Raw genomic sequence first — 72,089 nt, forward strand, 5'->3', positions numbered from 1 at the left:
AAAATGTGTTTTCGAGCACCCTTGGCCCCTCCTGTACCTGTAGGAGGTGAGTCTTTGGACTGCTGGCTAGACAGCCCTGCTCTTTATTCCTTATCACATGGTGGCACATTATGAGCCCAACTTGTACCCAGAAATACCCCCAGAGACCTGAGATCAACATCCCCACACCCACAACCAGCCCCCACCACATAAGAGAACACTAAAATATTACAATATAAAAAAGAATCATCTTCAACAAACGGTACTGCCATAACTGGAAGCTGATATGTAGAAGAATGCAAATAGATCTTTATCTATCCCCATGCACAACACTCAAGTCCAAATGGTTAACGATCTCAACATATATTGAGCCATACTGGACCTCATAGAAGAGAAACTGGGAAGTAGCCTTAACACATTGGCCTAGAATACTATTTCCTACATATAACACCAGGAGCACAGACACTGAGAGAATCCACTAATAAATGGGACCTTGCGAACATGAGAACTTTCTGTAAGGCAATGGGCAGCTTGAATAAGACAAAATGACAGCCTACACAATGGGAAAAGAACATTTACCCCACATCTCTCTGAGGGCTGATCTCCTGTATATACAAAGAATTCAAGAAACTAGACATCAAAAGGCAAAATAATCTAATTAAAAATGGTGTACAGATCTAAACAGAGAATTCTTAACATAGGAATCTCAAATGATGGAAGGGCACTTATGGAATTGCTCAACTTCCTTAGCCATCAGGGAAATGCAAATCCAAACAATTCTGAGATACCATCTTACACCTGTCAGAATGGCTAACATCAAAAATTCTGATGACAGCATATACTGGAGAAGACATGAAGTAAAAGGAACACTCCTCCATTGATGGCGGGAGTGCAAATTTGTACAGCTGCTTTGAAAATCAGTATGGTGGTTTCTCAGAAAATTTGGAATCAATCTACCTCAAGACCCAGCAATTCCACTTTTGGTCATATACTCAAAGGATGCACAGGGAGAGCAAGGAAAGGTATCTTGATAGAAGTAGCCATCGTGGGCTTACTTGGAAACTTGGCTCTAGGTAAATTCCCAGGAATCCACCAGGATGACCCCAGGTCAGACTCTAAGCAATAGTGGAGAGGGTGCCTGCACCTGGTACTTCACTGTAGACAGATTGGTTACTATCTTAATTGTCATCATAGAACCTCCATCCAGTAACTGCTAGAAGCAGATGCAGATATCCATAGCTAAGCACTGTGCCAAGATCATGGAGTCCAGTTGAAGAGAGAGGCCAAGACCCTGATGGGGATACCCACAGAAATAGCTGATCCAAGCTGGTGCTAGTTTTCTGACTCCAGACTGATATCTGGGGAGCATTCATGGGACTAAACCAGGCCCTCTGAATGTGGGATACAGTTGTGTACTTTGGACAGTTTGTGTGGCCACTGTCAGTGGGACCAGGACTTATCCCTTGTGCATTAACTGGCTTTTTGGAGTGCATTCCCTATAGAGGGATACCTTTCTCAGCCCAGATACAGGGGGGCATGACTTAGTCCTGCCTCAAGTGATGTGACAGACTTTTTGATTCCCAATGGGAGTCCTTTCACTTTCTGAGGATTGGATGGAGGGTTGGGTGGGGGAAAGATGGAACGAGTGGGAGAAGGGAAGGGGGGGACCTGGGATTGGTATGTAAAACAAAAGATATTGTTTTAATAAAAAAATAAACTAAAGAACACTTCCCTTACATGGTTAAACAGTTTACTGAATACAGTGGAAAACAATTTGTCCCAAGAACCCACATGCATTTATATCCAATTAACTTGTTATAGATTAACAGAGTGGAAGCAAGCAGAGCATTTTCTCAGCCAGTTCTTCTATATCCAGTGTGCATATCGTAGTTAAAGGAAAGTGCTAATCATTTTATTATTTATCTCACTAGATAATCTTATAGACATCTTAGAAGAATGACACAGATATATATATATATAATATATATATATATATATATATATATAAATATATATATATATATATATTCAGTCATCTCTATTTTAAATCCTCAGGGTACATAGTAACTTATTAGCAGTTTGTTTTTTTAATATCAAGAATCTGAGGGAAGAAATGGACACAAGGAATTAATCATTCGTGTTGGTCACCAAGCCATCACACAAAGAAAGGCACAGCAGCTAATAATAATTGGGTGGGTTCCTTCTTGTCTCTTGACCTTACCGAGTTCCTCGTGCCTTTCTAAAACTTTAGATACAGTTCGTGGGTTTTTCCACCTCAAAGCTATTAACAAAAACATCTCAGCATATATTTAACTTATCTTCAAAACTTTTAACTAAAGAGTCAAATAAACTGTGGCTTAGATTAATGATTAAAAAATTCACACCCTGTAAGCCAGCTAGGTTAAATTCTTTTAATCTAAATGTTGGGAGATGTGTTCACAGATTTCAGAGTGAATCGTAGCTGAGACAAATTCATGTGTTCTAGTTGTGTGACACCCCTGCAGCCTCTACTTTATCAGAAACAAGGGAAACTTTTTTTTTTTGGATTTTTTAAAATAATTTTTTATTTAAATTAAAAAGAATCTTATTTTACATACCAATTCCAGTTCCCTCTCCCCTTGTCCTCCTGTGACCCCCACCCCCACATCCCACTCCCCAGGAAGGGTGAGGACTCCCATGAAGCATCATCAAAGTCTGTCACATCATTTGGGGCAGGACCTAGGTCCTTCCCCATGTATCTAGGCTGAGAGAGTATCCCTCATTAGGGAAAGGGCTCCCAAAATCCATTTGTGCACTAGAGATAAATACTGGGTCCACTGCCAGAGGCCCCATAGACTGCCCAGGTCTTCCAACTGACATCCATGTTCAAGGGGGCCTGGTTCAGCCTTATGCTGGTTCCCCAGCTCTCAGAGTGGGATCCACAAACTTCCCTTGATCAGGTCAGATGGGGGGACATTTTATCCTACCATCAACAATGTTCATTTTTCCAATAAATTAACCTCTCATAATTATATGTGTGTGTGTACCCCTCAATCATCAAAATTCTATTTAAATTAATGCTATTATTGTATAAAATCATCGTGCCAGTTAAACAATATAGCTTAGGAGGAAGTCATCTTCAACATAATCCACAATTTAAAATCCCCAGTAGACAGGGATATTTCCAATAGATGATCATACTGCATTAAGGGCAGTGGGGATCTCCCCAGGCCCATTATCACCATGCCAGATACCAGAGAAAAATGACAGTTGCAAACCTGAAAAGTCACATCAAGCAAGAAACACTCTAGGGACAAGGCTCTTAGGACCTTGCTTATTCTAGATTCACCCATCAGTGTGGAAGCCCACAGTGACTTCCATTCCATCTTGGCCAATAGCAGGATGTTTAAAGGCATGGTGACTAGACGTTTTGAGAATTAAGGAGGGGATTATGCTTGTTTGTTCCTTGAACCATGGTAAGGAAGTCTTTTCCATCCCCCACCTTCTTGCTTTGAGTACAGCGTGCTATGAGAGGTAAATTAAGGACCGATGCAGTATTGCTGAGAGTCCTCTGCATTCTACAGTCTGTCTTTTATCACTTTTTAAATTAATCCTCACAATCCATTTCAGGTACTGTTTGAGAGGTTGGCTGGCTCTGACACATCAGGGTTTTCTTTCCTGGTGGGATAGTCTCCTCAAGTCAGTTGCCAGCTGCTGCTCCTCCGACAGGGACGCCGGCAGACTCTCTTTTAATCTGGCCACACTTTCTGCTGGAAATCTATATAAGGACAATGGAAGAAGGAAAGCCTGCAACATATTTGCCTGCTTGCCCTGGACTTGCCAGCACACCTATCCCTTCATTGGTATTGCATCCTAAGGCTTCAGGATCCCGGCATGTGCAGAAGACCAGCTAAGACACATAATCCTCATGGGACTGAGAAACTACTGGAATCTTGTCTTTCCATTCACAGCTAGCCATTGTTAGATCAGTTGTACTGCAGCTTGAAAGTCATTCCAATAAACTAGAGGGGTGCCCATTCCATAAGTTCTCACTCTAGAGAACCTCAACTAATAATATACCACATAAATGCCAGGCTGTAATTCCACCCTCAGAAAGTGGAGTCAGGAGATGCCCTGAGTATGCTGGTTACCAAGAAGAGTCTTGCTAGTGAAGTGTGTTTGATTGAGAGAGCCTGCCTCAGGAAGAATGAGGTAAGAACTGGTGAAGTTGCCACCAAGCCTGATGAACAAAGCTAACTATCTGGACCCACACTGTGGATAGTCACACACACACACACACACACACACACACACACACACACACACACACACACACACAGAGAGAGAGAGAGAGAGAGAGAGAGAGAGAGAGAGAGAGAGAGAGAGAACACACACAGAGAGAGAGAACACAGAGAGAGAGAGAACAGAGCGGGAGCGAGAACACACACACACACACACACACACAGAGAGAGAGAGAGAGAGAGAGAGAGAGAGAGAGAAAGAGAGAGAAAGAGAGAGATAGAGAGAGAACACACAGAGAGAGAGAGAACACAGAGAGAGAGAGAACAGAGCGGGAGCGAGAACACACACACACACACACACACACACACAGAGAGAGAGAGAGAGAGAGAACACACACAGAGAACAGAGCGAGAGCGAGAACACACACACAGAGAACACAGAGAGAGACAGAGAGAGAGAACATAGAGAGAGCAAGAACACACACACACAGAGAGAGAACACACAGAACACAGAGAGAGACACAGAGAGAGAACATAGAGAGAGCAAGAACACACACACACACACACAGAGAACACACAGAACACAGAGAGAGACACAGAGAGAGAACATAGAGAGAGTAAGAACACACACACACACAGAGAGAGAGAGAGAGAGAGAGAGAGAGAGAGAGAACACAGAGAGAGAACAGAGATTTTAAAAGAATAAGGTAATTGAGAATGGTTCCGTACACCTTCAGCCTCCACAGGCATCCATCCACAGCTGCACATGCACCCCCTAACTCCTTTGCCCACACATATGCACACGCCACTTACAAACATGGAAAAGAAAAAAAAAACAAAGTTGAAAGCTGTCTTCTGAGTTAACAAGAATTCTGTCGATTCATTCATAAGTTAATGACGCACTGCCATTTGAATTGTGTGTCCTTACATGAGAGTTTTAGGAAGATGGGTGTCGAGGCCCCGGTTTTGAATATGACCAGATTTGTGCCAGGTTAGCTAATGAAGTGGATCTCTGTGAGTTCGAGACCAGCCTGGTCTACAAGAGCTAGTTCCAGGACGGCCTCCAAAGCCACAGAGAAACCCTGTCTCGAAAACAAACAAATAAAACCAGGGTCCTGTTAGATTCCATCACAGAGGCAAGCATCCACTCACCTTAGCCCTCGATGTGAAGCAAGACTTGGGAAACAGATGTATGGGAAGATGGGTCGCCAGGAGACGTGGTCGATCCGGGCCCTTCAGTAGTTTCTGTGAATCTTTATCTTCAATCCATAGAAACCTGGTGTGACTGTTGACAGTTTGAACCCAAGTAGGGTCCCCTTTGGAGAGAATGAGACTGACTATCTCAATCATCCAGTGTGTTCCTGGTTGGGGGACAATGGCAACAGTCAAAGTTTGTGTTCCGTTAGCACAGTAAATAAATATTTCCTACGTTCAATGAGGAAGGCATTTTATTTGGTTGTATTCCTAGATTTATCTTTGGTGTTTCTGTGTATATACAAGCAGCTGACCTCCAAGTGATTTCATTATACTTTTTAATCCTGGAAAATCCTTCCGCCCTACCTATACGGGCATCGGTCTAACAACCCAATTCCTCACACCCACAACTCTGCTTAAAATTATTCACCCACAGTATCGCCCCTCTCTGCTTTGCTTTTGCTTTTGTTCTACTATGTCCTCCACCTTTAACACCCTCCAATGTCAGTTTTTTGTATGTTGTTTGTTTGTTTGTTTGTTTTTGTCAGCTTGACACAAGCTAGAGTCATCTGAGAAATGGGAACCCCAATGGAGAAAATCCCACCATCAAACTGGCCTTTAGGGAACCCTTCGGGGAATAGTCTTGATGAATGATGGGTGTAGGGGGGACCAGGGCACTGTGGGCAGTGTCACACTGAGTGAATTGTCCTAGAATGAATAAAAGGGAAAGCAGGATGAGCAAGCCAGGAGAAGAAGCCAGTAAGCAGCACGACTCCATGGCCTCTGCTTCAGTTCCTGCCTCCAGGTTCCTACTCTGTCTGAGTTCCTCCCTTGGCCCCAAAGTCTAGGACTTACGTAGGATTCACAGATGGTTGTGAGCCACCATATGTAGACACTGAAGTCTCTGCAACTGCTCTTAACAGCATTTCCATCTCTCCAGCCATGCCCCTCTTTGGTTCTTATTTTTTCCATTCAAATTATGTTGAGCAGGCTTATTAAAATGCATAAATACTGTGACAGAAGGTGATGCAGATACTGCACAATTTTATATCATTTTAAACATATCGACCTCCTCGAATTAAGATCATATCTTCGTGTTGACCTTTGTGTGAACATAATTTTTTTCTGCATTTTTGAAACAGCAATCTATAGCTGCCCCTCATGTCCTCCTTATCCCTCCTCTTCTCCCCTTCTCATTCTCCTGGCTCCTTCTCCCCTCCCCCTATGCTCCAAATTTGCTCAGGAGATCTTGTCACTTTCCCATTCTCCAGGGGATCTTGTATGTCTCTCTTAGAGTCCTCCTTGTTTCCTAGCTTCTCTGGCCGTGTGGATTGTAGGCTGGTAATCCTTTGCTTTATGTCAAAAATAGTAAAAATGTCAATATTTCCAAAAGCAATCTACAGATTCAATGTGATCCCCATCAAAGTCCCAGCAAAATTCTTCACAGACCTTGAAAGAACAATTCTCAACTTTATATGGAAAAGAAAAGACCCAAGATAGCCAAAACAACCCTGTACAATAAAGAAATTTCTGAAGGCATCACCATCTTTGACTTCAAGCTCTATTATAGAGCTATAGTCCTAAAAACAGCTTGGTATTGGCACAAAAACAGACAGGTAGACCAATGGAATCGAGTTGAAAACCCTGATATTAACCCACACATCTAAGAACACCTGATTTTTGGCAAAGAAGTTAAAGTTATACAATGGAATAAAGAAAGCATCGTCAAAAATGGTGAAGGCATAACTGGATGCTGGCATGTAGAAGACTGCAGATAGATCCATGTTTAGCACCATAAACAAAACTCAAGTCCAAATGAATCAAAGGCCTCAACATGAATCCAGCCACACTGAACTTATTAGAGGAGAAAGTAGGATAAGAGATACCTTAATAGAGGGAGCCATTATAGGTTTAAAGAGAAATCAGGCACTAGGGAAATGTCTGTAGATCTACAAAGATGACACCAACTAATCATCTAAGCAACAGATGAGAGGCTACCTTAAATGCCCCCCATAATGAGATTGATGAGTAATTTATATGCCATCCTATAGCCCTCATCCAGCAGTTGGTAGAAGTAGAAGCAGACACCCACAGCTAAACACCGAGCAGAATGGAAATCCAGTTGCAGAGAAGGAGGAGTGATGAGCAAAGGGGTCCAGACCAGGCTGGTGAAACCCACAGAAACAGCTGACCTGAACAAGGGAGAACTCTTTATTCCCAGACTGATAGCTGGGAAACCAGCATAGGACTGATCCAGACTCCCTGAATGTGGGCGTCAGTGAGGAGACCTCGCAAATCTATGGGGCCTCTTGTCACATATCATTACTAATGCCTAGCATAGGAATGGACTTTGGGATCCCATCCCACATAGAGGGATACTCCCTGAGCCTAGACACATGGGATAGGCCTCGACCCTATCCCAAAGGATATGGCAGACACAGAAGACCCCCTATGGAAGGCCTCACCCTCACTGGGGAGCAGAAAGAGTATGGGATAGGTAGGGTGTTAGTTGGGGGGGCAGTGGAGGGGGATGGAGAGGGAACTGGGATTGACATGTAAAACAACCTTGTTTGTAATTCAAATTAAAAAATAAAAATGAAAATGAAAAAGAGAAACTAGGAAATACCCTTGAACGAATTGGTACAGGAGACTGGCTGCTTCGTGAACATAACACCAGGAACACAGACACTGAGATCCACAATTAAGAAATGGGATACCCTGAAACTGAGAAGCTTCTGTAAAGCAAAGGGCACAGTCAGCAAGACAAAATGGCAGCCCACAGATTTGGAAAAGATATTCACCAACCCCACATCCAACAGAGGGCTGATCTCCAAAATATACAAAGAACTCAAGAAGCTACTCTCCAAAACACCGAATAATCCAATTAAAAAGTGGGGTACATAACTGAATAGACAACTCTCAATAGAGGAATCTAAAGTGGCTGAAAGACACATAAGAAAGTGCTCAATATCCTTGGCCATCAGGGAATTGCAAATCAAAACAACTCTGAGATACCATCTTACTCCTGTCAGAATGGCCAAAATCAAAAACACCAATGACAGCTTATGCTGGAGAGGATGTGGAGAAAGAGGAACACTCCTCCACTGCTGGTGGGAGTGCTAACTTGTACTGACAATGTGGAAATCTGTATGGCAACTCCTCAAGAAAATGGGAATGAGTCTACCACAAGATCCAGCAATTCCACTCTTAGGCATATACCCAAAAGAAGCACATTCATACAACAAGGACATCCATTCAACAATGTTCATTGCAGCATTATTTGTAATAGGTAAAATCTGGAAACAATCTAGATGTCCCTTAACTGAAGAATGGATGGAGAAAATGTGGTACATTTACACAATGAAGTACTACTCAGTGGAGAAAACAATGGAAGCTTGAAATTTGCAGGCAAACAGATAAAACTAGAAAAAGCCATTCTAAGTGAGGCAACCCAGTCACAAAAAGACAAACATGGTATGTACTCACTCATATATGGATTTTAGACATAGAGCAAAGTATTACAAGCCTAAAATCCACAGCACCAGTGAAGCTAAGAAACAAGGAGGACTCTAAGAGCAAATTTGGAACATAGGAGGGAGGGGAGAAGGAGCTAGGAGAATGAGAAGGGGAGAAGGGGAGAAGAGGAGGGGTAAGAAGGACATGAGGGAACAGGAAGGTTTAGTTGGGAGAAGAATAGAGGACAGCAAGATAAAAGACAACATAATAGAGGGAGCCATTATAGGTTTAAAGAGAAATCAGGCACTAGGTAAATGAGATCTACAAAGATGACACCAACTAACAATCTAAGCACAGAGGAGAGGCTACCTTAAATGCCCTCCCCTGATAATGAGATTGATGACTGACTTATATGCCATCCTAGAGCCTTCATCCAGCAGCTGGTGGAAGTAGAAGCAGACCCCCAGGCTGGTGAAACCCACAGAAACAGCTGACCTGAACAAGGGAGAGCTCTTGGTCCCCAGACTGATAGCTGGGAAACCAGCATGGGACTGATCCAGACTCCATGAACGTGGTGTCAGTGTCGGAAATCTATGGGGCCTCTTGTAGTAGATGAGTACTTATCCCTAGCATAGGAATGGACTTTGGGAGCCCATCGCACATAGAGGGATACTCCCTGAGCCAAGACACACATGGGATGGGCCCAGGCCCTATCCCAAAGGATACAACAGACTCTGAAGACTCCCTGTGAAAGGCCTCACCCTCCCTGGGGAGCAGAAAGGGTGTGGGATAGGTAGGTGTTAGTTGGGGTGGGGGCAGAGAAGGAAGGGAGGTAGAGGGAACTGGGATTGACAGCTAAAATAATCTTGTTTCTACTTCAAATTTAAAAAATGGAGGAAAAAAGAAAGAAAATGGTGGAACTGACCTGAGAAAATATATAGATATTGGTAATTTGGGTGTGCATGCCCCCATAGGCTCATAAGTTTGAATGCTTGATATCTAGTTAGTGGAGCTGTTTGGGATGAATTAGGAATGGTCCTGTTGGAGGAGATGTGGGTTTTTTTTGGAGGAATTATGTCACTGGATATGGACTTGAGATTTCAAAAGCCTACAAAAGCCCAAGTCCCGTCTCTCTGCCTGCATTTGTAAATCAGATGTAATCTCTAAGATACTACTACAGGGACATTCCTGCAGGTCTGCCGCTCTGCCCCTGCCATGAAGATTATGTGATAACACTCAGAAACTGTAGGCAGGAACCCAAATATGTATTTTCCGTTATAAGTTGCTTAGTCATGGTGTCTGTTCACAGCAATAGAAAAGTAGCTAAGACATGGTTTAACCACAAAACCACCACAAGTAACGCACACACACTTTTCTTACCTGATCTAGGATAGGTCACTAAGATGACGTCATCATCTTTCATCAAAAAATTCTGAGCAAAAGACAAATTCTCCACAGTAAACAATCCAGGCACAATCTGAATCCCACTAAACCAGGTGATATTGTCAGTCATCTTGACAGAGTTGTGAGCTTCGGTGAGGCTCCCCGAGATGCCTGGCTCACTCAAGTGTTGAATGGAAATGGCCCTTATATGCTTCAGAGGAGGCTGCTAGGAGCCCTTCTGCTCATGCCAAGCAAAGTGCAATCCACAGTCCTCTAGGCTTCCCAGAAGAACAGAACTCACCCAAGTATGAGAGGTCAGATGGGTGGGATTTGGCAGGGGGACAGAAGTAAATGTGACAGCCCCCTTCAGAGTTTTGAAACAGTGTTGAGAAATCTTTTGGGGATAAGTAGACACTTCAACAACAGTGATTGTGCAACAGAGGCCTGAAGCCACTGGTGGACTGAAGCCAGGGTCTAACTCCTGAAAGACATAGGTTCCAGTCAAGTCTGCATTCCCATTTTATACTTTAAAACCACAAGCTGGGGCAGTCAAGCTAGCAAGATTTCAAGGATGCTTCCTGGCAGTCAGCGGGTCATCAAGGGCAATGACTCATTTTTTTCAGTTGCATTTCCTGGGTTTTTTTTTTCACCACTTGAAGTCATTCTTGGGAAATAGGCAATACAAACGGAGCTTTAAGTAATTAACAAAATCTGCCAATAGATCAATATTTAATAATTGGTCTTTTGTACCTTATTCTGCTTCATTCCCTCCTGTTTATCCTTCCTAACATCTTAGGAATCTTTCTCGAACATATGGGTTGACACCACCTGGTGTGTCATATACAGCTTTATTGTTTTTATTCTAGTTCCGGTAAAACTGGACAGAGTGTTTAAGGCGTATGCTCCTAAAAGAAGTCTTAGCATGATCATCATAAGAGGTCCGGTTAGCAGAGCCAGCCAGGGTCCCCATGGCGTCCATAACGTGCTTCATGGCTTCTTAGTTGTACCTCTACCCCTAACCTTTTCTAGAATTTCTTAGCATTTTCTCCTATTATTTCTGACTGGTCAGCGTAAAAATGGTATTCTTTAATTAAAACCATGGATACGTCTCCCTGTCAGCAGTCATCAAATCCCCTATGGATTTGGAGGAGCATTGCTGCCAGTGAATTCATCTGATTCTGAAGAGTGACTGTGCTTTGTTGTAAGTTCAGTTCCTCCAAAAGTTGTAATGCTTTCCTCTGGCCGTATGTCCTTAAACTGTCACTAGCTGAGGCCATCTGCAAAATGAATAGCATTCTGTTGTATTGGTGTGGGCAGTTCCATCACAGCAGGATGTAGAAGAAGGCTGTTGTATTCTGGAGTAGCCCTTCCTGGAGGAGATAAGAGAAAACCCCTCTAAGGAGTAGTAAGTTATACTGAGGAATGTCAAGGAATTGGCCATGCCCTGTGTCAAGGTTGCTCTCCAGACTAATTGATGTAACAGGCTCAGAGACACTGAGTGGGGTCTATAGCAAACTTGGTGTGGGTTTCGTGTGTCCATGGCTTGATACTTGAAACTTAAGAGCTAAGGGAATGCTGAGGGTTGGGCAATATTTTTGCACTGTCAGCTAAGTCTCTCAAGATCTGCTGGAGGTGAGTGTGTCCATACATTCATGGGTCTTCTGAGGTGTTTAAGAGCAGTGGACCTGGGTGGCCAGACACGATCTCAAAAGGAGACTAACCACATTTACAGGGCATGCAATACACCCTAAACAGTAAAAGTGGCAGAATTTCTGCCCAAGAGAGATCTGCTTCTTGATAATGTTTGATTGGTGTCATTTCCAAACTCTAATTAATCTCTCAACCCAAATTAATGATGGTAGCCATGAGCTCAAGCTCCAAGTTAATCCTCTCTGTGGGGAAAAAGGGCTTCTACTCAAAAGTGCATACCAAAACCAGCAAGTATTGGTCCACTCTGCTAGGTGGAATGTCATTGAAGATCACTTCTAAATGTTTAAATGGGTAGGAAAGATCCCTGTTTTTGTACCAGCTTGGGGGGCTTGGGTCTCTACTTGAGATTGTTTCACGAACACTGCAGACAGATTTCCAAACTTGTTTGGTTAATGTAACCCCCGGACCACCTAAAATTGTTGCAGCTATCCTTGTAGGGTAGTTTTTCCATATGGGTTGTTACAAAAGCTTGCCAGACTAGTCTTGGAGTAATCAACTCAGTAATTACTATTTTCCTGTCTGTGGTAACCAGTCATCCCCACCCTGGTTTTCAGTAACACCTTCTTCACTTGTTCTTATTCTTCCTTCTGGCTTTTTTTCTGGTGTATAATGAAGGCAACTGAGGTGATATGTCTTCATGGACTCTGACTTGGCTCTTTGTGTGACCCTAATGGTGAACTGGTGCCATAGTTCAAGGAGTTTGGGCGTGGGTAGACAGCATGAAGGAGCTGTAGGACTTTTTCTCTGTTTTAAATGTCATTGTCCTCTGAAGAAAGAAGTCCCTTTTCTCAACATGTTGCAGTTTAAATTATTTAGTTTTAAATGGCTATTCCTCCTCTTGGTCCATAAGTAAAATGTTCCATGCATGAATTTGAGAGCAGTTTGTCATTCACATCCAACCATGAGGACAAATCTCTTCTATAATTTATCCACAGTCATGGAAGAGCTCTCACTCTCTTCAGGCAAGCATATGGCTAGTCAACATAGTTGACATCCTCTGGAATGAAGAAAGGACCCAGATTTTCCCACAGTGTCAGGGAAGATGTCTGTGTTATTAGGTGGTCTTTTGCTGTCTTGTAACCCCATGATCGTAACAATAAATCTTTACTCCATCCGCCCGAGCCCCGGCGCCATGTAGGCACCCAGAATAACACTCAGAGTCTTATATCAGTTCACAATGCTTCTGGCCAATTGACTAGGATTTCTTATATGTAAGCGCAGTCTTAATTATCATATATATATATCATATCATATATATCTTATCAAGGATGCCTTCATGGCAGATCCATAGAGAAGAGAGATCAGGAGGACTGGCTACTTGGGAAAAGATTTCTTGCTTGTGTTTCCACAGAAAATGGAAAGCTATGGATTCCTTCCAAACTAATATGGTTTGATCAAGCAGGACCCCCTGAAGCAGTGACCCAACTGATCCTACATCCAAAACAGCTGAGATGATGCAGCCTTGCAGACTACAAAAACAAGGATTATGGCCAGATTTCTGTGTTTTATCATGATCCCCATGGTATGGACATTGTCCCTAACCAGCAGGAATCAATTTGGAATTAACAACACCCAAATTCCCAAATATTGTTTATAAGTATTTGTTTTCATTTAAATGGGGTTGGTTACAAATGGTAATGATCACAGTCAATCTGTTTTTAAAGGAAAAAAAGAGGAATAGGATATGGAGATGAATACATTGGTATGGATTTTCATTTATTCATACAAATTTAAGGTCAATTTTATGATATGCATAATTAAATACAGATTATATAGTCACCTATAATAGTCAGAACTTATAATTAAGTTAGTTAGGTTTTCTAGATAGACTGAGATGTATTTGAGATGGATAGATATTCTTCAAACCTTTCAAAGACCTACAGAATATGTGGCATTTAAATGTTTTAGGATTTTTCTTGACAGTGAGATACAACTGCTCCTGGCACACAAATTATGTCAGAAAGGAGGATGGGCAATGAAGAAATTTGTTACGTAGTTTGCCTTCAACATGGCAAGATTAGACATTTGGGCGAGAAACTGCTCTTGCCTGGACTGTTTGGTGCTGTATAAACTGGACATGCAGGACCCACAAGAAAGTGACTCTTGATCTTACAAAACAAGATGAACAGTCCTGAAGTGTTCCTGTTGAAATGGAGAAGTGTGCCAGACACACTGTGGCCTATGGACTGAAGATGGATGCCCCAATGTTACAGAGGAATTTTGGGTGACTGTCCAGGTAGAGAGATGTCTCTGTCAATTCTAGAGTTTATATATTATCCTTCTGTGGTCTTTGATGGAGTTGAAGATAGATAGTTATGGTTATAGTTTTCTTCAGTTATTATAAAAGATTAGTTACCCTTCTTTTTACTTAGACAGAAAAGATGAGATGATGGGGGAGGTCCTTCTGTGTATATATCTGTCTAATTGGTTGATAAAGTACTGTTGACCAATAGGAAAGCAAGATGGGTAGGACTAAGAGTTGAGGAGGATTCTGGAAAATGTAGTAAAAAGAAGTCTTGTGATCCAGGCAGGAAGTGGCATAGCAGGCAGACTCATATATAAGCAGGAACAAACAGGAAGTCGCCCCTTTTCTCTTGCTCTCCCTCTTTCTCCTGCTCTCTGCTCTGGAGCCACCATGTGATCCCTGCAAGAGAAGACGACTGCAGCTTGCATCTGATAAGTCTTTATGGTTGATACTTAAGACTAGCAAGCATATAAGAAATCCTAGTCAATTGGCCAGCAGCATTGTGAACTAATATAAGATTCTGTGTATTATTCTGGGCATCCACGTGGTGGCGGGGCTCAAGCAGATGGAGTAAAGACTTACCATTACACACGGTAAGGCAATTGTAACTGTAATTCCTGTGTTACAGATTCCCCCACAAGACCTCAAGAAACCACAGTCAAATGCAGTTACAAAAGAGTCTCTAACTCCAGTCCACAGCCCCACACTCTGACTCAGCAGATGAAGGGAACACTCCCCTGAACTCAAGAGAGGGTGAGTCTTTAAAGGAATGGAGACCATAAGAAGGGGTTCCATACCTTGTGGGGTGGGTCAGGGGGTAAGAGGGCAAGTCAATTTTTAAAATTATTAGTCAGACCACTGATGGCAAAATCTTAAACAGCTAACAGCATATCCGTAAGTCCATTTGGAAATCATTAACTACTGACAGGATGCCTGTTGTACATGTATAATTTGTACCATTCATAGTCCTGTGTTGTGATATCTTGCTTGTTGTACAAAAAAGCTTGTCTGAAGGTCAGAGAATGGAGCATGCACTACCTAACCACAAATGTCTGGAGTTTCTGATTGATTGAATCTAGGGTGCTTGCTCAAAACAAATCCACACAAATCCCTAACACAAAATATCCAGGAAATATGGGACACAGTGAAAAGACCAAACCTAAGAATAATTGGTATAGATGATGGTGAAGAAATACAGCTCAAAGGTGCAGAAAACATATTCAACAAAATCAAAGAAGAAAACTTTCCCAATGTAAAAAAAGACATATCAATGAAAGTACAAGACGCCTACAAAACATCAAATAGAGTGAACCACAAAAAGTCCCCTCAACACATAATAATTAAAATACCAAACATATAGAATAAAGAAAGAATGTTAAGAGCAGCAAAGGAAAAGGTCAAGTAACATAAAGGCAAACCTATCAGAATTACACCTGACTTTTCCATGGAAACTCTGAAAGCCAAAAGGTCCTGAATAAATATTCTACATACATGTAGAGACCACGGATGCCAGCCCAGACTACTATATCCAGCAAATCTTTCAATCAACATAGATGGAGAAAACAAGATATTCCATGACAAAACCAGATTTTAAAAACACATAACCACCAATCCAGCCCTACAGAAAGTTCTGAAAGGAAAACTTCAACCCAAGGAAGTTAACTACAACCAGAAAAAAACATAGGCAATAGATAATCCCACTTTACCAACAGCCAAAAGAAAAATAGGATGAAAATCCATACACAATTCCACCACCATCACCAAATCTAATACAAACAAGGATGAACAATCAATGGTCATTAATATCCCTCAGTATTAATAGTCTTAACCTGCCTATAAAAAAGACAAAGGCTAACAGAATGGATATGAAGATAGAATCCATCCTTCTGCTGCATACAAGAATCAAACCTCAACTTCAAAGACAGATGTTGCCTCAGAGTAAAGGGTTGGGAAAAGATTTTCCAATCAAATGGACCCAAGAAACAAGTTGAGGTAGCATTCTTAATATCTAACAAAATAGACTTAAAACTGAAATCAATCAAAAGAGATGAAGGAGGTCACTTCCTACTCATCACAGGAGAAATCCATCAATATTAAGTCTCAATTCTGAAAATCTATTCACCAAAACCAAAGTCACCCATGTTCCTAAAAGCTCAAATCACACATAAAACATCACACACCTATAGTGGGAGACTTCAACACCCCACTTTCACCACAAGACAGAAACACCAGACAGAAACTTAACAAAGAAACAAAGGACCAGTTGGGCTTAACAGACATTTATAGAACATTCTACCAAAACACAAAAGACTATACCTTCTTTTCAGCACCACATGGAACCTTCTCTAAAATCGACCACATACTCGGCAACATAACAAACCTCAACAGGTACAAAAAAAAATACCCCCCTGTATCTTATCAGACCACCATGCTTTAAAGTTAGAATTCAACAACATGTATTCCAGAAAACCTACAAACTCATTGAAATTAAGTAACACCCAATTGCACAATTCCTGGGTCGAGGAAAAGATTAAAAAAAGAAATTAAAGATTTCTTAGAATTCAATGAGGATGCGGACATAGCATACCCAAACTTATGGGACACTTTGAAAGCAGTGCTAAGAGGAAAGTTTATAGCATTAAGTGCCACATGAAGAAACTGGAGAATAGTCACACCAGAGACTTGACAGAACAACTGAAAGCTCTAGAACAAAAAAAAAGCCAAAACACCCTGGAGGAACAGACACCAGAAAATAATCAAATTGAAGGCTAAAATCAATAATGTTGAAACTAGAAAAACAATACCAAGAATTAATATGACAAAGATTGGTTTTTTTGAGAAAAATCAACAAGATAGACAAACCTTTATCCAAACTTACCAAAGAGCAGAGAATGAACATGCAACTTAACAAAATCAGAAATAAAAAGGGGGACACAACAGACACTGAGTAAATCCAGAGAATCGAAAGGTCGTACTTTGAAAACATGTATTCCTCAAAATTCAAAATTTAAAGGAAATGGACAATTTTCTGCATAGATTTCACTTACCAAATTAAATCAAAAACAGATAAGCAATTTAAATAGACCTATAACCCCTAATAAAATAGAAACAATCATCAAAAGTCTCCCAAGCAAAAAAAGCCTGGGGCCAGATGGCTTCAGTGCAGAATTCTGCCAGAAATTCAAGGAACAGCTAATACCAATTTTCCTCAAAGTATTCCAAATGTTAGAAGCATAATGGTTACTGCCAAACTCATTTTTACGAGACTTCAATTACCTTGGTACCCAAGACACAAAGACACAGCTAAGAAAGAGAACTACAGATGAATATCCCTCATAAGCATTGATGCAAAAATACTCAATAATAACACTGGCAAATCAAATCTAAGAACACATCAAAGAAATCATCCACCATGATCAAGTAGGCTTCATCCCAGGGATGCAAGGATCGTTCAAAATATGAAAATCTATCAATGTAATCCACCATATAAACAGACTGAGAAAGAAAAACCACATGATCATCTCACTATCAAAGGCTGAAAAGCCTTTGATAAAATCCAACACCCATTCATGATAAATGTCTTGGAGAAATCCGGGCTAACAGAACATACCTAAACATACTAAAAGCAATACACAGTAAACCAACAGCCAACATCAAACTAAATGGAGAGAAACTGAATGTGATTTCGCTAAAATCAGGAACAAGACAAGGCTGTCCACTCTCTCCATACCTCTTCAATATTGTCCTGAAGTTCTAGCTAGAGCAGTAAGACAACAAAAGGAGATCAAGGAAATACAAATTGGAAAGGAAGAAGTCAAACTCTCACTATTTGCAGATAATATGATAGTCTACATAAATGACCAAAAAAAAACCCTGCCAGGGAACTCCTACAGCTGAAAAACACATTCAGAAAAGTAGCAGGATACAAGATTAACTCAAAAACTCAGTAGCCATACTATATATGGATGATAAATGCACTGATAAAGAAATCAGAGAAACAACACCCTTTACAATTGCCACAAACAACATAAAATACCTTGGGATAACACTAACCAAAAAATGAAAGACCTATATTACAAGAATTTTGAGTCTTTAAAGAAGGCAGTAAAGAAGATACCAGAAAATGGAAGGATCTCCCATGCTCTTGGATAGGTAGTATCAACATAGTAAAAATGACAATCTTGCCAAAAGCAATCTGCAAATTCAATGCAATCCCCATCAAAATCCCAGCACAATTCCTCACAGACATTGAAACAACAATACTCAACTTTATATTAAAACAAAAGACCCAGGATAGCCAAAACACTCTGTACAATAAAGGAACTTCTGGGGCATCATCATTCCTGACTTCAAGCTCCACTATAGAGCTATTGTCCTGAAAACAGCTTGGTATTGGCACAAAAATAAACAGGTCGACCAATGAAATTGAGTTGAAAACCCTGGTATTAACCCACATACCTATGAACACCTGATTTTTGACAAAGAAGCTAAAGCTATACAATGGAATAAAGAAAGTATCTTCAACAAATGGTGCTGCCATACTGGATGCTGGCATGTAGAGGATTACAGATGGATCCATATCTATCACCATGCACAAAACTTATGTCCAGTTGGATCAAAGACCTCAACATAAATCCAGCCAAACTGAACCAATTAGAAGAGAAAGTGGAAAATACCCTTGAACAAATTGGTACAGGAGACAGCTTCCTGAATATTACACCAGTAGCACAGACACTGAGATTGACAATTAATAAATGGGATCTCCTGAAACTGAGAAGCTTCTGTAAGGCAAAGGGCACAGTCAGCAAGACAAAACAGCAGCCCACAGACTGGGAAAAGATATTCACCAACCCCACATCTGACAGAGGGCTGATCTCCAAAATTTACAAAGAACTCAAGAAGCTAGTCTCCAAAACACCAAATAATACAACTAAAAAGTGGGGTGCAGAATTAAATAGAGAATTCTCAATAGAGGAATCTAAAATGACTGTAAGACACATAAGAAAGTGTTCAACATCCTTAGCCATCAGGGAAATGCAAATCAAAACAACTCTGAGATACCATCTTACTCCTGTCAGAATGGCTAAAATCAAAAACACCAGTGACAGTTTATGCTGGAGAGGATGTGGAGAAAGGGGAACACTCCTCCACTGCTGGGGGGAGTGCCAACTTGTACAGCCACTTTGGAAATCTGTAAGGCGATTCCTCAGGAAAATGGGAATCAGTCTACCACAAGATCCAGCAATTCCACTCTTTGGCATATACCCAAAAGAAGGACATTCATACAATAAGGACATATCTTCAACTATGTTCATAGCAGCATTATTTGTAATAGCCAGAACCTGGAAGCAACCTAGATGTCCCTCAACTGAAGAATGGATAGAGAAAATGTGGTACATTTACACAATGGAGTACTACTCAGTAGAAAAAAAAAACCACAATGGAATCTTGAAATTCAAAGGCAAATGGGTGGAACTAGAAGAAACCATTCTGAGCGAAGTAACCCAGTCACAGAAAAGCAAACAGGGTATGTACTCATTCATATATGGATTTTCGATATAGAGGAAAGGATTAGCAGCCTACAACCCACACCTCCAGAGAAGCTAGGAAACAAGGAGGACCCTAAGAGAGACACACATGGTCCCCTGGAGAAGGGGAAAGGGACAAGATCTCCTGAGCAAATTGGGAGCATGACGGGAGGGGAGAGGGAGCTAGCAGAATGAGAAGGGGGGAGGGGAGAGGGAGCTAGGAGAATGAGAAGGGGACAAGAGGAGGACTGAGGAGGACATAAAGGAGCAGAAAGTTTGCATTGAGGGAAGAATAGAGGAAAGCAAGATAAGAGATACCATAACAGAGGGAGACATTACAGGATTAAAGAGAAATCAGGCGCTAGGAAAATGTCTGTAGATCCACAACTACAACACCAACTAACAATCTAAGCAAAAGAGGAGAGGCTACCTTAAATGCCCTCCCCTGATAATGAGATTGATGACTGACTTATATGCCATCCTAGAGCCTTCATCCAGCAGCTGATGGAAGTAGAAGCAGACACCCACAGCTAAACAACGAACTGAACTGGAATCCAGTTGCAGAGAAGGACGAGTGATGAGCAAAGGGGTCCACTCCAGGCTGGTGGAACCCACAGAAACAGCCGACCTGAACAAGGGGAAACTCTTGGTTCCCAGACTGATCCAGACCCCACAAATGCTGGTGTCAGTGAGGAGACCTCAGAAATCTATGGGACCTTTTGTAGTAGCTCAGTACTTATGTCTAACATAGGAATAGACTTTGGGAGCCCACTCCACATACAGGGATACTCCCTGAGCCTGGACACACGGGGGCTGGGGGTTATGCCCAATCCCAAAGGATATGACAGAATCAGAAGACCCACCAGTGGAAGGTCTCAACCTCCCTGGGGAGCAGAAAGGGTATTGAATAGGTAGGGTGTTATTTGGGGCGGGCAGAGTAGGAGGGGAGGCGGGGGGAACTGGGATTGACATGTAAAACCATCTTGTTTCTAATTTAAATAAAAAATGGAGAGAAAGCGGAAAAAAACGAAAGACCAGTTAGTGTTCTTAACCACTGAGCCATCTCTCCAGGCCCAGATTTGCTGGATATTTTAGGAGCTCTCTATGCACTGGTGGACATGGAAGCATACAGCAGAACCTGGGAGATGGAAACTAGAGTAGCTCCACAATCCACAGGTTTTACTCATCATGGATTACCAGCATTAGCAAAGGTGTTCCAGACTCCCGAGGCAGCAGGGTTGACCACTAGTGCCTCATCTTTCTCTCTACCTGTCATTCTGTTTTCTGAGTCTCTAAGTTTTCTAAACAGTGTAATAAACATCCAAACAACTCCTGTGTTAATACAAGACCGACAGCCCAGGATGACAGGCAATGAGAGGGAGCTCATAGAGAGTGTACAAGTCCCAGGTGCTCTGTTCATTTTCTGCTGACTCTGACTCCAACTAAGGACTGAAGGGAACCTGGGGTAGGCAATCTGAGATGTCCCCACCTAAGCCTCACCATTAACACGGGATCCTCGTGGTCAATTCACACTGGGTGGCATCCGGCTCTCCCATCTTGACCAGATCGCTCCTGGTTTGAAACTCTACAATTAATGACATGTAATGTCTTCTTCCATGACCCTCTCAGCCTCTCTACACCATATGGCCTCACATCCAGAAGAAACTCACACAGTGGGGCTGCAACACTTTGGGTCCAATATTTGACAACTCTATTTTTTTAATTCATTTTTATTTGAATTTAAAACCATCTGATTTACATGTCAATCCCAGTTCCCTCTCCCTCCCATCCTCCTATTGCCCCTTGTAATCCCTCCATCCATTTCTCAGGGAGGCTGAGGGCATCCCAGGGGGTTCATCAAAGTCTTTTCCATCATGGGTGTCAGGAGCGAGGCCCTCTCCTGAGAGAGTATCCCTCTGTGGGGAATGGGCTCCCAAAGTCCATTCGAGCACTAGGGATAGATACCGATTAAACTGCCAAAGACCCCATACGTTCTCTCTTATACTGGTTCTCCAGCTCTCAGAATGGGGTCCTTGAGCTCCCACTTGCTCAGGTCAGCTATTTCTGTGTGTTACCACAGCAATGTCTTGACCCTTTTGCTAATCACTCCTCACTCTCCACAACTGGATTCCAGGAGTTTGGCTTGGTGTTTATCTGTGGGTCTCTGCTTCTGCTTCCATCAGCTACTGGATGAAGGCTCTAGGATGGTATATAAGGAAGTCATCAATCTCATTATAGGGGAAGGGCATTTAAGGGAGCCTCTCTACTATTACTTACATTCTTGGGTGGGGTGATCCTTGTGGATTCCTGGAGATTTCCCTAGTACCAGGATTCTAGTTAAGCCCATAAAGATTCCCTCTATTAAGGTATCTCTGTGCTTGCTCTAATTCACTGTTCTTCCCCCAGTTCAACCTTCCTGATCCCTTGTTTTCCTGCCCCCTCCTTCTCCAATCGTCTTTCTCTTGACTCCCTCAGCCTCCATTTGTGCTCCCAATTTACTCAGGACATCTTGACCCTTTCCCCTTCTTGGTGGAGTCCATGTATTTCTCTCTTAGTGTCCTGATTGCTTCCTAGCTTCTCTGGAGTTATGGATTTTAGGCTGGGTATCCTTTGCTCAATATCTAATATCCACTTATGAGTGAGTACTTACCATGTTTTACTGTCTGGGTCTGGGTTACCTCACTCAGGATTGTTTCTTCTAGTTCCATCCATTTGCCTACAAATTTCAAGATGTCATTGTTTTTCGACTGCTGAGTTGAACTGCAATGTGTAAATTTACCACATTTTTTAAAATCCATTCTTTGGTGTAGGGGCGTCTAGATTGCTTCCAGGTTCTGACCATTACAAATAATGCTGCTAGGAACATACTTGACCAGATGTCCTTGTGGAATGAATGTGCATACTTTGGGTATATGCCTAAGAGTAGGGTTGCTGGATCTTGAAGTAGACTGGTTCTCATTTTACTGAGAAATTGCCATAGTGACTTCCAAAGTGGCTGTGCCAGTTTGCATTCCCACCAGCAATGGAGGAGTGTTCCCTATTCTCCACACCGTCTATAGCACAACCTGTCATTGCTGTTTTTAATTTTAGCCATTCTGCCTGGCTGTGGTGGTGCACACCTTTAGTCCCAGGACTCGGGAGGTAGAGGCAGGCGGATCTCTGTGAGTTCAAGACCAGCCAGGTCTATAAGAGCTAATTCCAGGACAGCCTCCAAAGCCACAGAGAAACCCTGTCTCAAAACACCAAAAAAAAATTCAATTAAGATTTAAAAACAACCTGGCAGGAACCCAAAATATTCATGCTTCACAAAATTGAACTTTGGTGTTATCTGTGCTTTCTCTGTTACTGATTATCTAGGATGAAAAAAAAATTATTATGTCATGAACCTCTACCAGAAAAGTTTTGCCGCACAGCAAGATCTGACAGTCAGGTAATACTTAGAATACACAATAAAATCATTTGAAATGAACTGCAGGAACAAGCAATCCTGACAGGGCGTGGAGACACACAGCTTTAATGATAGCACTAGGCAGCTAGAGGCAGTTGAATCTCTGTGAGTCCTGGACCAGCCTATTCTACATAAAGAGTTTACAGAAAGACACAAACACCAAAAGAAACATGGTGTAAATAATGAATAAAAGAAAGAGAAAACTAGATTTTCATTTTGAATATTTAAAATTGGAGTATATAAATAAAGATAGATTCCCAAAAGATGGGACATGGATGCTGGAACAACTGTTTTTGAACAATGTTAAACAGCCATGTGTATTGGCTCGCTCCTTTAACCCCAGGACTCTAGTGGCAGAGACAGGAGGATCTGTGTAAAGGTCAACTCAGCCTGATCTACACAGAGACCTCCAGGACATCCAGGTCTTTTTTTAGAGAGAGATTTTCTGAAACAAACATCAAACAAAAAACGGGCTTGGCAGTGGTGGCTCACACGGTTAATCCCAGCACACAATGGGCAGAGGCATGCAGGTCTTGCAATTCAAGTCAAGTCGGGTCTACCTGGTTTTAAATAAAAAAAAAAAAGCCAAGGCTAGACACATTTCCCCCAAGGTGCATCATTAGATCAATGCAATTAAAACTATTTTGAGATTTGTATGTTACCTACTCAGAGTAGTGAAGATTAATTTTAAAAAAGCCATCTTATGTTGAAGAAACTGAGCAAAGGGAAATACTTATTGCTGGTGGGCATGGATACTTGCACAGCTACTAGAGAAACAGTGTGGCTATTTCTCAAAAGCTGGCAAAAACAGGGCTGGGGTTACAGGTCTTAGTATGCCAGACTCTCAGGTCTAAGGCAGGCGGACTGCAAATCAGAGCTTTCTGGCTGTGTTAGTGAGACCCTGTATCAAACTAAAAAGTAGAAGTGGAGAGCTGGCCACAGGAGGGAGCCTTTCTACTAAAGCAGTATGACATGGGCTGGTAGACTCTGTTTAATCACAGTGTCTAAGACTTAAGAGCAAAAGAAACCCCAAATCCTACAAGTTTCTCTTGACGTCTATATGCCTACAGTGAGCTATGAGTTCGTGTGTGCACACAAACCTATTTTATAGAAGGAAGCTAGGATATGCTTCTGTTGTGCGGTGCGTCATAGCATTTTATTGAGTAGATACATGGTTTTATAATACGTGATTGTGTGTTGGGCTTGCATATTAAGTACACCAGGTTTACGTAGCTTCCCTAGAACTAAAATTATCCCTTGTAGTGAGCCACCATGTGGCCTGAATCTAGTCACTTCAAATATATAATAACCAAAGGGAGCATTTTATTCCAATAGACTCTGTGTATTATGCACTGTGACAGGGATTCCCACAGATGATTTAAAATCATTACTGCTCTATGGAACTGGAGAGAGAGCTCAGTGAGGAAGAGCATTTGCTATTCTTAAAGAGAACCTGAGTTCAGATCCAAACCCACACCAGTGGGATCTTAACTGTCTGTATTTTTACTCCCAGGAGATCCTCAGCCGTCTTCTGTCCTTTAATGCCCTAGTTAGTGTGCACAGGCCTGCAGGCATTCACACTTACAAGTGTTTGCAAAATCATGGAAATCATACCAAGAACTATTCTAACAAGAATAAATGTTAAAAAGTGCTTGCAGAAAATATTTTCTACTTTTTTACTTAGAAACAATCATTTTACATATCAATCCCCCTGTTCCCTTTCCCTCCCATCCTCCCATGCCCCCTACCTGTCCTTCCCAGACCACACCCCCACCCGATCCCCAAGGACTGTGGAGCCTTCCATGGGGGATCATCAAAGTCTGTCACGACTTTGGGGAATGGCCTAAGCCCTCCTCTGTGTATCTAGGCTTTAATAGATATCCCTCCATAGACAGTGGACTCCCAAAGTCCATTTGTGCACTAGGGATAAATACTGGTTCCCCTGTTAGAGGTTCCATAGCCTACGCAGGCCTCCTAATTGGCACCCACATTCAGAGGGTGCTGGTTCCCCAGCTTTACAACTGAGGCCCCTGTGCTCTTACTAGGTCAGGTCATCTGGTTCCGTAGGTTTCTCCAGCAAGGTCTTGACTGCTTTGCTCATCCCTTCTCCCTCTCTACAACTGGATTCCAGGAGTATGCCTCAGTGCTTAGCTGGGGGTGACTGCATCTGCTTCCCTCGGCTACTGTATGAAGGCTGCTCAGGGGCCTGGTTTGGTCTGATGTTGGTTCTCCAGCTGTCAGACTGGGGACCATGACTTCCCACTTTCTCAGGCCAGCCGTTTCTGCAGCTTTACCCAGCATGGTCTTGGTCCCTTTGTCGGTCAATCTTCCCTCTCTGAAACTGGATTCCTGGAGTTGGCCTCAGTGTTTAGCTGTGGGTGTCCGTTTCTGCTTCCATCAGCTACTGGATGACGGCTCTGGGATGGCATTTAGGGTAGTCATCATTCTCAGTATAGGGGAAGGACACTAAGGTAGCCTCTCCACTATTGCTTAGGTTCCTGGTGGGGGTCATCCTTGTGGATCTCTGTACAATCCCCTAGGGCCAGATTTCTCTTTAAATCTATAATGGCTCCCACTATTGAGGTATCTCTTCTCTTCTCTATTCCTCTCCCCACTCAATATTCCTGACCCCTCATGTTTTCTTCCCCCCTCATCTTCTCCCTACCACTTTCTCCTATGTCCCTCTTGTCTCCCCTCATGCTCTGTTATCCTAGCTACCCCAATCTCTATCGTCATCATGTTCTCAGTGTTGATATTTACAGGGTAAACTTGCAAACAGCTCCTGAATGCTCACTGAACCTTCTGCCCATCAAGCTGGAAATATGGTGAATTTCAAACTCCAAACACACATCCAGTCTCCAAAGGGTTATCAAGGCTCTTCCTCTAGCACCGTTTCTCCTCATCAAGGAAGCCCCCCCCACCCGCCACTATTACCTCCCTACTGAACACACCTTCGGGTCTTAAGTCACCAGGAAATCAATGGCTATTACACTTGGCTCAGATCCCTGTGTGTGTATGAGGGCTACTACATGGACCAGTGCTGAATTATCATCCAAAAACTCCAAAAGCTTCACCCACCCACTCTTTAGAACTTTCCTCCTCACTGAGCCTCAAATCCATTACCCACGACCACCCTTTGGTGCCTGCCCTCAGATTTCAGTCCCACCCCCAAGAATCCACACTGATTCCATCACAATGGTTTCGTTTTATTTTCGGTCGATTCAAGATTTCTCGTTTAGCCTAGGCTAATCTGAAATGCACTATGTTGACCAGGCACTTCTCATTCTCACAGAGATTACCTTGGTTTGTACTATGGAGCTGCAGTATTAAAGGTGTGGATACCGATGGTCTATGGAAGATTTAATCAACGTTTTCCAAAATATTATGAAGTCACAGTATAGGGTGCAAAATGGAAACTAAGAATATTGGCCCTGACCTCTTGGTGCTAAAGTATAGATGTTATTGTGGCTTGACATGTTGCCCTGTTTCACATTTAAATGCCAGTCCTTTAAAAGGTTGTGGAAGTTAGGACCCTTTATTGCTTCTACATGCTAGCTAGGATGCCAGGCCTGTTTGATCTAGGAGGTGGATTAAGAGGGATCAGGAGTTGAATGCTAGCCAAGATTAATTATATAGTAGCTCCAAAATACTGCCTGGGCTACACGAGACCCTGTCTGAGAAGGAAAAACCACCAAGGAACTGCAGAGAAAACTTTTCCATGACTCTCTAGCTGTGGCACCAGCAGCTAAGAATCTCCAATTTGAACAGGATTTCAAGGCTCAGGTGAATGTATGATACTTGTGGTTTATGGATAACAATGAATGATAAATCCCTATGAATTAATCTCTTTTTTGGTTTTTCGAGACAGGGTTTCTCTGTGTAGCTTTGAAGCCTATCCTGGCACTCGCTCTGGAGATCAAGCTGGCCTCAAACTCACAGAGATCGGCCTGCCTCTGACTCCCAAGTGCTGGGATTAAAGGCGTGGGCCACCAACGCCCGGCTATGAGTTAATCTTAATCCCTACAAAATAATCCCATACTGAGTTTGTGTGAGCTTCCCAGCACACATTTCCAGAACACAAGATGCAGACAGGCAGTGGTGGTGCACACCTTTAATCCAAGCACGTGGGAGGCAGAGAAAAGCGGATCATTTTGAGTTCAAAGCTATTATGGTCTACAGAGTAAGTTTGAGTACAGCCAATCTACACAGAGAAACCCTGTCTCAAAAAACAAAAACAAACACACACAAACAAAACAAAAGATGTTTTCCTGACCCTCAGAGAGTCATGTCTTTGAGATCTAATACCTATCACACCAGGAAATGCAGGAGAAGACACGACATAGATTGCAGGTTAAAAGTAAATGCGTTCATATTAAACTGAGTGAACTTGTCTAGGAAATGCAATCGTGCAAAGATATTGATATGTCATTAAATTGTAGGCACCACAGCACAGAAGTTATGAGTAGATCTGCAAGTCTGAGTCACCTGGTGTGTCTCTGAAGCGGGTGTGGTGACCTCAGCTTCCCTCTTGAATGTTTAATTCTTTCGAGGAAGAGGCCTGGATAGCTATAGAAAGCAGGCAATGTCATCAAACCAAGATAATCTCTAAGCCTGTGTCTCTGCCTGAAACAACAGGATTACCCTGGAAATTTGTCAACTTGTAGGTGAGCTGGTAATGTGGGGATGATGTAAGTTCACATCCCACCAGGAGGCCAGATAGGGCTCCTTGTCTGCAATGGGAGGCCTGGGAAAGTTGAGCCAGCAAGGGGTGAAGGTGTGGTCCCAGTGGCCAGAGCAGGGGACCCAGGGCTCTGAGCACACACCAAGGAGAAGCTCAGTGCCTGGGAAACTCCAAGGCCACAGGGTGTGGTCAGGCATCAAGGCCAGAGGGTGGAGCCTCTGTAGAGTCTTAGTCCTGCCCCCTTGCAGTCTACTACTCTCTCATTGGACCAGGAGGGCGTGGTAACCTTCTGTTTATAGGGCTGCTACTTCTCAGATCTGTGCATAGTTGGCTCTGCCTGCTGCGGTGTTAGACGCTTCTGCTGGAAAATCGCTGAATACTTCGCTCCATCTTCTGCACCGAGAAATACCTCGTGAGTAGGGGCGGCCTACCTGCATTTGGGACGGGGTTGCTTTGGGCAAAGGGTTCCAGTCAAGGGAAGATTAGTGGCTTCCAAGCATGGGTGGCAGGGAGGACCTGGTGGCCTTATGAGTCTGCTTCCTATGGCCACTGTGCCAAGGCCGGGCGACCTGGTGGGATGTGCGGTAAGAGCCTCCAGCTCCAGGGCACCAGGTCCCACTTGGGACTCCACGCCGACCTCCCTCTGATGCCCTGACTTCTGAGGATTTTTTATTTTTTATTTTTATTTTTTGCAGTTTTTGGAGTTGGGGTGTCAGGGCAAAAGTGCGGTCACATCATCCTCGCTAAAACTCAGTCTCTGGGGCTGATCACTCAGAGCAGCGAGTGTCAACCGGCCTTGAACTCAGTGACCAACCTGCCTATGCCTTCCTAATGCAGGGCTAAAGGTGTGTGCCACCACTGCCAAGAACAGGTATATGACTTAAAAACAAACCTTTAAAGTCAGATGTGGCGGTCCCAGTGCTCTGGAAACAGAAGCATGCAGACTGGTGCGAGTTTGAGGTCAGCCTGGTTTATGTAGAGGGTTACAGGAGAGCCAGAACTGCAAGGAGACCCGTCTCAACAAATAAGCAGGCACAAAATTGTTTGTTGCTGTGGAAGAATGCCTTTTCTGAATGCTGAGGTCACAGAGATGATGGCCTGGAATGTGATGAATTATGTATGCTAGTTCTGACACGAGAGAGGCTTCCTTTCATAAATGCCTAAATGCTGGGACTTTTTTTGGGGGGGGGGAGTCAAGTCAGGGTTTCCCTGTGGCTTTGGAGGCTGTCCTGGCACTCGCTTTGTAGACCAGGCTAGTCTTGAACTCACAGAGATCTGCCAGCCTCTGCCTCCCGACCCTGCCTACCAGTGCTGGATTAAAGGAGTGTGCCGCCACCACCAGGCTTAAATGCTGGGACTTAAACCTACGTTTTTCCCTGAATTCACGCCTGTGTAGTGAAGTGGTATGTCAGCGGAATAAAAAAAATCAGTTTTATTTTAAATCTGGGTTACTTATGTTACTTCAGCAGAAAAAAATTCATCTGTTACAGGAACATAGGGTGTCTGTTCACTTTTGGGGTTTTGCTTTGTTTTGTTTTGAGACAGGGTTTCTTGGTGGATTGGAGCCTGTCCTGGAACTTGCTCTGTAGACCAGGCTGGTCATGAAATCAGAGATCCACCTGCCTCTGCCTCCCGAGTGCTGGGATTAAAGGCGTGTGCCACCACCGCCCAGTTTAAATGTTGGGATTTGAACCTAGTCGTTTTTGCCTTACATTCATACCCGTGGAGTGAAGTGGTATCTCAGAGAAAAAAAATCACAAGTTTTATTTTAAATATGGATTACTTATGTTACTTCAGGAGACAAAAACTTCATCTGTCACAGGAACATAGGGTGCCTATTGACTTTTGTGGTTTGGTTTTTGGTTCCCCCCACCCCCCACCCCTGAGACGGGGTTTCTTTGTAGCCTTGGAGGCTGTCCTGGCACTACTTCTTGCAGACCAGGCTGGCCTCAAACTCAGAGATCCGCCTGCCTCTGCCTCCCAAGTACTGAGATTAAAGGAGTGTGCCACCAACGCCCGGCTCACTTTAGGGTTTTTTAAAGAAGTAAAATGTGGGTCTTTTCCAATTAAATATTTAACGGTCATATTACAAATTGTGATGTTTTTCTAGGTCCAGCTTGAACATAGAAATCACTCTTCTTGGCGTGGAGGAGACTGTTCCAAGATGGTTTTGGGTTGCTTTGGGGTGAAGAATCAGAACCTGTCCAGTTCGCCCCGCTCCGGATCTGGCAGCGATGATGCCTCTGCCTCCTCCCACTGTAGCAGGGCGAGCGAGTGCCCAGCCAGGGAGCTGGCACTAGGTTGCTCCTGGATGCTCAATGGGCTGGGCAGCCTGAGCAGCAGCAGCAGCAGAGGTGGGCGCATGTCGCTGTCTCCACCTCTGAGCTGCCCAGTAGGAACCCTGCTTTCTACTCCAGCCTCCTCCACCGCCATCCTCCTTTTCGTCATCCCCAAGATCCAGGAAGATGCTGGTGTCAGCCGAGATGTGCTGTTTTTGCTTCGATGTGCTCTCCTGTCACCTGTATGGACACCAGCAGCCCCGGTCCCCCGGCTTCGCCAACGAGCCCTACCCACTGTTTGTGACATGGAAGTTTGGTCAAGACGAAAGATTGCGCGGATGCCTAGGGACTCTTTCTGCCGTGACTTTGCATTCCCGACGGAGGGAGAACACACTTATCAGCGCCCTTAAAGACCCCCGTTTTCCACCAATGACAAGGGACGAGCTGCCGAGGCTTCTCTGCTCCGTGTCTCTGCTCACTGACTTTGAGGACGCCTGTGACTATTTGGACTGGGAACTGGGTGTGCATGGCATTCGAATAGAATTCATCAACGAAGAAGCATCCAGATGCACCGCCACCTACCTACCGGAGGTCGCAAAGGAGCAAGGATGGGACCGGACTCAGACCATAGACTCCTTACTAAGGAAGGGAGGCTACCAGGCTCTGGTTACTAACGAATACAGGAAAACCGTCAAGCTGACCTGGTACCATAGTGAAAAGATGACCTTGAGTTATGCTGAATACCTTGCTCGTCGCCAGCATCATTGCTTCCAGAATAGTAATGGGCAGCCCCTGCCACCAAACAACCATTATTCTTGGTGCTGAGCGGCACAACCAGTCACTGGGCCTCTCTGCAGACCTCTTCCCTGGAGACCCTGCTACACCTTCTTGGTCTAGCCATCTCTTTTACTGTACCATTGTATGATAGTTTCCTTTGCCATGGTGAAGCTTTGACATTGTCAGTGAAGACCATCATGTTAACCGGTAGGAAACATGGCATTTGTTAATAAGATCTTGTTGCCGGGTTTAGTGGACCAGGCCTTTAATCCCAGCACTCGGGAGGCAGAGAGGCAGGCTGATCTCTGTGAGCTCAAGGCCAGCCTGGTCTGCAATAGCGAGTTCCAGGACAGCCTCCAAAAGCCACAGAGAAACCCTGTCTCAAAAAACAAAAACAAGTGCTGGGATTAAAGGCGTGCTCCTCCATCACCCTCTAAGTGATTTTTTGCTAGTGATGTTAAATTGAATTAAGTTTATTTGAAGAGTGTGAGCGCCTCCACTTAAATAAAGTGGCGACTTTCCTTTTTTTACAAATGGAAACCCATTGTGTGCCTCTGGTTTTCAGGGTTTCTGAATTCATTATACATAAGACCACCATTGATCCTTTATATACAAAGATAAGTTTTCCTTGTTTTTGATTATTGTTTCAGAAGAAAATGAACCTTTATTTTGCTTCAGACCCTGTAACTATGCTGGTACACGGACGCACTGAGGAAAACAAACCGAAACAAAAAAATACTTTTGTAACCACCTCTGATAGCTTTGATATACAGAAAGCAGATTACTTTTGAGATATTTGGATCTAGTTTCTAAGTTCTTTTAGAGGGTTCTAGTTCCCCAAAATTACTTTGAGTCTGATCACCAGCATGAAGAGTTTTTGGTGACGTAATGGAGAAACTTGCAAAGAGCAAAAAGCCACCAGGAGTATCTCTGCATTCCCTTCTTAGTAACCTGGTGTTTCGATTCCAGTGAGACGTCACGGATTGCCTGAAACCCCTTCATTATAACTAGATTCTCCCTCCTTCCAGACTGAATTGCTTACTAGTTAGAAGAAGCTATTGGAAGTGGGCATTTCATATGACTTGTATGGCTTTAAAATATTGAAAATGAACAAAAATTATGGAAAAGTTTATGTGGTTTTGTATGGTATGGCTGTGGAAAGATACTGTAGTAGGTTTGACCCTGTTGTAATTACCTTTAAAATCACTTACCCAATAAAATGTTAAAACTGAACAAAAAGAAATCACGCTTCTTCCTCATACTCCTCACACCCCATGACATGGCTTTTTTGGGGGGAACTCAATTTGGGGACAAGAATAGCCTCCAAGCTCAGATCTGCCTCCTCAGCCTTGGATTGTTGGGATTAAAGGTGTACACCACCACCTCCCAGTTCCCTGGTAGTTTCATTTCAGTAGTTCAAATTGACTGAAGCAAGTTTTTTCCTGGGAATGCAGGACTGAGAGCTTTTTCCTGTGTTTCCCTGGTGTATTCAGCCAGAGACTTGGCCAACAAGCTCTTTATTTTCAGTTGAAATGCTAAAGTGATATTGTCTAATCAAGTTAGGTTGTGGAAAGTAAGCAGATCATTTTCCTCTCTTGATAAATTCAGACTTTACTTTCTTTGTTCCTGTCTGGTCCTAACTAGAGGAAAACTGGTCTTCATGGTCCACCAGATTTCAGTGATATTGAGATCTTCAGTGTCTATTTCAGGATAAGGACCTAAGCATATGGCTTTTACAAAAAAGTGTCAGGGGAACAGCATTCCTAACTGTAGCTGACAACAGAAGAGAGGACCTTCATCAAATTAAAGCACATTTCCAGAACACAAGATGTCTGTCACTCATTTTCGATGCTGGGAATGTAAACACAAGATGCAGCCAGGCAGTGGTGGTGCACACCTTTAATCCAAGCACGGGGGAGAGAGAGGGAGGCGGATCATTTTGAGTTCAAAGCTATTATGGTCTACACAGTGAGTTTGAGTACAGCCAAGTCTACACAGAGAAACCCCCTCTCAAAAAACAAAAACAAACACAAAACAAAAGATGCTTTCCTGACCCTCAGAGAGTCATGTCTTTGAGATCTAATACCTATCACCCCAGGAAATGCAGGAGAAGACGCGGCATAGATTGCAGGTTAAAAGTAAATGCGTTCATATTAAACTGAGTGAACTTGTCTAGGAAATGCAATCGTGCAAAGATATTGATATGTCATTAAATTGTAGGCACCACAGCACAGAAGTTATGAGTAGAGCTACAAGTCTGAGTCACCATGTGTGTCTCTGAAGCGGGTGTGGTGACCTCAGCTTCCCTCTTGAATGTTTAATTCTTTCGAGGAAGAGGCCTAGACAGCTATGGAAACCAGGGGAAGTCATCAAACCAACATAATGCCTAAGCCTGGGTCTCTGCCTGAAACAACAGGATTACTCTGGAAATTTGTTAACTTGTAGGTGAGCTGGTAATGTGGGGATGATGTAAGTTCAAATCCCACCAGGAGGCCAGATAGGGCTCCTTGTCTACAATGGGAGACCTGGGAGAGTTGAGCCAGCAAGGGGTGAAGGTGTGGTCCCAGTGCCAGAGCAGGGGATCCAGGGCTCTGAGCACACACCAAGGAGAAGCTCAGTGCCTGGGAAACTCCAAGGCCACAGGGTGTGGTCAGGCATCAGGGCCAGAGGGTGGAGCCTCTGTAGAGTCTTAGTCCTGCCCCCTTGCAGGCTACTACTCTCTCATTGGACAACGTCACCAGGAGGGCGTGGAAACCGTCTGTTTATATGGCTACTACTTCTCCGGAGCTGTGCAGAGTTGGCTCTGCCTGCTGCGGTGTTAGACGCTTCTGCTGGAAAATCGCTCAATACTTCGCTCCATCTTCTGCACCGAGAAATACCTCGTGAGTAGGGGCGGCCTACCTGCATTTGGGACGGGGTTGCTTTGGGCAAAGGGTTCCAGTCAAGGGAAGATTAGGGGCTTCCAAGCATGGGTGGCAGGGAGGACCTGGTGGCCTTATGAGTCTGCTTCCTACGGCCACTGTGTCAAGGCCGGGCGACCTGGTGGGATGTGCGGTAAGGGCCTCCAGCTCTAGGGCACCAGGTCCCATTTGGGACTCCACGCCGACCTCCCTCTGATGCCCTGACTTCTGAGGCTTTTTTATTTTTTATTTTTATTTTTTGCAGTTTTTGGAGTTGGGGTTTCAGGGCAAAAGTGCGGTCACATCATCCTCGCTAAAACTCAGTCTCAGGGGCTGATCACTCAGAGCAGCGAGTGTCAACCGGCCTTGAACTCAGTGACCAACCTGCCTATGCCTTCCTAGTGCAGGGTTAAAGGTGTGTGCCACCACTACCAAGCACAGGTATATGACTTAAAAGCAAACCTTTAAAGTCAGATGTGGCGGTCCCAGCGCTCTGGAAACAGAAGCATGCAGACTGGTGCGAGTTTGACGTCAGCCTGGTTTATGTAGAGGGTTACAGGACAGACAGAACTGCAAGGAGACCGGTCTCAACAAATAAGCAGGCACAAAATTGTTTGTTGCTGTGGAAGAATGCCTTTTCTGAATGCTGAGGTCACAGAGATGATGGCCTGGAATGTGATGAATTATGTATGCTAGTTCTGACACGAGAGAGGCTTCCTTTCATAAATGCCTAAATGCTGGGACTTTTTTTTGGGGGGGGGAGTCAAGTCAGGGTTTCTCTGTGGCTTTGGAGGCTGTCCTGGCACTCGCTTTGTAGACCAGGCTAGTCTCGAACTCACAGAGATCCGCCAGCCTCTGCCTCCCGACCCTGCACGCCAGTGCTGGATTAAAGGAGTGTGCCGCCACCACCAGGCTTAAATGCTGGGACTTAAACCTACGTTTTTCCCTGAATTCACGCCTGTGTAGTGAAGTGGTATGTCAGCAGAATAAAAAAAATCAGTTTTATTTTAAATCTGGGTTACTTATGTTACTTAAGGAGAAAAAAATTCATCTGTTACAGGAACATAGGGTGTCTGTTCACTTTTGGGGTTTTGTTTTGTTTTTTGGTTTTTTCCAGACAGGGTTTCTCAGTGGATTGGAGGCTGTACTGAAACTTGCTCTGTAGACCAGGCTGGTCTTGAACTCAGTGACCCGCCTGCCTCTGCCTCCCGAGTGCTGGGATTAAAGGCGTGCACACCACCGCCCGGTTTAAATGTTGGGATTTGAACCTAGTCGTTTTTGCCTTACATTCATACCCGTGGAGTGAAGTGGTATCTCAGAGAAAAAAATCACAAGTTTTATTTTAAATATGGATTACTTATGTTATTTCAGGAGACAAAAACTTCATCTGTCACAGGAACATAGGGTGCCTATTGACTTTTGTGGTTTGGTTTTTGATTCCCCCCACCCCCCACCCCAGAGACGGGGTTTCTTTGTAGCCTTGGAGGCTGTCCTGGTACTACCTCTTGCAGACCAGGCTGGCCTCAACTCAGAGATTCCCCCTGCCTCTGCCTCCTAAGTACTGAGATTAAAGGAGTGTGCCACCAACGCCCGGCTCACTTTTGGGTTTTTTAAAGAAGTAAAATGTGGGTCTTTTCCAATTAAATATTTAACGGTCATATTACAAATTGTGATATTTTTCTAGGTCCAGCTTGAACATAGAAATCACTCTTCTTGGCGTGGAGGAGACTGTTCCAAGATGGTGTTGGGTTTCTTTGGGGTGAAGAATCAGAACCTGTCCAGTTCGCCCGGCTCCGGATCTGGCAGCGATGATGCCTCTGCCTCCTCCCACTGTAGCAGGGCGAGCGAGTGCCCAGCCAGGGAGCTGGCACTAGGTTGCTCCTGGATGCTCAATGGGCTGGGCAGCCTGAGCAGCAGCAGCAGCAGAGGTGGGCGCATGTCGCTGTCTCCACCTCTGAGCTGCCCAGTGGGAACCCTGCTTTCTACTCCAGCCTCCTCCACCGCCATCCTCCTTTTCGTCATCCCCAAGATCCAGGAAGATGCTGGTGTCAGCCGAGATGTGCTGTTTTTGCTTCGATGTGCTCTCCTGTCACCTGTATGGACACCAGCAGCCCCGGACCCCCGGCTTCGCCAACGAGCCCTATCCACTGTTTGTGACATGGAAGTTTGGTCAAGACGAAAGATCACGCGGATGCCTAGGGACTTTTTCTGCCGTGACTTTGCATTCCCGACGGAGGGAGAACACACTTATCAGCTCCCTTAAAGCCCCCCGTTTTCCACCAATGACAAGAGACGAGCTGCCGAGGCTTCTCTGCTCCGTGTCTCTGCTCACTGACTTTGAGGACGCCTGTGATTATTTGGACTGGCAAGTGGGTGTGCATGGCATTCGAATAGAATTCATCAGCGAAGAAGGATCCAGATGCACCGCCACCTACCTACCGGAGGTTGCAAAGGAGCAAGGATGGGACCGGACTCAGACCATAGACTCCTTACTAAGGAAGGGAGGCTACCAGGCTCTGGTTACTAACGAATACAGGAAAACCGTCAAGCTGACCAGGTACCGTAGTGAAAAGATGACCTTGAGTTATGCTGAATACCTTGCTCGTCGCCAGCATCATTGCTTCCAGAATGGCATCGGGCAGCCCCTGCCACCAAACAACCATTATTCTTGGTGCTGAGCGGCACAACCAGTCACTGGGCCTCTCTGCAGACCTCTTCCCAGGAGACCCTGCTACACCTTCTTGGTCTAGCCATCTCTTTTACTGTACCATTGTATGATAGTTTCCTTTGCCATGGTGAAGCTTTGACATTGTCAATGAAGACCATCATGTTAACCGGTAGGAAACATGGCATTTGTTAAGAAGATGTTGTTGCCGGGTTTAGTGGGCCAGGCCTTTAATCCCAGCACTCGGGAGGCAGAGAGGCAGGCTGATCTCTGTGAGTTCAAGGCCAGCCTGGTCTACAAGAGCTAGTTCCAGAACAGCCTCCAAAAGCCACAGAGAAACCCTGTCTCGAAAAACAAAAACAAGTGCTGGGATTAAAGGCGTGCTCCACCACCACCCTCTAAGCGATTTTTTGCTAGTGATGTTAAATTGAATTAAGTTTATTTGAAGAGTGTGAGCGCCTCCATTTAAACAAAGTGGCGATTTCCTTTTTTTACAAATGGAAACCCATTGTGTGCCTCTGGTATTCAGGGTTTCTGAATTCATTATACATAAGACCACCATTGATCCTTTATATACAAAGATAAGTTTTCCTTGTTTTTGATTATTGTTTCAGAAGAAAATGAACCTTTATTTTGCTCCAGACCCAGTAACTATGCTGGTACATGGACGCACTGAGGAAAACAAACTGAAACAAGAAAATACTTTTGTAACCACCTCTGATAGCTTTGATATACAGAAAGCAGATTACTTTTGAGATATTTGGATCTAGTTTCTAAGTTCTTTTAGAGGGTTCTAGTTCCCCAAAATTACTTTGAGTCTGATCACCAGCATAAAGAGTTTTTGGTGACGTAATGGAGAAACTTGCAAAGAGCAAAAAGCCACCAGGAGCAGCTCTGCCTTCCCTTCTTAGTAACCTGGTGTTTCGATTCCAGTGAGACGTCAGGGATTGCCTGAAACCCCTTCATTATAACTAGATTCTCCCTCCTTCCAGACTGAATTGCTTACTAGTTAGAAGAAGCTATTGGAAGTGGGCATTTCATATGACTTGTATGGCTTTAAAATATTAAAAATGAACAAAAAATATGGAAATGTTTATGTGGGTTTGTATGGTATGGCTGGAGAAAGATACTGTAGTAGGTTTGACCCTATTGTAATTACCTTTAAAATCACTTACCCAATAAAATGTTAAAACTGAACAAAAGAAATCACGCGTCTTCCTCTTACTCCTCACACCCCATGACATGGCTTTTTTTGGGGAACTCCATTTGGGGACAAGACTAGCCTCCAAGCTCAGATCTGCCTCCTCAGCCTTGGATTGTTGGGATTAAAGGTGTACACCACCACCTCCCAGTTCCCCTGGTAGTTTCATTTCAGTAGTTCAGATTGACTAAAGCAAAAGTTTTTTCCTGGGAATGCAGGACTGAGAGCTTTTTCCTGTGTTTCCCTGGTGTATTCAGCCAGAGACTGGGCCAACAAGCTCTTTATTTTCAGTTGAAATGCTAAAGTGATATTGTTTAATCAAGTTAGGTTGTGGAAAGTAAGCAGATCATTTTCCTCTCTTGATAAATTCAGACTTTACTTTCTTTGTTCCTGTCTGGTCCTAACTAGAGGAAAACTGGTCTTCATGGCCCACCAGATTTCAGTGGTGTTGAGATCTTCAGTGTCTACATCAGGATAAGGACCTAAGCATATGGCTTTTACAAAAAGTGTCAGGGGAACAGCATTCCTAACTGTAGCTGACAACAGAAGAGAGGACCTTCATCATTTTAAAGCACATTTCCAGAACACAAGATGTGTGTCACTTATTTTCGATGCTGGGAATGTAAACACAAGATGCAGCCAGGCACTGGTGGTGCACACCTTTAATCCAAGCACGTGGGAGGGAGAGGGAGGCGGATCATTTTGAGTTCAAAGCTATTATGGTCTACACAGTGAGTTTGAGTACAGCCAAGTCTACACAGAGAAACCCCCTCTCAAAAAACAAAAACAAATACAAAACAAAAGATGCTTTCCTGACCCTCAGAGAGTCATGTCTTTGAGATCTAATACCTATCACCCCAGGAAATGCAGGAGAAGACACAGCATAGATTGCAGGTTAAAAGTAAATGCGTTCATATTAAACTGAGTGAACTTGTCTAGGAAATGCAATCGTGCAAAGATATTGATATGTCATTAAATGGTAGGCACCACAGCACAGAAGTTATGAGTAGAGCTACAAGTCTGAGTCACCTGGTGTGTCTCTGAAGCGTGTGTGGTGACCTCAGCTTCCCTCTTGAATGTTTAATTCTTTCGAGGAAGAGGTCTAGACAGCTATGGAAACCAGGCGAAGTCATCAAACCAAGATAATCCCTAAGCCTGGGTCTCTGCCTGAAACAACAGGATTACTCTGGAAATTTGTTAACTTGTAGGTGAGCTGGTAATGTGGGGATGATGTAAGCTCAAATCCCACCAGGAGGCCAGATAGGGCTCCTTGTCTGCAATGGGAGGCCTGGGAAAGTTGAGCCAGCAAGGGGTGAAGGTGTGGTCCCAGTGGCCAGAGCAGGGAATCCAGGGCTCTGAGCACACACCAAGGAGAAGCTCAGTGCCTGGGAAACACCAAGGCCACAGGGTGTGGTCAGGCATCAGGGCCAGAGGGTGGAGCCTCTGTAGAGTCTTAGTCCTGCCCCCTTGCAGGCTACTACTCTCTCTTTGGACAACGTCACCAGGAGGGCGTGGAATCCGTCTGTTTATATGGCCTCTACTTCTCAGATCTGTGCATAGTTGGCTCTGCCTGCTGCGGTGTTAGACGCTTCTGCTGGAAAATCGCTCAATACTTCGCTCCATCTTCTGCACCGAGAAATACCTCGTGAGTAGGGGCGGCCTACCTGCATTTGGGACGGGGTTGCTTTGGACAAAGGGTTCGGGCCAAGGGAAGATCAGTGGCTTCCAAGCATGGGTGGCAGGGAGGACCTGGTGGCCTTATGAGTCTGCTTCCTATGGCCACTGTGCCAAGGCCGGGCGACCTGGTGGGATGTGCGGTAAGGGCCTCCAGCTCCAGGGCACCAGGTCCCACTTGGGACTCTGCTCCACGCCGACCTCCCACTGATGCCCTGACTTCTGAGGCTATTTTTTTTTTTTACATTTTTTGAAGTTGGGGTGTCAGGGCAAAAGTGCGGTCACATCATCCTCGCTAAAACTCAGTCTCTGGGGCTGATCACTCAGAGCAGCGAGTGTCAACCGGCCTTGAACCAACCTTCCTATGCCATCTTAGTGCAGGGCTAAAGGTGTGTGCCACCACTGCCAAGCACAGGTATATGACTTAAAAGCAAACCTTTAAAGTCAGATGTGGCGGTCCCAGCGCTCTGGAAGCAGAAGCATGCAGACTGGTGTGAGTTTGACGTCAGCCTGGTTTATGTAGAGGGTTACAGGACAGCCAGAACTGCAAGGAGACCGGTCTCAACAAATAAGCAGACGCAAATTTGTTTGTTGCTGTGGAAGAATGCCTTTTCTGAATGCTGAGGTCACAGAGATGATGGCCTGGAATGTGATGAATTATGTATGCTAGTTCTGACACAAGAGAGGCTTCCTTTATAAATGCCTAAATGCTGGGACTTTTTTTTGGGGGGGGGGGTCAAGTCAGGGTTTCCCTGTGGCTTTGGAGGCTGTCCTGGCACTCGCTTTGTAGACCAGGCTAGTCTTGAACTCACAGAGATCCTCCTGCCTCTGCCTCTCAACCCTGCCCGCCAGTGCTGGATTAAAGGAGTGTGCCACCACCGGGCTTAAATCCTGGGTCTTAAACCTATATTTTTCCCTGAATTCATGCCTGTGTAGTGAAGTGGTATGTCAGCGGAATAAAAAAAAATCAGAGTTTTATTTTAAATCTGGGTTACTTATGTTACTTCAGCAGAAAAAAATTAATCTGTTACAGGAACATAGGGTGTCTGTTCACTTTTGGGGTTTTGTTTTGTTTTTTGGTTTTTTCCAGACAGGGTTTCTCAGTGGATTGGAGTCTGTACTGAAACTTGCTCTGTAGACCAGGCTGGTCTTGAACTCAGTGACCCGCCTCTGCCTCCCGAGTGCTGGGATTAAAGGCGTGCACACCACCGCCCGGTTTAAATGTTGGGATTTGAACCTAGTCGTTTTTGCCTTACATTCATACCCGTGGAGTGAAGTGGTATCTCAGAGAAAAAAAATCACAAGTTTTATCTTAAATATGGATTACTTATGTTACTTCAGGAGACAAAAACTTCATCTGTCACAGGAACATAGGGTGCCTATTGACTTTTGTGGTTTGGTTTTTGGTTCCCCCCACCCCCCACCCCTGAGACGGGGTTTCTTTGTAGCCTTGGAGGCTGTCCTGGCACTACTTCTTGCAGACCAGGCTGGCCTCAAACTCAGAGATCCGCCTGCCTCTGCCTCCCAAGTACTGAGATTAAAGGAGTGTGCCACCAACGCCCGGCTCACTTTAGGGTTTTTTAAAGAAGTAAAATGTGGGTCTTTTCCAATTAAATATTTAACGGTCATATTACAAATTGTGATGTTTTTCTAGGTCCAGCTTGAACATAGAAATCACTCTTCTTGGCGTGGAGGAGACTGTTCCAAGATGGTATTGGCTTGCTTTGGGGTGAAGAATCAGAACCTGTCCAGTTCGCCCGGCTCCGGATCTGGCAGCGATGATGCCTCTGCCTCCTCCCACTGTAGCAGGGCGAGCGAGTGCCCAGCCAGGGAGCTAGCACTAGGTTGCTCCTGGATGCTCAATGGGCTGGGCAGCCTGAGCAGCAGCAGCAGCAGAGGTGGGCGCATGTCGCTGTCTCCACCTCTGAGCTGCCCAGTGGGAACCCTGCTTTCTACTCCAGCCTCCTCCACCGCCATCCTCCTTTTCGTCATCCCCAAGATCCAGGAAGATGCTGGTGTCAGCCGAGATGTGCTGTTTTTGCTTCGATGTGCTCTCCTGTCACCTGTATGGACACCAGCAGCCCCGGACCCCCGGCTTCGCCAACGAGCCCTACCCACTGTTTGTGACATGGAAGTTTGGTCAAGACGAAAGATCACGCGGATGCCTAGGGACTCTTTCTGCCGTGACTTTGCATTCCCGACGCAGGGAGAACACACTTATCAGCGCCCTTAAAGACCCCTGTTTTCCACCAATGACAAGGGACGAGCTGCCTCGGCTTCTCTGCTCCGTGTCTCTGCTCACTGACTTTGAGGACGCCTGTGACTATTTGGACTGGCAAGTGGGTGTGCATGGCATTCGAATAGAATTCATCAACGAAGAAGCATCCAGACGCACCGCCACCTACCTACTGGAGGTCGCAAAGGAGCAAGGATGGGACCGGAATCAGACCATAGACTCCTTACTAACGAACGGAGGCTACAAGGCTCTGGTTACTAACGAATACAGGAAAACCGTCAAGCTGACCAGGTACCGTAGTGAAAAGATGACCTTGAGTTATGCTGAATACCTAGCTCATCGCCAGCATCATTGCTTCCAGAATGGCATCGGGCAGCCCCTGCCACCAAACAACCATTATTCTTGGTGCTGAGCGGCACAACCAGTCACTGGGCCTCTCTGCAGACCTCTTCCCAGGAGACCCTGCTACACCTTCTTGGTCTAGCCATCTCTTTTACTGTACCATTGTATGATAGTTTCCTTTGCCATGGTGAAGCTTTGACATTGTCAGTGAAGACCATCATGTTAACCGGTAGGAAAAAATGGCATTTGTTAAGAAGATCTTGTTGCGGGGTTTAGTGGGCCAGGCCTTTAATCCCAGCACTCGGGAGGCAGAGAGGCAGGCGGATCTCTGTGAGCTCAAGGCCAGCCTGGTCTGCAATAGCGAGTTCCAGAACAGCCTCCAAAAGCCACAGAGAAACCCTGTCTCAAAAAACAAAAACAAGTGCTGGGATTAAAGGCGTGCTCCTCCATCACCCTCTAAGCGATTTTTTGCTAGTGATGTTAAATTGAATTAAGTTTATTTGAAGAGTGTGAGCGCCTCCATTTAAATAAAGTGGCGACTTTCCTTTTTTTACAAATGGAAACCCATTGTGTGCCTCTGGTTTTCAGGGTTTCTGAATTCATTATACATAAGACCACCATTGATCCTTTATATACAAAGATAAGTTTTCCTTGTTTTTGATTATTGTTTCAGAAGAAAATGAACCTTTATTTTGCTTCAGACCCTGTAACTATGCTGGTACACGGACGCACTGAGGAAAACAAACCGAAACAAAAAAATACTTTTGTAACCACCTCTGATAGCTTTGATATACAGAAAGCAGATTACTTTTGAGATATTTGGATCTAGTTTCTAAGTTCTTTTAGAGGGTTCTAGTTCCCCAAAATTACTTTGAGTCTGATCACCAGCATAAAGAGTTTTTGGTGACGTAATGGAGAAACTTGCAAAGAGCAAAAAGCCACCAGGAGCAGCTCTGCCTTCCCTTCTTAGTAACCTGGTGTTTCGATTCCAGTGAGACTTCACGGATTGCCTGAAACCCCTTCATTATAACTAGATTCTCCCTCCTTCCAGACTGAATTGCTTACTAGTTAGAAGAAGCTATTGGAAGTGGGCATTTCATATGACTTGTATGGCTTTAAAATATTGAAAATGAACAAAAATTATGGAAAAGTTTATGTGGTTTTTTATGGTATGGCTGTGGAAAGATACTGTAGTAGGTTTGACCCTATTGTAATTACCTTTAAAATCAATTACCCAATAAAATGTTAAAACTGAACAAAAAGAAATCACGCTTCTTCCTCATACTCCTCACACCCCATGACATGGCTTTTTTGGGGGGAACTCAATTTGGGGACAAGACTAGCCTCCAAGCTCAGATCTGCCTCCTCAGCCTTGGATTGTTGGGATTAAAGGTGTACACCACCACCTCCCAGTTCCCCTGGTAGTTTCATTTCAGTAGTTCAGATTGACTAAAGCAAAAGTTTTTTCCTGGGATTGCAGGAGTGAGAGCTTTTTCCTGTGTTTCCCTGGTGTATTCAGCCAGAGACTGGGCCAACAAGCTCTTTACTTTCAGTTGAAATGCTAAAGTGATATTGTCTAATCAAGTTAGGTTGTGGAAAGTAAGCAGATCATTTTCCTCTCTTGATAAATTCAGACTTTACTTTCTTTGTTCCTGTCTGGTCCTAACTAGAGGAAAACTGGTCTTCATGGCCCACCAGATTTCAGTGGTGTTGAGATCCTCAGTGTCTACATCAGGATAAGGACCTAAGCATATGGCTTTTCCAAAAAAGTGTCAGGGGAACAGCATTCCTAACTGTAGCTGACAATGGAAGAGGGGAGGGGCATCAAATAAAAGCTGTTATCACAAATCGTCCATATTGCCCAGCCCCTGATGGTTTGGTTGGGTGCGATTGCCTGGAGTATCGGAGCAGTGTTAAGCAGGCTTTGTGTCAGACATGCGTTCCTGTGTGGCTTCTAAGGCAAGCTAGTTCTGAAAAAAACCTTTATGCAAGAGAACTATTTGCTTCAGACCAGTTTAGAAATTACCTCCCTGAACAGGAGTTTTATTTTTCTGTTCTCTGTAGATTGAACAGCACTGTAAATAACAATCCACATCTTAATCTTTTGCCTGCACAGATCCCTTCCAAGCAGAAGCTCACTCTTAGAAGACAACACACAGGCATACACAAAATTATATGAAGACCATTTAAGCCAACTCCTTGTGACCTCATGTGAACTTGACTCTGTTTCAATTCCATTTGTAACATGGAAGAGTAATCTGGTAGTCTCGCATGCATTTAATCCCAGCACAATAGAGCCAGAGGTAGGCAGATCTCTGATGTTGAGGCCAGAGTGAGTTCCATGCCAGCCAAGTATACACAAAAAACGTTCTCTCAGACCGGGGGAAACAGTACTTAGCCTGTTAAGAATACCACCTGCTCATCCAGAGGTCCTGGGTTCAATTCCCAGCACCCACAATGTACAACAAAACTTCAGTAACTAGTTTCACAGGATCAGACATCACTACTCAGGCATACATGCAAGCAAAGCACCAATGAAGACTGAAATAAATCATTAAGGATTTTAAAAACCTGTAATTAACCCAAATAAAACTCATGGTTCTCCCAAATGGACTTTGATAGTGTCTGTGCTTTTTTCAGTCACTGGTTCCCTATCTTGGGTAATTAGACATTTGTTTGCTGCATCTCTACAGGAACAGTTTTATCACACAGCAAGGTCTGTCAGTGAGGTAGTATTTACAATACAAAAGAAAACTGAATTTACTGTTCCAGTGAGCAGTTACCTGGAATATTATACTGCGCACTGGTGAACATCTGATTCTACTTTCTTTTCTCCTTGTGGACAGTTTACTAGTGCCACGCTGGAGAGACACAGATGTGATGACAGGAATAAAGTCTTCACATAGAAAATATTTTTACTTCCACATGGTCCATCTAAAGACTGCATTCTGCATCTTGTGTAACAGGACAGACACTGAAATAGCATGTTCAATGGTTGCCTAGTCCATTTTCTATTCTAACTTTTATTGCAATATCCTTAGCCATCAGGGAAATGCAAATCAAAACAACTCTGAGATACCATCTTACTCCTGTCAGAATGGGCAAAATCAAAAACACCAGTGACAGTTTATACTGGAGAGGATGTGGAGAAAGGGGAACACTTCTCCACTGCTGGTGGGAATGCCAACTTGTACAGTAACTTTGGAAATCATTATGGCGACTCCTCAAGAAAATGGGAATCAGTCTACCACAAGTTCCAGCAATTCCACTCAGACCCAAAAGAAGCACATTCCTACAACAAGGACACTTGTTCAAGATGTTCATAGCAGCACTATTTGTAATAGCCAGAACCTGGAAGCAGCCTAGGTGCCCCTCAACTGAAGAATGGATAGAGAAAATGTGGTACATTTATACAGTGGAAAAAACAATGGAACCTTGAAATTTGCAGGAAAATGGATGGGACTAGAAGAAACCATCCTGAGTGAGGTAACCCAATCACAAAAAGACAAACATGGTATGTACTCACTCATATGTGGAGTTTAGACATAAAGTAAAGGATTACCAGCCTACAATCCACACTGCCAGAGAAGCTAGGAAACAAGGAGGACCCTAAGAGAGACATACATGGTCCTCTGGAGAAGGGGAAAGGGACAAGATCCCCTGAGCAAATTGGGAGCACCGGAAGAGGGGGGAGGGAGCTAGGAGAATGAGAAGGGGAGAAGAGGGGTGAGGAGGACATGAGGGGGCAGAAAGGCTGAGTCAGGGGAAGAATAGAAGAAAACAAGAATGGAGATACCATAATAGAGGGAGACATTTTAGATTTAAAGAGAAATTGGGCACTAGGTAAATGTCTGGAGATCTACAAAGATGACACCAGCTAACAATCTAAGCAACAGAGGAGAGGCTACCTTAAATGCCCTCCCCTGATAATGAGATTGATGACTGACTTATATGCCACCAGACAGCCCTCATCCAGCAGCTGTTGGAAGTAGAAGCAGACACCCACAGCTAAACCTTGAACTGAACTGGAATCCAGATGCAGAGAAGGACGAGTGAAGAGCAAAGGGGTCCATATCAGGCTGGTGAAACCCACAGAAACAGCTGGCCTGAACATCTGGGTACTCTTGCTCCCCAGACTGATAGCTGGGATACCATCATGGGACAGATCCAGACCCAACGAACATGGATTTCAGTGAGGAAACCTTGGAAATCTACCGGATCTCCTGTTCAGTACTTATCCCTAGCATAGGTGTGGACTTTGGGAGACCATTCCACATAGAGGAATACTCCCTGAGCAAAGACACACGGGGGTGGGCCTAGGCCCTATCCCAATGGATACCGTAGACTATGATAACGCCTATGGAAGGCCTCACCATCCAGGGGGAGCAGAAAGGGTATGTGATAGGGTTTTAGTTGGGAGGGGAGTAGAGGAGGAGGGGAGGGAAAGGGAACTGGGATTGCCATGTAGAACAATCTTGTTTCTAATCCAAATATAAAAATCTGAGAAAAAACAGTTACCTAGATGTCAGTAGGTTCAGTTGGGGAAAACTGCCCCCGCCCCCCCCCCACTGCATAATTTTTCTGTAAAAGGTAAATTGCTAATTTTATACTGCGTGATTCTATTCTTCATAAAATAGGTTTCACTATTCTATATTAAAACTGTCATAAAATGAAAATAAAAGGAAAACCGCTTGCAGAAGATATTTTCTACTTTTCTTAAACTAACACATAAGAAACCATACTTAATAAATTGTTTTGAAACAATCTCAGGGTATGAGCCAAACTAACACAGATTAGCCCGCATCAGTATACCAGATCCTGAGATTAAGAACATGAACTTCTCTTGCTTTCGAGACTTCTTGGACCATACTGGTCCAGTGTGAGAGGTGTTTTCCACTCTCTATGCAACTCCAAGTCTGAGTCATCCCGTATACCCAGATCCTCTTGTATCCGTTGCTAGAGCTGCTCAGAACTTGGCTGTAGATATTAAGCAGCTTCTGGGATTCTGTCCACACCTGTGGTGGGAATTAGAGCTTCCACCGAGGCTCGCCCTTCAGCCACTACTGGGTCAGTCGGGGCTTCAGCCACTGTGCTATGACTGAGGTACGAAGCCACCGGAGGGATTGACCATCAATCAAGTCGGTCTTCTTGGGGCTGCACCTGGCATCCACTATGCCTGGATCATCATGGGGACCAGCTTGCAGGCAGGCGGGGGCTGAGTTTGGGAATGGAGCAAAAAAGTGGAGGTGCCTGGAGACCTGGTCCTTACATTGCCATGGGCAAATGCAGGTAGGTGACACAGGAATGGGAGAACGGGTACTCTGGCAGTCCTCTTTAACATTCTCAGGATTCTCCCATTGGTACTTCGGCCTTGGATCCTAAACCAGATCCGGAATGACAAAAAAGGAACCTAGAAGCCCTGGGAGCCTCAGACTGTCATAACGTGAAGATCCTTGATGGAGCACCCAGCGACACACACATTCACATGGAGTGACACCAGGATCCGGTTCTCCATCACTGGAACCTTCTATACAAGTTCCGCGTGTGTTTCCAGGCTTGGGTGCATGCAATGATCCAAATATTCTTGGAATGTATTACCATACTTCAACTCTCTCCGGGGAGACTTGGGGCAAACTTGCCAAGAGCAGCATTTATCTGTGGGCACTAGAGAGCCTATGGAACCCTGCCAACCAAGATGTCCTGAGCAACAAGACAGCATTTGGAGACTGGGGTCACTGAACTACTTCTCAGTGGTAGGGAAACTGGGTACACTGGGGACATGCTTGCACTCAGAAACTTTGTTTCCCTAGGACTCTTGGGGCCACACTTGAGCTGGGTACATTTTGGGTCTAAATGGAGGTGGAGACTTGACCGCACTGGGGAGAATAGAGGCACCTGGGGACTTAAGACAGTTGGTGAAATAAATTCCTTGCAGGCTCTGGAGGCTTGTGGAAATCTGGGTGCCTGTGGGCACCTTTGGGAACAAGCAATGGCACCCTTGAGAGGGCAGGAGGATTGGGCTGTTGGAAGATCTGGGCAGGATTCTCCAGCCGGGCCCAGTGGGGGTTGACAGGGAGACTGGGGCTCTGGAGGAAGGTGGGAGCTTGCAGAGCCTGGGCCAGCCTAGGGTCCTGTGGGGTCTGCCATGAATTTTGGTTTTGTGGCGAGTGCAGTGGGCCTGCGTGATGGGGCTGTTTTAGTCAGGGCAATGTTTCTTCCCCGGGGCAGTTTTACTGACTTAGGGGACCCTTCCCATAAGGCTCAGGTCATCCACGGAAAGCGCACAGTTCGCTGCTTTCAGCATGGTCCTGCTTTGTGTGTGCATCGCCCCAAGGGATTTTGGAAAATATCCTCGTTACAAAAAGAAGCTAACGCCTCATGGTGAGACACCCCACCATAAAACTATTTCACTGCAGCTTCATAACTGTGATTTTGCTACTGATGTGCGACCCCCGTGAAAGGGTGGCTTGTCTTCCAAGGGTTCCGGCTCACAGGCTGAGAACCACTATTCTGTGGGTTTGCTTATGTTGAGCTGAGCAATGTGAGCTTTTCTGAGTTTGGCTTGCTTTACAAGCAGAGGTTCAGCTTTGCTGTGCGTCGGTGCCTCACTCGGATTGTGGCTGATACCTTGCTTCTTTCTTGTTTTTTTTTTTTTTTAAGATTTTATTTATTATGTATACAACATTCTGCTTCCATGTGTATCTGCACACCAGAAGAGGGCGCCAGATCTCATAACGGATGGTTGTGAGCCACCATGTGGTTGCTGGGCATTGAACTCAGGACCTCTGGAAGAGCAGTCGGTGCTCTTAACCTCTGAGCCGTCTCTCCAGCCCCTTGATGGCCATTTCTGTTGGCTCATTTTGGATCCGTTTTTTGGGTCAGGGTTTCTCTGTGCAGCTTTAGAGCCTGTCCTGGCCTCGTACTCACAGGTCCGCCCGCCTCTGCCTCCGCCTCCTCTGTCCCGGGACTAAACGCATGCGCCACCAACGCCTGGCTCTATCACCGTTTTGGCGTTTGTGATGGTTTTCCCAGGACATTCTCATCTGGATTTCCGTGTGGCAGGAGTTTTTCCATGCACTGCTCTGGGGTGTAGACTGTTGTGGAATTGCTGGGTTGATGGCGATTATTTGCTTACCCTTGAGGGACTGCCAGGTGCTTTCCGAAGCAGGTGCGCCGCCTTGCCCTCTCACCAGCCGAGCCTGAGGCTTCCTTTCTCCACATCCTCGGCAGCACTTTGATGGCAGTGGCCTGTGGTGTGGTGGGAAGTGGAGCCTCTTTGTGGCTGTGCTTGAATTTCCCCAGGCTAAGAGTCGTCTCATGTGTCACTGACCGTCTGGATAGCTTCTTTGGAGAAAAGGGAATCCAGACCCCTTCCCTGTGTGGGGTTTGTGTGCGCGCTCTGTGTGTGCAATGTGTGCACGTGCTTGTGAGTGTGAGCACACGTGGAGGTTGACTTCAGTCACTTCCATCTCATTTTTATTTCTTATTTTCTGTTTTGTCAAGACAGGGTTTCTCTGTAGTCCTGGCTGTCCTAGAACCCCCTCTCTAGCCCAGGCAGGTCTCCAGCTCAGAGATCCTCCTGCCTCTGCCTCCCAAGTGTTTGGATTAAGGGCGAGCACACCACGGCTTATTTTGAAAGAGTGACTTATTTATTTAACATATGTCTATGTGTGCCATGTGCATGCAAGTACTTGAGGCCAGGCGAGCATCGGATCCTCTGAGACTGGAGTTACAGGCCGTTGAGAACTGCCATGCGGGTGCTGAGAGCCAAACTCGTGTCCTCAGCTATCCCAGTAGTCAGGCTCCTGCGCACTGAGCCTCTCTCCAGCCTCTACCTTGCTTTTTGAGATGGGCTCACACTGAGCCTGGAGCTCACTGTTTTGGGTAGATGAGTGACTTGGCCTTGCAAGTCGCCTTCCTGAAATAGGCCTGGCTCTGCTTCCTGGCGCTGGGGTTACAGGTGTGGACGGCTACCCTAGGATTTTACGTGGGTGCTGGGGATGTGTACTTGGTCCTCACACTGGTGCAGGCACTGGGCCGTCTGCCTCGGCTTGTTTGCCCAGGTTTTATTTAGCTTATTTGAACTGAGTTACTGGAGTGAAGGGGGTCTTAGAGGTACAGGCTGCATGCAGAACTGGGGTGCCAGTGAGGGAGGTACCCAGAAGCAGGACCGAGGGTGGGTGGAGGGAGCAGAGGGAAAGAAGAGACGAGGCAGTGGTTTGGTTGGGGGCTTTGAGGAAGGGGGGAATGATGGTGGGGTTGGTATCCTTGCTGGTGACCCAGGGATTTGGGGTGGGGGTGTTTGAGACTCAAAAGTAGATGGGGCACTTGGTGACAGAAAAGTCAGAGCGTGTTTGCTAATTAACTCGGTGGGAGGAGAGGAGCAGGGCTCCCCTTTCAGGCTGGAAGAGGGAGCCAGTGAGTGTGAGGGGATGAGGGGCGGGAGGGTGTGGCCTCTGCACCCAGCCCAGCAGGCAGCAGGTGAGATTGGCAGCAGAAGAAAGCAAGGGGATAATTGGTGGGCAGGCATCCAGAGGGCTGGGTGGGACCTAATAACAACAATAATAACAATAATTTGTCGGGGCTTAATAGCTCTGTCAGATCCATGTGCTAATTGGATTGCTTAAGGGCCCTGCAGGGAGGGGCGGGGGCTGAGGGGGTGCTCTTTCTTCTCCTTCTGCAAGGTGGAGTTCAGAGCCCGGTGAGCACCTGTCAGAGGCTGGAGGTGCTGGCTGGGAAGAGAGGGCGGGAAAGGCAGGGGTGGCTGCACCTCCAGGTTTCCTGGTCAGAAGCATCAAGTTGCTTTTCTTTTTTATTTCATGGGAGGTGCTGGAGCCTGAGCCGAGAGGAATAAGCCTAGGGTCTCCGTCATAGGCCAGGCATAAGCTTTGCCACTGAGCACATCTTGGGGTTTTCTCGTGTTCAGGTTGGGACTCTTCTCCAGGGAGCTGGGTTTGTGGCTCCTAAGGTTCCCCTGGTTCCTCTGTTTCTCCCCTGCAGACCCAACATCCTGCCCCCCAGGCTGTGAGATCTCAGGGGGGGCCCTGCACCTGGAGAGCTAGAACAAGAGGGAGGGGCCAGTAGCTACCTTCATGAATGGTGAATGGATGGGAGAGGAAGAGGACTGGACACCCTTCCTAAACCCTTTGCAGAACCCCTGATTCATCGCTCTAAACTCGGTGCCACTGGGGGCTTCACACAGGTCCATGGCACACCTGTCCTGCAAGGATACAGCTGAGTCCTAAGAGCTTTTACGTGCTCAGGGTCACAGTGTGTAGCTGTGGTCACACTTGGGTTGAGCTTCCAGGCTGGGATTTGCCAGGTGCAGAGAGGTGTGTGTGCCGGTCTGGCACCAGGCCTGCTTTCAGTGTGTTTGCTTGGGTCTGTCCAGGCGTGGTGTTCTGCTCTAGACAGTCACCCAGACAGGCCTGCAGCTCTGCTACCTAGGGGAGTCAGGACATAAGAGGGGCGGGCACCTTGGAGGCTTGCTGAAGATCTGTGTCTACCGCACAGAGAAAGGCTGGCTTCTGTGTTGTGTGGCCTGCTGCACCTCGCTGCCTCCCCAGCTAGCCAGAAGGGGCCTGAGGCAAAACTAAAACAGAATGCCTTTGCCTTCCTTCTGAAGTCTGACTCTTTCTTTCAGGGCGTTTTGTTATGGTGTGGAGGCCGTGCATTGATTGATACATAGTCTTTCCGTCGTTTTCTTAGTTTTTAAAACTCTTTGACTGAACCTGGAGCTCCCCCTTTTGCAGACTGCTGTCCAGCCAGCCTCGGGAGTCCTTGTGTGTCCCCTTCTCCAGCGCTGGGGGCACAGGTGTGCTGCCATGTCCAGCTTTTCCATGGGGCCTGGGGATTGAACTCCAGTCTTTACGCTTGTGTGGCAGGCCTCTACAGACTGAGCTGTCTATCTCCTCAACCCTTCCAGGGCAGTTTGTGTTATTTCACCCATGGGAAAGGAGCCAGCCCATCCTGTACCGTAGGCCACCAGCGCTGTGGGCTTGTGTGCTCCCTCGGTTCAGGGGAACTCGCTCACACAACTTGGCTTCACAGACAAAACTCAACCCAGCAGCACATGGCCTGGAGCATGAGCGAGGCTGCCTCCTGCTGGCTGTGCTCCCAGCCCATGGCTCTCCTCCGGGCTCCCACAGTCCTTGGCTTTGCAAGTTGTCCTTATGTTTGTATCTCTTGCTCTTTGACACCAGGAGTCAAGGAAACTCTTCCTGTAGTCAGCCAGATAGTAAATATTTTAGGCTTTTTGGATCACAGTGCAAACCAAAACTGTAATTCATTTAGGTGACTAGGAGCATATAAATGTGACCATTTGAGGGGACACCACGGTGTCAGTGTCAGTAGGAGGAACTGGGCTGTTCTAGCCAGCCCAGGTTAGACGCTGCATCCTTGCCTCTCTCCCTGCCTGCTCTCTTTTGGGCTTTAGTCCCCTTGAGGGTTGCCTCCCTGCATTGTGAGGATAGTAAGGATTCCTGGCTTTCAGAAAAGAGAGGTTTCCTCCTCTGACCACTGAAGGCATTTTGCAGGGGTGAGGTGAGTAGCAAGTGGGAAGGCTTGCCCTGCCTCCCCTCCTTCCTACAGGAAGTTGGCTGGAGCTGGGGGTTCCCAGTGCTTGCTTGAGCTCCCGGTGTCTTGCTGAAGTGAGAGCAGCAGCCTTTAGCAGGACAGCCCTCTCTATCATCTGTCTACCTATCTCTATCTACCGGTCTGTCTATGTATCTATGTATGTATATCTATCGAGATCCTTCATGTGTTAGGATATGCAGCATTTGGGTTTCTGGGTCAGATTTAGTTCACTTAACATGAAAACTGTCTTGACTTTCAGACGACAGCTGAGAGGTAGAAGCAGCAGCTGAAGCCTGGCTAATGCACAAAGCCTGAGCCTCCGGAGGGAACTAATGATCTCCTTAACTGAGGACGAATACTCTATGTAGGGAGGTGGTGTGAAAGCCAGCCTTTCTCAGCCTCTGCTTCACGCTCTTTGCCTCACTGCCTGCCTGTCTATAACACTGAGCGTTCTTAACACATGTGTCAGTGGTTGACGGGGACCTCTGAGCAAGAGCGAAGATGACCTCTTCTGGGTCTTAAGCGGTTTGCCAGCTTTGGCCAGTCTCTTGGTTCCCAGGCTCTCAGAACTGGATTTTGGGACATTGTGTGAGAAACTGGGTTATATGGAGGTCAGGAGGGCTTCGCCCATGAGAACTATTGAGTTCAGAGCTGACTCTGTGGCCTGTGTTTTGCATTTTCAGTAAGGGTCAACTGAGTTGGGTAAACTCTCTGTCAGTAGAACTAAAATATTGAGTTGATGAGATAGAACACTCACCCCTGAAATGGGTCAGACTTCTAGGCTCCTTCTAGCAAGACATCTTCCAAAGCAGACAAAACATACCCTTCCAGGCTCTTCCCCCATCATTTATAGGCTCTGTGAGCCCAGGCCAATGGTATTTTCCCTTCCCATTGGCTGGGGATGGCTCTGGGTCCTCTCCCAGGTAGCAATGGTTGCTAAGCAATTAGTGTATCACACCCCGCCCCAAGTTAACTGTCCTCAGGGCTTGCTCTTCCAGGTGCCTCCAATATGATGAGGCAGGGCTTCTCTGAAGCCTCTCAGGCAGCTGAACAAGCTGTGCCAAGTTACCTCCTTGGAGAACTTCGTTTACCTCAGATGCACTCCTTACCCTGGCAACAGTCTTGAGACGTTCTCAAGGAGATCTTTCTTGCTCACTCCTCCTCTGCCTTTACACACAGTGTAACTGTATTGAGTGGAAGGAGGGTTTCACAGGGCTGGCAAGGCGGATCCGAGGGTGAGGGCTCTCGCTACCAAACCCGATGGCCTGAGTTCCATCCCTGGAGCCCACATAAGACATAATTATATGCAAACAGATTACACTTTATAATACTCGTGGTTTCTTCTAACCTTTTCTGATATGCTGGTTACATGCAAGGTTCAGTTGGGTGGGGTAGATATAGGTGGTAGTCATTTGGAGAAAGCTGCCTTCCCTCCCAAGAAGTTCACCCAGCATTAACACTGAGGGTAAAAGTGAGCATGGTTTATAAGTCATGCAGTTTTCAGATCCTTCCGCCTCCAATCTGAAACGGACATTAGGGTGGGTAAGAAGATGGATGGATCTGGAAGGAGTTTAGGGAGGAGGTGACTATGATCAAAATGCCTCATATGAAATTCTCAAAGCACTCATAAATGAGAAAAAAAGACAGGAACGTTACTCAGCTGAAACACATGAACACGTGAAATACTGAAATATATTTCCTGGCCAGGAATGGACACCGATGCCTCTGATCCCTGAACTTGAGAGGTGAAGGCAGGGAGGTCTTGGATTTTGGCCAGCTTGCCTTTGCTTCACAGAAAGACCCTCTCCAAAATAATCATTGGCCCAGAAAGATAGCTCATTGGCAGTGCGTGGTGGCCACGCATGAAAACCCGAGTTTGATCCCCAGAACCCACACAACAGTTGTGAGTGTGTGAGATCATGCTTGTAATCCAAGTGCCAGGGCAGCAGAGATGTGGATCCCTGGGGCTGGCTGTTCTGTGAGCCTAGGTGAATTCCCAGCCAGTGAGACCCTGTCTCCAGACAAACAAACGCCACCTGTGGTTACCAGCAAACAGGGGCACAAGTTGAAGCCAATCAAAATACAGCATGGTGGGTGGGGGCAGGGCTCCAAAAGCCTTCTTCCTAATGATAGGCTCTTTCAGGGGCTCTCGGTGACTGACAGCTGCTGAGGGACAGACAGTTGCTTTTCTTTGGGAAATGGGAATGCTTGTTCACACCCTAGTGTATGACTCTGCACTTATGCACACCTATACACACGTGATCAGCACTAATTGGACTGGAAGATTAATAATAATAATAATAATAATAATAATAATAATAATAATAATGATAAAAGGACCTGGTGTCCTGAAGGAGCTGTTGTCAGCCTCTGTCATCCCATTGTCCAGGGTGAGGTTCAATGCTTCTGGTCTGCACACTGCACCCAGGCTCTCTGAGGCCAGAAGAAGACATTGAGAGTTTTCTCTTACCACTCTCCTTTATGGTCCTGAGACAGGGTCTCTCTCCAATCCCGAAGGTCACTGTTTCTGCTGGCTGAATGGCCAGCGAGCTCCTGGTGAAGGGACACTGGCCCACTGGAGCTTGCGGCTCTGGCAGGCCTCGGCCTTCTCCTCCGTTCCCTCTGCCTTGCTAAAAAAACCCATCAGAGTCCATTCCTAAACCATCCATCAAGGTCTAGTCCCTTATTTGGCTACTTCCTCCTCCTGAGGCTGACTACCAAGTACAGCTATCTCAGGATTGAAGTCCAGCAATCTAAAGCCCCCTTTCTTCTGCCCTAATTAACACGCCCAAACCAAATTAAACACCTCCTTCTGACAGGGAGTTTCCCTGTCTACCTTTCTCAACTGCCATTTGCCTGTGGGCCCCACCTGCCTATTCTCTACACAGATGCAGTCTTTGTCCCTCTGGGACAAATACCCCTGTCCTCCCCCTTGTTCCCTTCCTCCTCTCCCTTGTCTTCTTTCTCCTGTGTTAGTCTTATTCCCAGCTCTCTGCCCTCTGGGGCAAATAGATCTTTGGGCTGAGAACTTGGTCTTGGCCTGTCCTGATCAATACATCTCCATTCTCAATGTAAGCGTTCACTCCCTAGCACTGTACACCATGCCATGCCCAGATGTTCATGTGAGTGCCGGGGTTTGAACTCACATTCTCTTGTTTTCACACCATGTGCTAGTCTCCACTGAGATGTTTCCCTGGTCCCTACTCCCCTTTTCTGTTGACCTCTGTCTTGGATGTAGGTGTGGGTGGGGGAACTTGAAGGCTGTTACTGTTTCCTGCAGGGGTTGGTGTGGACATCTCATCAGGACAGCTGCCCGTTCTTTCGTTGCCTTCTGCCACCAACATCCCCTAATATTCTATAATCTTCTGTGCTTGTCTTGGGAGATTGTGTGTGTGCGCGTGCGTGCGTGCGTGCGTGCGCGCACATGTAAGTGTAATGCCCACAGAGGTCAGAAGGTGCCATCAGATCCCGGGAACTGGAGTTACAGGCAGTTGTGAGGCACCTGATGTGGGTGCTGGGAATGGAACCCTTCCTTCCCTCCCTGAGAGGCTGAGTCATGTCTCCAGCCACATTAGCTGTCTCTGTACCTGAATTAACTACTTAAATCTTTAGTTACCTCAGCAAGACTCACATATCAGAAGCTTGCAGGAGTGTCAACACCAACGATACGCATAATGCCAAATATGTATAAAGTAACCACTTTGGACAATAGGTATGAAAATCAAGTCTCTGGATTCATCTACATTCTACATGTCAGGGTAAAACATAAGGGTTAATACATGTATCAACACTTCCCTCATTTATGAGTTTTTGGAATATTTCTACAATGTATTCTGGTCATACCTCTCCCCCAACTCCTCCCAGGTCCAGCCCTTCCTCCCCCCACCCGCTTGTGGTTTCCTCTGAGGCTAAAACCTGCCATCTTGGAGAGAAACTTCCTAAGACACAGGATGCAAAAGTGAAGTGAAAACAACAGGATATTTAGCACAGTATTTTTACAAGGCAGTGATACAAGAGTGTGTTCTAGAAGGAGCTGGGTGTTCCACCCAGCAGGAATTCCTTAAGATTGGAAGTGAATAACTCAAATTGCTCCAGGAAGTCCTGCCCAGTGAGACAGCTAACTTCCTGTTGTCCAGGTTAAGTTGTAAGCTCTCAGCCACCTCTCCAGCCTGATGTCTGCCTGCACGCCACCATTTCCCGTTACGATAATGGACTGAACGTCTGAACTGTAAGCCAGACACCCCAATTAAATGTTTTCCATTGTAAGAGTTGCCTGGCCATGGTGTCTCTTCACAGCAATAGAAACCCTAAGGCATTGTTATTACAGAGGACATAGGTTCAGTTCCCAGCACCCATGTCAGACACCTCATAACTGCCTGCAACTCCAACTCCAAGGGGTCTGACGCCTTCTTGTGGCCTTTGTAGGAACCCACACTCCTGTGAACATACGCACTCCCCGATATGCATACCCAACTAAGAAAACACTTGAGTATAAGCAAACTGCAATGTGTAGATCAAATTCAGCTCTTAGTCTGTTTTTGTAAATAATTTTTATTTCAACACACAAACATTTGGATAAAAGTAGAAAAATCTCCTGACTCTGTATGCATTAACATTTGAGACTAGAAGCCAGTAGAATTGCTAAATGCCTAAAACATTAATTAATACAAAACACCAAACGGCAAGAGTTTCCATTATCTGAGTGTCTGGTGACGGCCCTCTGCTAAATGTTTCTCAAGCATCGCCAATTAAAATTTCCAACAACAACCTTCTGGGGGACCATTATTGCCTATATAACCATTATGGCTGGAGTAATCCACCAACAGGCAAATCTCCCTTTAAGAGATTTCCAGAGCATTTAAAAATAAAACATTTTATTGGGGGCCTAACACACCAGTGTTGGAAAATGTCATTATGGCGTAGTCATTTTTAGCATATAGGTCTTTGAATGGCCTGCAAACAAAAGACTCCATCTATCTCATGAGGCATCTGGATGGAGGAGGGACAGAGCAATCCCATCTCCCTGGATTGTTAGCGGTCTGTTAATTTTTGTATACCAGAGGGCCGACAGAAAAACTCCATTCCCTGGGAGGTTGGTTGGCTCAGAATACAGCCGTGTCTCTCGAACTGGGCCGTCCGCTCTGGCTTTCCTGCTCCAGCTTACACACTGCTTAGGATGGTCAAGTAGGGATTTTTCTCCTTCTCGGCAATCAGAAGCTCCTGGGTTTCCTTATCAAAGTCAGTAATTTGAAGCCTAGAAAGACATACAAAATCGACAGCTGTCACTAATTCACTCTTGTAGGCTTTGAAAGTCTTCCTGTTTATGTGTGTGCCTGCATGAGTTTATACGCAACACCGGCGCCTGGGGACATCAGGGGAGGTCATGGGACCCCTGGAACTAGGTAACAGGGATCTTGAGCTGCCCTGTGGGGTCTGGGAACGGAAGTGGAGTCCTCTGTAAGAGCAGCAGAGCTCTAACTGAAGAGCCATTCTCCAGCCCCCCACACTTCCTTTTTGGGTTTTCCAACAGCTGCTTTTCCCTCCATCCTTTCTTTTCCAAGGTCACGTTCAGGAGACCCTGATGCTGTGTCTGTCTGAATGGGGAGACACACCCCCGCCACCCAGATTCCTCCATGAGACCGGAATGGTAACTGGAGAGATGGCTCAGTGGTTAAGAGCACTGGCTGCTCTTGCAGAGGACCTGGGTTCAGTTCCACCCATGATGGCTGACAGCCACCTGCGACTCCATTTCCCGGGGATCTGACACCATCTTCTCGCCTCCCAGGCCACTGCGTGCATGTGGTACACAGACATACAGGCCGGCAAAATATCCACACACATAAAATAATAAAAAATGAAGGCAAAATTGTAACTGACTTGTTGCCTGTGTTTGTGTGTGCACACACTCACTGCCAGAGGCCAATGTCAGGTGTCTTCAACTGTTTCCCTCCATATCTTTTGGAGACCGGGTCTCTCCCTCAACCTGCCATTTGTGAACTGGCTGGCAGCGAGCTTCCGAGAGCCCCCTGCCTCCACCCTTCTCCCCAGCAGTAAGGTTACAGACACAGGAGACCACAGTCAGCTTTTCAATGTGTGTGCTGAAGATCCGAACTCAGGTACTCATACTTCTGCTGCAAGTACTTTACTCCACTGAGTTCCCTTCAAAGCTCCCACAGAAATGGCCATTTCTGTGGTTCGAATCCAACACCCCAACTGTAGTCTATTACTGTATGATGTCAACACCCAAAATAGTGGTAGGAAGCACCGACTCCACCTAAGCCTTAGGGTTTGGACAGCAGGCTTGGAAAAGGCTTAAAGTTTTGTTTCCTTCAAGCCCCAGAAGAGCAATTTTTTCCATGTCCTGAGTGTCTGGTCTTAGCCCTGTGGTTAACTGTGTCTCATACATGTGCACCAGAGACACACAACCACAGTCACACAAACCACACACACACACACACACACACACACACACACACACACACACACCTTGGTTGTGGTCTCTGCTTTGCCTCTGTATTAATTACTTTTCTATTAGTGTAATAAAACGCCATGACCAAGGCAGTTCACAGCAGGAGGGGTCTGTTTGGGCTCACAGTTCCAGAGGGTTAAGTGCCCATCACCACTGCGGTGGGGAGACGGGCAGCAGGAGCAAGGAGCCAGGTGAACCCTTGAACCCTGAGCACGAAGCAGAGGAAACACACTGGGAAGGGTACAGAGATTCCCAAGCACAGGGCCTGCCCCAGTGACACACTTCCTCAAGGGAGGCCACACCCCCTAAACCTTACCAAACAGCGCCATCTACTGGGGATCAAGCATGCAAACATCTGAGCCTCTGGGAGACATTTTCATGCAAACCATCACATACTGTGTATTTTTATGTTTCAAGTGCCTTTGCAGGAAGCAACCACAATCTTAGGGCATACATTAATTGCTGTACAAGTCTCTCTGAGACTCTCCCTGGTGGTGTAGGAAGTACTAAGAAACGATGATGACGACAACAACAACTTACTTGGTTTTGTAATTTTTACCACATTTTCTGACACCCGTTTACTTCTGAATTTCTCAGGTCAAGTAACGATTCCTACTTTGCAGATCAAAGCCCAGTACTCAGAGGATCTGGTACCTCGCTCCAGACGCAGCATAAACATGGCCAAACTGGGACCAAATGCGGAGATGGATGGCTCAAAAGACGACAGACAACTCCCCTTTTCTCTCTTTATGCCTCCACTCCAGCTTGGCACCTTCTCAACCGTAGCCAAAACCAAGTGAGAAAGAAATCTTGCATGTACTCACCCTTTCCCGGGTTGGGGGGGAATTTGCAAGGGTAAGTCTTTTTATTTTTCTGAGACAGGGTTTTTCTCTGTAGCCCTGGCTGTCCTGCAACTGGCATTGTAGACCAGGCTGTCCTCAAACTCACAGGCATCCATCCACCTCTGCCTCCCAAGTGCTGGGATTAAAGGTGTGCACCACCACCACAGGCCCCAAGAGTAAGCCTTAAAGAAGTGAGCCTGTATCTTCACAGAAGAGAAGCTGGAAGTATAAGCAGTTTGACCCAACACCTGGTAGGCACATTCAACCTGGTGCCATGGGTCACATACAGCCAAGGACAGACATGTGAAGAATTGTGTGTGTGGCTATGGTTGGACGCCCCATAAGGTTTAGATTTTTCTAGCAAAGAGTGACCTAATAACTAATTAAAATGAACCTTACCTTGGGCTCTGGGGAGTCAGATCTCCCAGGAGCTGTTGCTACCCAAACTTGAGGACCTAAGGTTAATCCCCAACACCCACAGTGGCACATGCCTGTGATCCAAGAACCAAGGAAGCAGACTGGCAGGTTCCTAGGGCTTGCCGGCCAACCAGCTTAACAGAACTGGTTAGCTCCTGGTTCCAGTGAGAGATCCCAGCTCAAAAATGACTCAGGTGGATGGCATCTGATGGCAGATGGCATCAGAGGATATCCTCTGGTCTCCATACTCATGCATGTATAATCCACATTCACACACCTGTAACCTAAACTCACCTACATATTTTCACAAAAGTTACCTTGATCTATATAGCTTCCACCATGGGGTGGGAATGAATCACAAAGATAAACGCTTAGGATTATAAAAATTAATATATGATATATATATATCATACTTATAAATACCTTATGCTGATATAAAGTAGTCTAAATATGTTTATTTTATTTATATATATATATTTATTTCATGGCACATTTTATAGGACAAATGCGTAATATAAAACATTATGCTCAAGCAGACCACCCTAGCTCGTTTAGCCTATGTTAAAAGTTCTCAGAGCATCAATGTTAGTCTCCAGATAGGCAAAAAAACCCTCAAATTACCTATCAGAAAACCTACCTTATAGTAAAACGTTGAGTATCTCATGCAATTATTGAATACTGTGTTGAAAGAAAAACATGAATGTCTGTAAGGATATGCATTCATTGCATAGCCAAACAAGCTCAAGTCAGGACTGTCTGCACCACAGAGATTATATCAGGCTGGGTGTGGTAGCACATGCCTGTAATCCCAGCAATTGGGAGGCAGAGGCAGGCTGAACTCTGTGAGTTCAAGACCAGTCTGGCCTCCAGAGCAAGTTCCAGGAAAGCCTGCAAAGCCACAGAGAAACCCTATCTCCAAATGAAAAAAAAAAACATAAGTTATACCTACCTTTATGTTCATGTATTATTGCTTTAGTAATGATAGAACCACATGTCACCAGTTCTTAGGCACTCAACAGTCCTAGGACAAGGAAGGGCCTTATACTTAATCTAACACTCCTGCAACAACAGCCCCCAAGTGAAAGAACTCTAGTTGAATTTGTTTTTAATTTGAATATTCAAAATATTTATGGCATCTCCTCCCCAAATACCAATTAACTGTCCACAGTCCTCAGTGAGGATTGGGGTTGCAAGACAAGGGATGTCTACTGGTGCACCAGCGGCATGATTATTATTGGTGTGACCAACCACCTTAGTTAATGAATTCTTGCATTCCCCTCTCTCTCTCTCTCTCTCTCTCTCTCTCTCTCTCTCTCTCTCTCTCTCTCTCTCTCTCTCTCTCTGTGTGTGTGTGTGTGTGTAAGCATGCAGAGGACAGGGGTCTACCTCAGGTATCATTCTTGACTCTAGAGACGGGGAGCTCTCTCATTTGGCATGAACTCACCAATTTGCTTAGGCTGGCCACTCATCATTAAGCATCCTCCGCCCTGCTTTTTTACCTCTCCAGTACAGAGATTGCAAGTGTAAAACCCATGGTTCTTTTCATGTGGTTTCTGGGAATAAAACTCTGGTCTTCATGCTTGTGTTGTAAGCACTCTATGGACTGAGCCATCACCCCAGATGCACATTTCAGGTCTCAGTCAATCCCTGCTCAGCCCCACAGGCTCTTCCCATCAAGGAGAACAAAGGCCAGCTCACCCAAGCACATTTGGGGTACACCTGCGCAGCTTCAGAGCCTCACACAGCACAGCCAACCCTCTGCGGTCCAAGGCGTTCTTCAGCAGGTTGATTGCCCACAGGGTTTCATTTTGACTAAGAGCAGAAACCAGGTCCTCACAACAGGCACCAGTTAGCTCACAGGCTTCCAACCTGCAACAAAAGGAACAGCTCCATGTCAAGGTGGGAAGGCAGAATATGGGTGAGAGGCAACTTGGTCATTTAGCCTACACTCATCCATATTCTCTAAGGACAGTCTGTTAAAAGTCCAGTGTTCATGACACCACATTTCCCCTTCTCTGGCAGATGTGACCAAAACTGCCCATTCTCTATATCCAGGTCTGTGGTGAATGAACTAGGCCTTCCCACTAAGTCCGTTATCCCAGCCCCTGAATCTGGGATGAAATGAGCTGGCACTGGGTAATAGAGTGAAGGGCTGGTGAGTTCCGAGTCTACAGCTCAGGCTGCCTTGATACCTTTTGCTTTGAACCTATGAACTAAACTATGTCCCCTCAAAATGTGAATGTTGAGGTTCTAATCCCCCGAGTCTCCTGGGACTGGATTTTGAGACAGGGTCCTTACAGAGTAAATTAAGTTATAGTGAGGACAATAGGGTGGGGTCTGATCTTGTATAACTGAGGACACTGGGAGAAGAGAGGCATTTTTCAGGTCAATGACAGAAGCCTGGAATGTACCCCATTCTGGTCCTCTAAAGGAACCTGCTGACTGCAGAGCACAGCAAGGTCTCACTTCGCGCCTCTACAATAAATCCCTGCTGCATGAGCCACTCAGTCTATGTTTGTCAGGGCAGCCAATGCAGTTGCCACACCAGTTAGTCCAGACAAAGAAGTCAAGGAGATGTGGGCTGGTCACACTTGTCACCTCCAGTGGACATCCACCCAACCATCTATGCATGCAGCCGCCATCCGTCTATGTACCCTGCATGCAATAGCTATGTATCCGATACATGCTTCAACCAGTGAATACCATACATCAATGCCTGGAGCCATCAATCACCATCCATTCAGCCACACAACCATCCAGTCATCCATCCACTCGTGCAATCCAACACGCGTCCATCCACGTAGTAACATGGACCAATGCATGCAACCGTCAATCATTCACCCATCTACGCATCATTCATCCATCCATGCTGACATCCATCTGTGTATCCAAGCATCCATCCTGACATCCATCTGTGTATCCAAGCACCCATCCTGGCATCCATCTGTGTATCCAAGCATCCATCCTGACATCCATCTGTGTATCCAAGCATCCATCCTGACATCCATCTGTGTATCCAAGCATCCATCCTGACATCCATCTGTGTATCCAAGCATCCATCTTGACAACCATCTGTGTATCCAAGCATCCATCTTGACAACCATCTGTGTATCCAAGCACCCATCCTGACATTCATCTGTGTATCCAAGCACCCATCCTGACATCCATCTGTGTATCCAAGCACCCATCCTGACATCCATCTGTGTATCCAAGCACCCATCCTGACATCCATCTGTGTATCCAAACACCCATCCTGACATCCATCTGTGTATCCAAGCATCCATCCTGACATCCATCTGTGTATCCAAGCATCCATCCTGACATCCATCTGTGTATCCAAGCACCCATCCTGACATCCATCTGTGTATCCAAGCACCCATCCTGACATCCATCTGTGTATCCAAGCACCCATCCTGACATCCATCTGTGTATCCAAGCACCCATCCTGGCATCCATCTGTGTATCCAAGCATCCATCCTGACATCCATCTGTGTATCCAAGCACCCATCCTGACATCCATCTGTGTATCCAAGCACCCATCCTGACATCCATCTTTGTATCCAAGCATCCATCTTGACATCCATCTGTGTATCCAAGCATCCATCCTGACATCCATCTGTGTATCCAAGCACCCATCCTGACATCCATCTGTGTATCCAAGCACCCATCCTGACATCCATCTGTGTATCCAAGCATCCATCTTGACATCCATCTGTGTATCCAAGCATCCATCTTGACAACCATCTGTGTATCCAAGCACCCATCCTGACATTCATCTGTGTATCCAAGCACCCATCCTGACATCCATCTGTGTATCCAAGCACCCATCCTGACATCCATCTGTGTATCCAAGCACCCATCCTGACATCCATCTGTGTATCCAAACACCCATCCTGACATCCATCTGTGTATCCAAGCATCCATCCTGACATCCATCTGTGTATCCAAGCACCCATCCTGGCATCCATCTGTGTATCCAAGCACCCATCCTGACATCCATCTGTGTATCCAAGCACCCATCCTGGCATCCATCTGTGTATCCAATCACCCATCCTGACATCCATCTGTGTATCCAAGCATCCATCCTGACATCCATCTGTGTATCCAAGCATCCATCCTGACATCCATCTGTGTATCCAAGCATCCATCCTGACATCCATCTGTGTATCCAAGCATCCATCCTGACATCCATCTGTGTATCCAAGCATCCATCCTGACATCCATCTGTGTATCCAAGCATCCATCCTGACATCCATCTGTGTATCCAAGCATCCATCCTGACATCCATCTGTGTATCCAAGCACCCATCCTGACATCCATCTGTGTATCCAAGCACCCATCCTGACATCCATCTGTGTATCCAAGCATCCATCTTGACATCCATCTGTGTATCCAAGCATCCATCTTGACAACCATCTGTGTATCCAAGCACCCATCCTGACATCCATCTGTGTATCCAAGCACCCATCCTGACATCCATCTGTGTATCCAAGCACCCATCCTGACATCCATCTGTGTATCCAAGCATCCATCCTGACATCCATCTGTGTATCCAAGCACCCATCCTGGCATCCATCTGTGTATCCAATCACCCATCCTGGCATCCATCTGTGTATCCAAGCACCCATCCTGGCATCCATCTGTGTATCCAAGCACCCATCCTGACATCCATCTGTGTATCCAAGCAACCATCCTGACATCCATCTGTGTATCCAAGCACCCATCCTGACATCCATCTGTGTATCCAAGCACCCATCCTGACATCCATCTGTGTATCCAAGCATCCATCTGACATCCATCTGTGTATCCAAGCATCCATCCTGGCATCCATCTGTGTATCCAAGCATTCATCCTGACATCCATCCGTGTATCCAAGCATCCATCTGACATCCATCTGTGTATCCAAGCATCCATCCTGACATCCATCTGTGTATCCAAGCATCCATCTTGACATCCATCTGTGTATCCAAGCACCCATCCTGACATCCATCTGTGTATCCAAGCACCCATCCTGACATCCATCTGTGTATCCAAGCATCCATCTGACATCCATCTGTGTATCCAAGCATCCATCCTGGCATCCATCTGTGTATCCAAGCATATATCCATCCTTGTGTACATCCATGCAAGCACCATTGGCTTCTCCTGCCTCCATTCCCAACAGTGAGGCTGTCCCATGTCACACTCCTCTAGAGGATAACGTGTTATGAGTTTGTCCAGTTGAGATAAGTTATATAAGTATGCCCAGGCTCATTGCTTCCAGTTCTGAAGTAGCTTATAAATACAAGCACTGGGAACTGCTATGCCTTCCCCATGGAGTTTTCATTTCTCTTTCTGCACATTCGTTTCCCACCTTCCGTCACCCTCAAGGACACAGCTGTGACACCCACCCGAGATTCTCTAAGCGGCAGTTGGGTTCTTTGATAGCTTCACACAGCAGCTTCACGCCGGCATCTTCAAGCTTATTGTTGGAAACCTGGAGGCTTATCAGGTTCTGGTTGCTGCTGAGGACCTCGGCCAGATACTGGCAGCCACTACTGGTGATGAGACAACGTCTCAAACTGCAGGAGACAAGTCACAGTATACTGGTTACTCCCTGACCTGATGAGGAATGCTACACAAGACTTGGTGATGCCCGAAACGGCAGACAGCACCGAGCCCTTCAGACAACGTCATCTTCTCAATGGTCCACAGAGGACAAGGATAAACCAGGCATGGTAACATATTAACCGTGGAGCAGGTCAAATACAACACATTGTAATAAAAGTTAAAACGGGACTGGGGAGATGGCTCAGAGGGGAAGAACACACTGCTCTGTCAGAGGACCCAGGTCTGGATGCCAGAACAGGCTGCTCACAAACCCCTGTCTCTCCAGTTCCAGGGGATCTGGTTCCCTCTTCCAGCCTCTTTGGTTACTTGCAAGCCCGTGGTGTACATACATACGTTGTTAAGTGCACACAAATAAAATGCAGTAAATAAATCTTTTTAAAAGTTGGAACAAGGGGCTGGAGAGATGGCTCAGAGATTAAGAACATGGGCTACTCTTTTAGACATCCCAAGTTCAATTCCCAGCAACCACAGGGTGACTCACAGCTAAGTAGATCTGGTGCCCTCTTCTGGCGTGTAGGCAGACATGCTGGCAGAACATTATGCGTAATAAATAAATAAATCTTGAAAAAAAGTAAAAGTTGGAACAATATCATATTAAATTTAATTCGAAGCAGTGATTGACTATAAAATGGAGCAGGGGTGCTGACCTTGGGTAACCCAAACCACGGATAAGGCAGGCGTGGGAGCGGCTACCGTGCAGCTTTCAGTTTCTCCAAACTCTGCATCAAGAGAGGAAATATGGCTGGTGTTGCAGCCTTTGCCACCCACAGGAAAGGGAGTGAACTGGGAACCCTTGCTGAAGCCTGCTGTTCCCTGAACCATCTTCCATCCAGTTGTTTTTTATGAACCCCAAGTGGATGAGCTTGTTTCTGAGGAGCCCACTTCTGATTTCTCAAATTTCTGCGTGAATCGAGTACCACTATTTAAAAAAAAAAAAGTGTATCTGTGTGATTGTCTGCCACATGTAAGCTGGTGCTCACAGAGGCCAGGGAAGACAGTCAGAGCTCCTAGAGCTGGAGTTACAGATGACTGTGAGCCTCTGGACTTAGGTGTTGAAAACTAAAGGGAGTTTTGGAATGGGGTGGAAATTTCATCTCTATCAGTAAATGTTGCATTACACTTTTTTATTATGGTATTTAGGATTGAGGGTAGGACCTGGCCCGTGAAAGGCAAGCATCCTGCCACTGGACTATTTCCCTAATCCTATTGTTACTTCAGAGTTGGAGACAGGGTTCACCAATACATTGCAATTTTCTAGTCCACCCTGGAAACCTACTCATGTCTCTTGCAATTTATAAGATTTCTCTTTTATTCTTTTTTGTTTTATGAGACAGTGTTTCTCCATGGACCTTTGGAGCCTGCACTGGAGCTCACACTACAGACCAGGCTGGCCTTGAACTCAGAGAGATCTGCCTGCCTTAGCCTCCTGAGTGCTGGGATTAAAGGTGTGTACCATCACCACCCAACTCACATACCTTAATAGTTTTTTAAATGTATTGTATCTGACATTTTTCAGATGTTTTGAGTTTCTCAAATTAGCCAAAGGCATAACTAGTGGAAAAAAAACCATTTCATTCTATTCCTTAATCCCGTCTAGGGAGGATAAAAATGTGACTGAGGTTTCACGATAGATTAAGTAAAATTGTTCTCCCAAGTCAAACACGTCTGGATTTCTCAAAGAATGCCATTTGATCATAGAATACTAATCTACTTGGCATAGTCAAAACAACCACCACACAACACGTCCCAAACACCTCCCAATGGTCTAATCGGCAATTAAAGAGTTCTGTCATTTCTCTTCCCATTGCTGCTTATTCTTCCCCAAGCAGACTTTTCATGCACATTAACTAATGCACACACGTAGTTTTGGGTTCCCTCTTCCATGTCTTACTTTTTATTTGGGTTTCAAATGTTTCCCTATAGGCTCACTCATTTAAACACTGGGTCCCCAGAAGGGGGTATTGTTTGGAGAGGTTATGGGGCCTTTGGAATAATGGGGTCTGACAGGTAGACGTGGGCCACTGAGTGTGGGCTTAAGGGTTGTATCAATACCCCTGCTTTTGGATCCACTTGGTGCTTCCAAATCCACAAAGACGTGAAGGTGTTTTATACACTCCCGCCACCAGGAGGCCACTCTACCACGTTTTATCTGCACCAAGAGAAATTAGAACATTCCATCCTATGACCTGCCATGAACCCTGATTCCCTTAACTCCCTTCTATCAGGTATTTCATCACAGTCACGGCAACAAGAAAAATCAAGAACGTACCTTTCTGTCCACAATTTGGGGGCCACTTTTCGACCCGAGGATATTCATCTCCTAGACCCACACCAAACATCTTAACCATCTCCTGGCCCCAAGCCATAACTCCTTTCTTCCTCTCAGTCCCTGGTGTCTATGTTCTGAGTGGCTGCCCACCACATACCAAAACCCCAACACAGTCAAGGTATGGAATTGTCCCTGGGAAAGGCTCGTTTGGAACCTGAGGTGAATAATCCTGGCCTCCATATTCTCGGGTATAGACAGATGTTAAGGATCCCTAAACAAGGCCTCTAACGTCAAGCTCAAAGAAACTCACAATAGTGACTTCAGGGCACTGTCCGGGAGACTCAGAGCCTGGCAGAGAACCTTCAGTCCTTCGTCCTGCAGGTCATTGGAGCTGATGTCTAGGTGGCTCAGGGTTTTGTTTCGCTTCAGAACATCAGAAAGGTAGTTCCAACACTGCTTACTGAGGGAGCAGCTGGCCAACCTGTGGGAAGGAAAAACTGGCCTGTGAATGGGGGGAGTGACATTTCCACAACATTCCACACAGCAACAAAACATACAAGCAAGACAAGAAACCCCTGGCTGATCATTTCCTCCAACTCATATCAGTCTAGTGTGGAAACTGAGGAAAATTCACTGACAATGCTTGTTTGGAAGACCTTACCCGATGTTAACCTAAATCCTTTATAATAACAATGCATCAATCACCTGGTTTTAATGACACTTTTTGTAACTATACAGCTGCTGTGATACAGACAAACACATCCATGTGGTCTTACATAACGAATAGTATGAAAAATATGTGTATGTGCTTAAGTTTCATTTCTGTTGCTGTGACTAAAATAGCCTTACAAAAGCAACTTTGGGAGCTGGGTGGTGGCGGTGCACACCTTTAATGCCAGAACTGGGGAGGCGAGGCAGATGGATCTCTGTGAGTTCCAGACCAGCCTGGTGGTCTACAGAGCAAGTTCTAGGACAGGCTCAAAGTCACACAGAGAAACCCTGTCTTGAAAAACAGAACAGACAAACAATAAAAGCAACTTTGGGAAGAGAGGATATATTCACTATTCCAGATTACATTTCCTCATTAGGGGAAGCCAAGGCGGGGGGGGGGGGGACAAAAACTTGGAATAGCTGGTAGCATCACTTCCAGAGTCTAGGGCCTGCCTATGCTCAGTTCACCTTTCCCTAAGGCTGAGAAAGAAAGCCCAAAGGGAACTGACCTAGCCCTGCAGGGGTGCAAACAACACCCTCACCCCACTCCTATGAAGAGTCTCAGGGGCCCACACAGGCACCCTTTCCGCACAGGAGACTGTCTGTCCTTTGCTGTCTGGGAATAAACAGTCTGCTCTGTCAAGATTAGCCTCCAGTTTCTTTCCTGCCTTCTGTGTCTGTGCCGCCTAGGGAATTTAACAGCGTGCATGTGATATCTGTGCCCCTGTGGGGGCCAGAGGCTGTGGCTGCCTGTCTTCCACAGTTGCTCCCTGCCTCGGTTTTGAGACGAGAGCTCACCAATATATTTGATCCTGGAGCCCTAGGACCCACCTATCCTCACCCCTGGCCTCTGGGGTTATGGATAGTCTCCTGCTGTTGTCAGCATGGCAAGTGCTCTTACCCACTGAGCCACTTTCCCGGTCACAGTTTCTCCACAGGGCCGTCCCCATCACGACAACTTACACTAAGTCCTTCAGAACACAGTCTGGGTGGCACAAAGCCTTGCTAAGCAAGTACATCCCTTTGTCCAAGTTGTTGCACGACACATTGAGATGCCTCAGCGTCTTGCTGCTGATCAGGGTGGAGGCAAAGATCTTGCAGTCGTCAGGGGAAAGCTGGCAGCCTGACAACCTGCAGGAAAAGAAGAATGTCATACTCTTCTCTGGCTCACAACACGTCCCCTTGCTGTCCCCATGAAGGTTTGGGACCTTCCAGAACTCCAAACTGTTCTTTCAAAAAGATTATTTTTAATGTGTGGGAGTGTCTGTCTGCATTATTGTATGAGCATCACATGTGTGCCTGGTACCCATAGGGGCCAGCAGGGGGCGTCATATGCACTAGAACTAGAATTACCAGTGGTTGTAAGCCATTCCATGTGGGTGCTGGGGCTTAAACCTGGTCCTCTGCATGAGGAGCAAGCACTCTTTACCACTGAGCTATCTTTGCAGCCCAGTTTTCAAAAAATACATATATTTATTGGTGTGTGTGTTTGGGTCGTGTGTGTTGAATGCCCTTGAGTTACCAGCTGTAATATACCCTATAGGCGTAAGCTGTGATGTGCTGTTTAAGCTTGCTGAAACTGAACTCTGGGCGTGAGGAGGGCTTCCCTGCCCCAGACTCCAGCATGTTTACTGCAAATATCCTCTGGGACTCCTTGTGCAGGGATGGACTGGCCCTTCTGGGTCTATAACAGGAAGAGGAGAGAGCGCTCACACAGTGCAAAAACACTGTGCTCCTGTAACAGCTGGAAAGTAAGCGAGTGCCAACCAAGGTTATTATTATTTACCCCGTACCCTGATCAAGGCAGGGTGGAGAGAATGCTCTACTCTGCCTAGAACTTTCAATGGGCAACTCCTTCGGGGCTGTCTCAGGGCTTTGCCAGTCGTCTCTGCTGGGTGAATGTAAGCACCTGTCTTGCTCATGCTATCTGTGGACATTACCTGCCTGCTATGATTTCTTCTTTCCTCAGGACCCCAAGAGGAATTCCCTGACTGCTTCAAAAGGTTTCCCTGGCCATTTTACAGTTTGTAGGCCCCCACTTGATGTTTTCTTTAGTTTTCTCTCTCATTGAACTATCCTAATCTCTGGTGGACACATCAGTGTCTGATCTGATGAAAATTTGCTAGTTATCAGTAACTTCTTTCTGCTACTTGCTAGTTTTTTGTTTTTAGTGAACCATTGAACATACACTTAGCAGTGAGAGTTCCGAGTTCTAAGGTATGTCAGGGCCCACAAAAAACAACAGAAGCAATGGTTTCCTGAGTGATTCCAACTATCTAGAAATTAACTTTCGCATTTCATCATCAATTTAATTTAAAAAAATTAAAAGTAGATGTATTTAGTTTCTATCTCATGTGTGAGCCTTTTCCTGCATGAATCTGCTCCGCATGCATACCTGGTGCCTGCAGAGGTCAGAAGACGGCATCAGATCCCCTGGAACTAGAGTTACAGAAGGCTGTGAACCACCAAATGGGTGCAGAGAATTGAACTCGGGTCCTCTGGAAGAGCAGTGTTTTCAACTCTTTAAGAATTACATTACCTAAGCCGGGCGTGGTAAAGGTGCACACCTTTACTCCCAGCACTCGGGAGGCAGAGGCAGGTGGATCTCTGTGAGTTCGAGACCAGCCTGGTTTACAAGAGCTAGTTCCAGCACAGCCTCCAAAGCCACAGAGAAACCCTGTCTCAAAAAACCAAAAAAAAAAAAAAAAAAAAAAAAGAATTACATTACCTATCGATTTGCAGGCCTGTGCCACAGCCTGCAGGTGGAGCCAAAGAGGGGAACTCGTGGAAGTCCATTCCCTCCTTTCTCCATGTGGGCCCTGGGGATTGAACCCAGGTTGCAGGGTTGGCAGCAATTGCCTTAACTCACTGATCCCTCTGTGTTCCTAGCTGTGATCAGTTTTTAAAGTGACTAAGATTGCCCAGGAATGGTAGAAGCTAGGGACAAACACCAAAGTGCACAAACTTTAAATTGTAGTCCTCCCGGGATGGTTTTCAGTGTCAGTTTGGCACACTCCACAATCACATGGAAAGGGAGTCTCAGTGAGGGATTTTGTACAAGGGCAATTTCTAGATGACTAAGGCGGCAAGCCCCGCCCACTGTGGGAGGTACCATTCCTCAGGAAGGATGATCCTGAATTGTCTACAAGGGGAGAAAGGTGGCTGAGCACTAGCCTGCTTACGTGTTTTTATTTTTGTCTTTTGTTTTTAAATCACAGCAAGATGGATCAAAACCCGGATGCCTCTTTTGGTGGGAGTCAGCGAATTAGACAAACACA

The 72,089-nt window shown here is 45.6% G+C and overlaps 4 protein-coding genes and 1 non-coding gene across 6 annotated transcripts in view; 3 read left to right on the forward strand and 2 right to left on the reverse strand.

The window, feature by feature from the left end:
• Positions 1–10,523, reverse strand: part of LOC103160274 (3-beta-hydroxysteroid sulfotransferase-like) — a 23,813-nt gene extending 13,290 nt beyond the window's left edge. The window contains exons 1-2 of the mRNA XM_027430797.2: positions 10,230–10,523; positions 5,352–5,560 (exon numbers count right to left, since the gene is read on the reverse strand). Coding sequence (XP_027286598.1) covers positions 5,352–5,560; positions 10,230–10,362 — 342 coding nt within the window. The 5' untranslated portion in view covers positions 10,363–10,523. The remainder of the gene's footprint in view (positions 1–5,351; positions 5,561–10,229) is intronic.
• Positions 10,524–30,008: 19,485 nt separating this feature from the next.
• On the forward strand, positions 30,009–30,948 carry LOC113837282 (AMME syndrome candidate gene 1 protein homolog). Its single transcript, XM_035449179.1, is given in 2 exon segments — positions 30,009–30,271; positions 30,273–30,948. Coding segments are annotated over 2 exon segments (939 nt in total).
• Positions 30,949–35,538: 4,590 nt separating this feature from the next.
• On the forward strand, positions 35,539–36,478 carry LOC113837277 (AMME syndrome candidate gene 1 protein homolog). The gene is given in 2 exon segments (XM_035449180.1): positions 35,539–35,801; positions 35,803–36,478. Coding segments are annotated over 2 exon segments (939 nt in total).
• Positions 36,479–41,048: 4,570 nt separating this feature from the next.
• LOC100771508 lies at positions 41,049–41,988 on the forward strand. The gene has a single exon (XR_003487922.1). It is a non-coding gene; the product is annotated as an AMME syndrome candidate gene 1 protein homolog (transcript).
• Positions 41,989–57,653: 15,665 nt separating this feature from the next.
• Positions 57,654–72,089, reverse strand: part of LOC100773371 (NACHT, LRR and PYD domains-containing protein 4C) — a 23,281-nt gene continuing 8,845 nt past the window's right edge. Inside the window, exons 5-9 of one of the 2 annotated variants that reach the window (XM_027430798.2) lie at positions 69,775–69,942; positions 68,411–68,581; positions 65,612–65,782; positions 61,920–62,090; positions 57,654–57,747 (exon numbers count right to left, since the gene is read on the reverse strand). In XM_027430798.2, the coding sequence (XP_027286599.1) occupies positions 57,654–57,747; positions 61,920–62,090; positions 65,612–65,782; positions 68,411–68,581; positions 69,775–69,942 (775 nt within the window). The remainder of the gene's footprint in view (positions 57,748–61,919; positions 62,091–65,611; positions 65,783–68,410; positions 68,582–69,774; positions 69,943–72,089) is intronic. The other variant, XM_035449545.1, reaches the window with a different exon arrangement.

Source organism: Cricetulus griseus, chromosome 9, assembly GCF_003668045.3.
Source record: "Cricetulus griseus strain 17A/GY chromosome 9, alternate assembly CriGri-PICRH-1.0, whole genome shotgun sequence".
Taxonomy (NCBI): Eukaryota; Metazoa; Chordata; class Mammalia; order Rodentia; family Cricetidae; genus Cricetulus; species Cricetulus griseus.